The 72,089-nt window shown below is 35.3% G+C and overlaps 1 protein-coding gene across 1 annotated transcript; it reads left to right on the forward strand.

Annotated features, from left to right (window-relative positions):
- The first annotated feature begins 1,632 nt into the window (after nucleotides 1–1,632).
- On the forward strand, nucleotides 1,633–34,526 carry LOC134855672 (uncharacterized). Its single transcript, XM_063872243.1, has 18 exons — nucleotides 1,633–1,941; nucleotides 2,332–2,678; nucleotides 4,489–4,544; nucleotides 5,210–5,418; nucleotides 10,224–11,256; nucleotides 11,651–11,769; nucleotides 12,258–12,409; nucleotides 13,706–14,275; nucleotides 15,148–15,275; nucleotides 16,088–17,151; nucleotides 17,286–17,375; nucleotides 17,815–17,930; nucleotides 27,466–27,673; nucleotides 29,389–29,590; nucleotides 30,096–30,251; nucleotides 30,672–30,905; nucleotides 31,633–31,803; nucleotides 32,018–34,526. Exons 1-18 carry the CDS (start codon nucleotides 1,690–1,692, stop codon nucleotides 32,725–32,727), a joined length of 5,817 nt encoding a protein of 1,938 aa, XP_063728313.1. The 5' UTR covers nucleotides 1,633–1,689; the 3' UTR covers nucleotides 32,728–34,526.
- The last annotated feature ends 37,563 nt before the right edge of the window (nucleotides 34,527–72,089 follow it).

A 72,089-nucleotide genomic window follows, 5' to 3' on the forward strand; every position in this document is an offset into this window, starting at 1 on the left:
TAGTGGGTGAGACTCTTAATCTCTAGGTCTCAGGTTCCAATCCGAGACGTTGCCGAATTTTAACTACAGTTGTTGTTAAAATTAAGCGCAGATTCAGTATTTAATCTCTGAAATGCCTGTTTTCAAAGTCCATTTTGGAAAACATTTTCTTCGGAATTCAATAAAGTTTTCACATAGACCACGAGCAAATGATCAGAATTAACCTCTATAAAAATATCAATATTTGACTACAACGACTTCACAGTTTAAACCGGGTCTGAATATGCAAGACTTCCCTTCAAGTTAAGTTTTTTCGCTTGGCGTGAAAAATTGGACACGTTCGAGTTCTGTAAAAAATCTCGCTGATTTTTTCATTTTTTTTTCACTAAATGCCGGAATGCCCTTTTAGAGCAGAGTTTTTTCTTCTCACATTTCGTCTGTCTAAGAACCACGACTTCTCTACAGGAACGATCAGAAGCGACCGTACGATCGTTCCAAGGGCTATTGGCAAGCAGCTCTTGTGGGATGTAAGGGTAGTAGACTCCTTAGCCCCTCGTAGGTTTAGTGCCGGTCTGTTTTCTCCCTGGTACGGCGGCTACCGATGAAGCGGAAGAGCGATCAAATGACAAGTATAAAAACTGCATAGATAATGGGTATCTTTTTCAACCGCTAGCTTTTGAGATTCAGGACGCGAAAGGCACCAGCACAGATTTTTCGTTGAGCAAGCTTTGTAAGAATCTGCGTATATGCACCAGAGAATCTCCCTAGCAATACAGATTGCGAACGCCGATTGCGTACTCGGAACAATGAATGACAAAACTACTTTTTATTTGTAGCACATTCATAATTGTATGTTCTATTTTCTCGTGTCGAGGTGCGTGTTCTTATTGAAGAAACGTAACACGTATCGAGTTTAATTGTAAGGATATCAACACTTATCATCTTTTTATTATTATCACTTCGATATCTAGAAAGTTCCAACGATTTTGATTGGAATAGGTGACGAAGGGACTCCTGACTGTAACCTCGGTTACTATGATACTTTTGATCTGAATACCCACAATTAAAAAAAGGAATTTTCTCACTGAGATTGTTTCACGTCGCATGAAAAAAAAATTTTAATTCGCTTTTTCGAGTTCGATACGATGCAAAACTTAGTGCAGATTTTCAGACCCGGATTACATTAGTAAGTATCTGAAACCAAAATTTGATAGTTTCATATAGGGTAGCTCTGATCATTTGGTCTTAGTCTATGTAAAATTTTATTTGATATTCGAAGTAAAAGTTTTTCAAAATGAACATTGAAAACAAGCATTTTTGAGTATAAAACCTAACTTTGCGCCTAATTTTGTCCACCAGTGTAATTCGAGGCTTTCTAATTTTTCTTGTTGCCTCTTAAAGAGCTGATATTTGTCGTTTTCTAGCTAGTGTTTGCGAAGATTCGCATCTGTGTTGAAGCTCATTCTTGCGCTTTTTCCAACAATGGTTTTACTGCATAAAGCCTTAGACAATGAATTTGAAAAAAAAGTTTTGAAAGAGAAAATTTTTGTTCGTTAATATTAATTTTGCTAAGATAAGTGTAGTAAAAAACTTCTTGCTCCTATTTATTTTCACTTATTTTTGCCAAAATTATTGAATTTGTGTTTCAGATTTAGACTAAGTAAAATAATGAAGAGACTAAGTTAGTCTCATGGGTTTTATGACTCTATCATGTCTGCCACTGATAAGGAGCAGCATACTGATACAGAAAAGGCGACTGAAAAAACAGAATCTGACAGGTCCAGTAACTCTGTAAACAATGCTTTGGACGTGGAGGCAGTTTTGGTGCCGGACTTGCCAGAACGGGAGGAGACAGTTGGCGCGGGGGAGGCAGATCGAGGACAGAGTGTTGGCACGTCAAGTGACAGTACTCCGCCAACGACCATTGAAGAATCTCAAGCCTCGCAGTCTCTTTACTTTCAGGTTAGACGGCGACCGCTCAATCACATGAAGCAAAAAGCCATAAATTTTCAACGCATTATAGTACTATACAAAATACAACCACGCTAATTAAAATTTTACTTGCTTCAAATTTAAATTTTGCTAGCCATTTTGAGCAGTTAATATTGTGCGCTGAGCAAATTCTGACTAGCTTGTTTGCCAAAAATCAATTCTCGTTGATTAATGGTAGTTAGCTGTCACTGAATTACATACAAGATATCTTGCGATATTAAGCGGTCAATGGAGAGAATTACATTTGAAACCATTAAACCATAAACGATAAATTTTGTTTAAAACAGCTCTTAATTTTTTTGTGTCACTTTTGGTGATCATTGTTGCCTACTTTGTTTATGGCGATTCAATTTATTACAGAATATGTTTCGGACGTACGCTGGAAATTTGGAAATGTTCCGCGAGGCAAATCAAGACGCCACAGCCTCTAATATTCGGTCACATCCTCTAATTCCAGAATTAGACCTGGATCATCAAGCTGCAATTTTCGAAAGGCTACCCGAGCAGTCCTCGAACCCAAGCGGGGGAGGAATTGGGGGTCAGTTTGTTTCTAACCGGCCACCTTGTACTTGTGGGACTGGAGAATTGTCTTCTAATAACAGACACAGTTGCTACAGTCATCCGGACCAGCACGTCAGAGATGATTTGCTGTTGAGAAGTGCGAGTTTCGATACTAGTGCGGCTAGTATTAGCTCCATGGCAACTATGTAAGTTTTATTGGGCGATTAGCAAGCGGTATTTATATTTTTGTCGGGTTGCAACGACTACGCCTGGGAAACTTCTGAAAAAGTTTTGGATTCTTTTTAAGAGTAATAAACGTAGTGAAAACTTATATACGTCTTGCTGATTTTTTTGTTTGTTTTTTTTTTCAGGAAAAAGTCTTAAAATTTGTTCACGCTCAATTTTGAGTTTTGGCGTTTGACTTGTGACTTTATGCATAATCGACAACATTAGTCTTCAAAAAATAAATGAGAAAAAAAATAAAAAACTAATTTAAAAAAATTCACCATAATATTAAATGTTTTATATAGAAAGTCTTTATTGCCGAAGAAACGCTAAGTTTTTAATTGCGAGCGCAATTTCAGTCGGAACTAGAACATTTTTATTCAACTTTCGCCTCTAACAGCATCTAATAAAGTGTGGTGTTTTTAGATTTTCAGCTAATGATTAGACGCTAGCTGGTTTTTGTATCAATTTTTCAAGAAAGGATGAAATACTCATGCTCTTAGTATTTTTTGGCTTCAGATAAATTTTGACTAATGAACCGACCTTTTCAGATGTTTTTATGCCATCAGGGGTAGGAAGTTTGGTAGCATTTGAAGTACTTTAATCCCTGATTCATTTCTTTAATGTTTAAAAAAGTGTATCAGCGGCGAGAAAAAAATTTTTTTTTTCCACTTATTGGACTCAGAATCAGACCGAAAATTCAGATGAATTTTTTTGAACTTAATTTCGGCTGAACTATCAATTTAGCTCTACAACATTTCTAATTTTACCCTAGGTTCTATCGCATCTTATGCTTGTACTTTTTTTCATCTCATTTAATTGCCAGTAACGAAAAAAAATCTTCTTTGAAATAATACCAAAAGACTTGGCGGGCAACTATTCAATTCGTTTTTTTATTGCGTTTTAGAAATAATTGCAAAAACTTCGGTTTGATAGGGATAACAGTTTATGCTACTTTAAAGTTAAACAGGATTTAAAATCTGTCGCAATTTTTTCCGAAACGGATTGATTATTCTTATAAATCAAGTTTGTTTGTCCGAACTTTTCTTACACGTTTTAAGTGGCCGTGTACAGTCTAGCCCGAACCGTCGTTGATGCGGAAGTGAACCGTAGTAGCCTTTTTATGATTTTTTGGAAACATATTTTTGGAATCCGAATGTCGAGTGAAATGTTTTCACTACCATCCTTATCACTTAAGCTTTGCTCTGATGCGCCTGAAATCAAAAAAATCAGCCAAACCTCCTGAAACGCACATATCTTCACTTCCCAAATCTTCTTTCATTATGCTATAGTTCCTTAACGGTCTTTGAAACTGCTCTGAACAATGAAGAGCAGGCAATGCAAATTTTGTCTCTGACGTCTTTCGTTTTTCTGCAAGTACTTGATAAACTACTTAAATTGTTATGCGGCTTATGAGATTATGCTATAAAATCTAACAGAATCAAAATTTGAAAGAATTGAGCGATCTTGGGAATGAATTTCTTGTAAACAGCAATAGGGGTTGAGTTTCGGGTCCCCAAAATGTTCCTCGTCATTTAGTTTATAAACAACAGATGGAGGGGAAAATACTTGCTGTTAATGCAGAGATGAATCCTATTCAAATTCATGAGTTACAGGAGTGGCAAGAGAATGTGACTTGATTGGCTGGTTTTCTAGCGTCATGGCACTGAAAAAAAAATGTCTATTTTGATTCTTTGAACATTCATATAGAAGCAGACGTGTTTTCAAATTGTAGTGTTTTCAAATCTTTTGAGCGAAATTTTTGTAGCTAACTTATCGGTGTTATTTTAGTCCCGATAGTGTGGCATACAGCATCGGATCAGCTGACGAGTCAGTCGACATTATAAGTGAGTTTACAGTTACACTTTTTAGATCTAGTGTTCGATTCCAACAGTCGCCTCAGGGATTCGACCCCTCGCCAACCAAAGGGTCCCCCGTTTGGTATTGTTTTATGATATCAATTTTTGGCCGACCAACCCCAAAAAAGTTTTTTTAGGCGCCAATATGTACTTATTTTTGAAGGGGAGTGCGCGTCGAAAAAACCCAATTTTTTGGTCAACATTTTCCAAAAAGTGCCCAAAACGGCATTATTGACCTGTTTTTTTTTCAAAGAATTGCCTGCGGCGCAAATTTTTTTGGTCATAATAGGGTCTTTATAGGGTTCTGCGAGGGCTCGGAAATCAATTTAGTCGACCTAAAAAAAGAGGGACAAAATTTGCGATTTTTTTTTTTTGAAAATCCGCCCCCCCCCTCTAGAAAGTTCTAGATACGGCCCTGATGCTGATGTTAACTAGTGTTTTGGCTGAGTATATTATCAGCCAAACTGATTTGACTTGAATGCGTGCAGCAAGAAATTATTGATTTAATACAAAGAAGTAGTAACAAAGTCCGTATCTATTTATTCGAATTAGTGCTAATTTTTTATTGTTTTCGATCATATTTTCTCATACTGTAAATTAGAAATTTTATTCGTAGCGTATTTAGCGATGTTCTGACGTTTGCTTTCTTCAAGGTTCCGATGACCACAGAAGTCTGTACTCTCCGACAGGAATGAGTTTCGACGGAGCCTCCGACTATTACTCCAGTGACCCAGAGTGCTCGGCCGGTGTCCTTGGGCGCCGAGGAGAACCCCCGACCGCCACTTTGTTTTCAACGACAGTCGAGTCTGACTTTGACAATTCTGCAATGCAGAGGTCTATACCTGGGCCTTCGGCAGCTAATGTAAGTTAAGTCAGGAATTTGCTTCAACATACTTTCGTAATTTTAACACAATCGGAGATTGCGGAGAATTATGTAATATTACAGTCCATTTTTTTCAATGTAGCTCGCAAATTTCTTTGGATGAATTTGTGCAAAATAGTTTCTTCCTTATTATGTTAGCAGCATGAATTAAATCCGTGTACTTGGAGCGGATTTAATGCTACCCGGTTTTTGAAAGATTTTGGTGTGGTCGGTTTTTTTTCTGGCCTAGAGTTGGCAGCCCTGCCTGCAACAGGGTTAAGTAGTATAGTGTGTTCGACTGGGAAGCAGCTGGTGGTGAGTTTGTTCCCCAGGGTCCGAAATTTACTATGCTTTCATTTTTGAATTTTTTTTGCTGTTTTGCGGAGTGCAGCTTCGCGTTGTTCAAGTCTGTTATTTCAATATCCAATTTGATGGGTCAATTTCCTGGAACAAAAGTTAATGCTCTGTTTCTTTCGATTTTTAAAAAAATCGATGAGCATAGTTCAGACTCTTAAATATGTCGTGGTGATTTTTTTCTCGGGAAAAGTTTTAAAATTTGTTCACGTTCACATTTACTTTTTCGCCATTTGACTTTGTTTTTTAAGATGAAAACTCTACTATTGAACAGCAAAAGTGTAAACGTCACGAAAAACGTGATCGACTTCTAATTTTGAAAGTGGAATTTGATTTTCAGATTTCCCAGCGAAAAAAAGTTTATTTATTGATCCAGCTGACTAAATATGGTTAATTTTAAAAGTGTCAATCATAAATTGTTTAGAATTTCAAAGAGCTAAGGCCATCTATTATTTAGTTTTAAATTGAAAATTGAAGTTTTTTAAAAAACAAACCAGTTTTTTTTTCTGTTTCCTTGCGTTCGGTGACTCATTTGCAACTGTCTGTTGGCTATGTTTCACATTTTTTTTTTGAGTAATAAGCGATTAGTCGGTAAAAATTGCAGCAGTTTTAGTTAAAGTGGACGTCATATTTTCGACCAAGATTTTGGGAATTTTTCTCAAGTCCGCGGAAAGAAAATTGCCAAGAACATCTATACAGAAAGCTAAGCTATGATACCTCATAACGAGAACAGATGAAACTGATTTTTCCTTTTTAAGAAATTAAGTAACATAAAAGTTAGACTCGACTAAACTATTCTGCGCATTGTTTTTGGATCGTTTTTATTAGTTGGAGGGATCCTCTTCAACTGAAGATTAATGACGTCGTTACATAATAAATCTGGCTTTTATTTAACTAAACAACAAAACATGCAGCGATCTCCGCTGCTTTGAAACCAGTTAACTGTGAAGTTTCTTTTTCTTTTGAGTCAAATTTACCATTTATGGTAACTTTGTTTAGATATGTTTCACCTTGCGAAGACAAAATGAATCAAAGAAAATGATTTAGATAGTAATTTGAAATCCCGTGTAGATTTGTAATCAAGCGATTAAGAAACAAGTTTGGCGTCAAATTTCCAAACTAAGAAACTAAGTCAATTTTGAACCAGATTTTAAAAGCTTTGTCCTGAAACGATTTCGGAATTTTTGCATTGGTTAGTTTGTTTCTGAAGTTTAACCAATCCAATAAATTGCCAGAAGTAAATATTTATTGTTTATTTGTTTATATAAACCTAATGCAAAAGGTGTATATTTATAATCGGATCGATTTTGTTGTTGTCTGTTCTAAACTATGGTCAAACTTATATGCTTGATTACTGAATAATAAATTGTAAATGTTCATGAGAATGTTTTTGTGAAAGTTATGAGAAATTGTTGAATTTTACCAATTTTATTTACAACCTTCAAAAATATACCGTTAATTTCTTCCATTTTTAGAGAAGAATTCGAGATATTATTTTTGTTTCACGCTGAAATTCTCTCGAATTTATCGAACTAGCTCAGCGTTCCACCAAATTTGGTTATTTTTTGAAATAATAATCAAACTGAGAATTTTCGCAGCATATCTGTTTTTATCGGGTGGTTATACTCTTTTATTTTCTTAGCTTTTCTTTTGATTTCATCTTAAATTTCATTTTTCGGGCAGAGCCCACCGAAAGTTCGTTTTAAGAACTTTGATATAATGTCGGTTTTATGAAATTTGTAAACTGTGTTTGAATGAAGATTTGTGATGACCCGGCCGAAGAATTATTTGTGGTAATTTCATGATTTCACAATCTTAATGTAAGTCAAGTTTCAAAGTCCATGTAGAATTTAAAATACTAGACAAGTTAGCAATCCGTTCATTCATCGTCTTTATCATCAGTTTTAAATCGGATTTGGTTTTTATTTCGATTTTGCATTTTGATACACACCTCCAAACTTTTCATAGACGCAGACAACTTCATAAGGTCAAAAAGTTGACACTTATTTGAATGCTTTTTGCAGTAAATTGAGAAATTTTCAAGTGTTCTGATATTAATTCTGTAATTTGTATTATGGTTGCTTTATATTAGAAGTTTGCAGAGGCTTATTTTCTCGCAGGCCGAAACTAATCTCATTAATTTGAAGTGACTGCTCGTCGATACCCGAGTTTTATTGTAAGTATTTATTCATTAATTTTCGACCACATTTACTGACTTAATAATTTATTTAAGCCTTTAAATGTTGTGAAGTTTGGTGCGATGCTTTGTTTTCTTGATTGATCAATGCGACTGTTATTTTAACAGACGAAAGTTACATAACCAAAAATGGATGACTTGGAGCGTAAAAATCGTCTGTGCAATTTACAAACGATGCTTTTTGGGTGTTCTACATTTTTTTTTGAAATCTACCAGATTCTTATTTTAGCGAGCCGGGTGGGATGGAAAAGAGCCTTTTTTTATCTGATCAGGTTTAGTTTCGGCGCTTTTTTCTGAGAAGTAGCCTCAAAACTGGCTAGAGGAACGAATCGGTATCGAAGCTTTGAAATCTGGGAATCCAGCTTTTTGTTTGAAAATATGCCGATAGAAGTTTTTTTTTAATAAGCGAGGCAATTTATCTGAAGAGTAATAGGCATTCTTAATGCTGTTTTTGCAAATTTTATTGGGTTTATCAAAGAACGCTAACTCTGCCTAAACTTAAACAATTTGGTATTAATTCAAGGCAAATATTTGAACCAGTTTTTTTAGCATCCGGCTGTCGAAGAACTTGAGCTAAGTATCAAGAATTGATGTACCTGATTGTCGAGTTTTGGCGAGAGCTGGTTTTAGAATAGTATCACTACCATTGCAGGATTTCGAATACAACCTCTAACGATCTCAACACAAACGCCTGAATTTTATGCGTTTTCAAACCGTTTTAATTGTTAATGCTTAATCGCTGAATTAGTTTGTCTGTTTTTTTTTCAAGGATAGACTTTTGCTGTCTCTCAGTTCATTTCTAAAAGGAAAGCAAACCACGCTCTCCATTCACGATAGTGAGATTTTGCGGTTTTTTAGCCGGATAAAAAAAACATACTTGTCAATCCAGATTTCTCAATTTCATTAGATTCTTTCAAGTGTTCGCTCAAAGAGGTCCGAGTTTGTGCTAGAAAAAAGCATCAATCTCTAATGATGTTTTTCGCCAATTGAATGTTGGAACTGTCTCAAAGTAATGTTGGAAGTGTCTTTAAGGTGATATTTGCTTTGTACGGATCGAAAAACCTAATTTGTAAATTAATATTTCTGAGTACTATTTCGGATTTGTTTTTTTTTTCAAGAATATTGTCAAAAAAAATTAACCGGAAAATGTGAAAATTCAGCCAAATTGTTTTGCTATATTATTAGGTGAAAGTAAAAACGGTTTTTGCAGCCTCAATTTTTATGCCATATCTAATTACCTATTATTTATTGCCTTTCAGCTTTTTTAAAAATAAAGTTTATTTAACCATACACCAAGTGGTGTTGATCAAATGACTCATTAGATTTTTTCACTCTTATTCTTTTTATTTGTGCTTGGTGTGATTAGCAAATATGGTTCACAGTTTAATTCGTTCGCAAGTATACCTCAAGAGTTTGCTGTTGAATTACTGATAAATTGTTACAAACTGCTATTTACTTATTGCAGATTTTGCCTTTTGTTGCTAATGACCTTGATTTCACAAGAATTTCCAAAATATCCACATTCATTTTTTGCTAATGAGTTGCTAATAATGGTGATTATTGCTGCCGTTTTTAATTTGTTTTTTGTTATTGTATAAACAGAGCTCGCGTTAATCTGAAAAAAAAATTAAAGAGGAAATCAGACATTAAAAAAATCTGACAAAAAAAAGATAAAGGGAAAAAATCTGAAAAAAAATTACAAAGGAATTCAGACAATAAAAAATCTGCATGAGAAACAAATGTTTTGATATTTTGCTGATTTATTGCAGCAATAATCAAGTTTTTAATAATTATTTCACTTGTGAAGCAATTTTTTTCTCAATTTATTGTTCAAAAACATTATTATGAGAGCGAGAATTTAATTTCCTGATATTCGTTTACCTCATTTACGACGATCATTTTGTTTGAACTAGTAATTGCTTAAAGTCATTATTCTAAATTTCAATAATCATTTTTCGCCAGTTTTTATTTTTTACCGTTAGGAGAAAAAGTAACTGATGGTGAATGCCAAATGAAATCAAAGTAGCCGTAACTATTGATAAATGAAGTGGTTAATTCGATCTGAGAAGAAAAGAATTGAGAATTTATTTTGCAATGTCTTTGTACCAATAAGAATAAGAGAGCGGAAGGAAAGAAACGCTATAGCGATCTATCTTTTTTTCTCTGTTAATGAGTTTGCGAGATAACATTTGTTCGTTTCCTTCTGCATTATTTTTGTGTATTTACACCATTTACGCAATTTGTCCTATTTCAGCGAGCGGTGGGAAATTCGATCTCGAACGTCAATTTATTACCATCGTCGTTGACCTTGCAATTTCAACCACCGACTTATTACCAAGAAGAAGAAAAGACGCACCAGTTATCAAATTTTCGTTCAGAATTGACCCAAAATGATGAACAGCAAAACGTGTTATTTTCTTCAAAAGTGTTAGGGGCTGCACAGTTTTCGACATCACTGGCGAAGGAAAATGACCGTAATGAAAATGAGTCATGGCGACGCTTGGAACCACACACTGAGAAACTACTCCAATCTACGACGCCTATAAGACCACAACCGTTTCAACGAACGTCAAGTCCGCTTAGAAATTCGCCAAGAATTGGAACAAAAGCTGCGAATAAGTTCAAAACTAACATTGAGTCTGCTAATGACGTATCTGTACATGCAAGTCCGGCACGGCAGATTTCAACCGCCCAAAAACCCCAAACTCCGCAATTCACTGCCGCTCATTCGCCCTTCGCAAATTACCCTATCTCAACCAAACCCCACCCGCCGAACCCCCACTTAGCCGGAGCTCTTCCAACAACACATGACTTGTTTACAACAACAACAGGATCTACTGAAGACAACATGTTGATTTCAAATTCAAGAAGAACTTCAGAAGTATTTATGGATAGTTGTAATATAACGGAATTTGGGCCGCCTGGAAAAACGATAACTGACGCCCGAGCTGTGATGGATATTTTTGACCCGGGTAATAGACGAAGAGTAGCTAATTGTCCCCCTGTATTTAATTACTCAAGAGACTCAACGGGTAATGAGTCGTTGAGTTTAAATCAAGAACAGAGAAATTTGAGCTTGTACGCGAGACTAATGCAATCCTATACAGTGTGGTATTTGCCTAATTTAACGAGGCAAGATGCGACGGATTATCTGCAGAATAGACAACCGGGTAATTTTATTGTTCGACATTCAAGCCAGCCCGGCACTATGGCTTTGTCGCTGAGGTCCACAGCAGAATCAGAAGAGAATTTAGTGGAGCATTTTCAGATTATCAACACTGCTGAAGGTTTGTTTGTTGTTGTTTTTGTTCAATTTTCATTACGAGGCCAAAAAATTATTTTCGCCAGTTTTTTTGGTTAAATGGACGTAACAAAGTGACGATTAGGTTGTCTGCGAAAATTTTTGAGGCGGAGGGTGAAACTACACCTTGAAGAAATCAAAAAAATGGTGCGCCATTTGCATCGCTGAAATAAAAAAAAGTTCAAATCATTTCAAATGTGTTTTGTGAATAGTTAAGATTTTAATCTGCCAAAGGTTGATTTAAAATTTTTGGAATTGTTTATATGAAAAAGTGCATTTGAGGTGAAAGTTAAGCATACGCCCGGGTTAGAACTCACCCGGGCGTGTTCTATTGTCAATAGCTTGAGCTCCATGCGCCTTAATCACTCTATGGTTTGCAGGTCTCCAAATCAACGAAGCACAAAACTCCTTCGTGGACATTGTATCTCTGCTGCAGCACTACTACGAGAATGACAATGGTCTCCCATGTCAACTGCGCCTGCCCCGAAGCATAGAAAAGGTAACTTAGTTTTCTTAGTTAATCTTCACAAAGATTTGCTTATGTTTGGGATAAGCAGACGTTATCCAATCGGAATAACATACTTTTTTCCTAACAACTTGTCTAACAGAATATTTGTGTAATTTCGTCCTTTTCAGTTTTGTCGGATACTTTAGCAGCAAACAGAGACATTTTTTCATCATGATTGCATTCCAAATGCCGTTCTTTCAAAAATTGCTTGTTCGTCACAAAAAGTATTTAGATGCTTTTTTCTTAAAAAAGACCGGCTTTGTCTGTTTCCAACTTATTTTCTAAGTTAGATTAAGACGATTTGATTTATCCACGATGGGAAAGACCCAACATACGAGCTCTGTTCAGCTCTGTACTGAGAACCGAGATCCCTTGTTTAGCCCCTGCAGCGCCCCTGAACGAAAAATTACTTAAAAAATCTTGCAGGGGGGGTCGAGGAAAAAGAGCCAAGAAAATGATTCCCAAAAATGATTTTGCAGGCAACTGGTTATGAACTGAATCAGTACTGGATAATGGGGGAGAAATTCTGGATCAGAAGTATGAATGGGGAACTAACAGACAGCGGGGGGAGTAATTCGGACGAGTTCACATCTGACCCGGCTGAGCGAGCAACGTTAGAGAGAACTATCAGGTGAACACTACATTACCATTTGTTGTACGTTAAATACAATTAAAGAAACTCTTATCATTAAATCAATGCTCCAAAAAAATTCATCGTTTTTTGGGGTTTTCTCAACACTGCTTTCTCAACTTTCCCAACTGCATGGAGATTTTTTTGGCGGGTAGATAAAATATCAACGAAAAAAAAATTCTGTTAAAACACGAAACAAAATACATGAAAATAAATCGAAAACAGCTTGCAAGTGAATAGTTCTGGTATTGGATCACATTTTACGTGAGTTTGGTCGATAAGACATACTGATTGAAAAGACAAAATTGGATCTTTTTCTTAACAGCAAATAATTTCCACCTCCAAAAGTAAAGAAATTCCAATAGTACAGAAATAATTTAATGCTTAAGCATCATCTGCAATTTTGCTACTTGTTAAGAACTTTGCCCCGCTCTTTTTGCAATGCGTGAGCGAGGAGGGGGTATTATGGTAGTTAACATAACAAATTCAATTCCCCAATGGGCGACAGCATGCGTTTTGTAACTTGACCTCTAAGTGACCTTTATTTCTTCTTTTCCGTGACCTGAAAGCTCATCACGATCGACTTTTTGCTGTGCTTCATAAATGATCAAAGCAGCGGCTTAATTATTCCGATCTCTTGACTCTTTTCTAATTAAGGTTCGTTTTACCTCAAAAAACACTGAAGCGCTGATGAAATGATGTACTTAAGTGACTGGTAAAAGGCTCTAACACTTAAGTAATTGATTTAAAATAGCCTCTTTAAGTCTTTCAGGCGACGCTGTTAACCTTTACGTTCAAACGGTTTTAGTGCCTTTGATTAGCGTAATAAGTACCTCCGCTTTCCAAATTACTCGCTCTTTTTATGTGCCCATTAAAGTGCTTAAAGCTCATTTGAAAGCACCTTTTGAACGATTTATCCTGAAAGCAACATACTGATGACACCATTATGTTCGAAGACTTATGCGTTAAATATTTAAGTAGCAACTAAGTGATTCTTTCATCGGAAAGTAAATCTGACCCCAATTTTAATCGGTCATTGGCCTTGTTTCACAATGCTTTTCGAACGTTCGATTAAATAGCGAAGTTTATTCTTTTAGGTCAAAGCATGAATATTCAAATTGACAAAAAACGAAAGAAATTTCATGTTTTCCGGCAGCATAAGAAAAAATTTCATGCTTTGAAGTTTAATTTATAAAAGTTTATTCCTCTAAATTGGCGAAACTTGAATTGAAATTGTGATGAAATGGAGACAAAATTAAGTTTCGAGAAATTAAAAAATTCGATGCAAATGTTTAGAACGACTTCCTACAACGATGACACTGAAAGTACAGCTCGGGAAAGCTCGCCCGCTCAATTAACACCGCCCCCCGTACCCGCAAAATCCCAAGAAATCAAGAAGTTAATCGAAAGCGAGTGCAGCAGAGATCCGTCGGCTTTTAACATCCAGAAGCGAGACAAAGACTTTTTGGCTAGAAGTTCAAACTTGCAACATCAAATATCGGTTTCAGTTAGTAACGATGTTTCGATTTCATCCCGACGACCGCCAGATCTTTTTTCGACTGGAGGCGCGTTCGGCACAACGACCGAGTTTAATGTGAATTCGCCAACCGGAAGCGTTTTCCAAAACTCAAAGACAACTCCTAGTGATTCGGGATATGATACATCTTCGAAAAATGTGTTCGAAATGAACCTTCAATCTTCGAATCTTCAACATCAGCAGAGTCAACACAGGAACCAACAGTTGTTAATACAGCAAAGTGTACAGTCTACTTCGCCGCACCACCCGCTGTCCAGTGTCCGCTCGGATCCCATGTTACAACCGGGAGACCAGTTCTCGGCTTCCTGTCCAGCCTCGGCGTTTTCGAGGTAAATTTCCAAGATTATCTTTAAGTCGGCTCATAGAACACTAATTGCTCGTAATTTTTTGTGGGCAAATCGGTCGTTTTCAGTTTTTTTAGATTGATTTTTTAATTAATGGAACTTGAAAATTGAAAAATGATCTAAAATAAGTTCTTGATGAGTCTATGGAGTTAGGGTAATTAAGAGTAATGCATGTAGTGAGTAATCTTATATAGGTCTTGGTGATTTTTTGTTGTTGTTTTTCAGGAAAAAGTCTTAAAATTTGTTTACGCTTAATTTTGATTTTTTTGTGGTTTGAGATTTTCTTTTTAAGTGTAGTTCATTTCCATTGTTAAAGGGGAGGCAAACTCCACTTTCGAGCAGCAAAAGAGATTTAAGGTCATCTTTTTTTCTTCGAAACTCGAAGGTTGAAGTTAACAAAAAAAATATCTGTATCTTTGCGTCAATTACTCTTTTGCTACTGTCAGTTGGCTATGTTTTCAGAATTTGAAGCTGAATGGGTTAAATTAATCAGAACTGGAACATATGTGTAACATGTTTCTAATTTTGGGCCGTAAAGAAGAAGATACCTTCAAATTGTATCAAGCTGCAAACGTCTTTAAATGTTTTTTGTTCATTTCGGCAATCTTGGGACTAATACCAAGACATAAAATTTGAAAATCAATTCACGATGTCGAAAACTTCACACTGTTTTTATTGGTGTAGTGTTTTATGGTATTGTATTGGTATATTTTCTTTCTGTGAAAGAAAGAAGAATTCCTGGAAGATAAAAGTGTGGTCAAATCTCAAACCCATAAGGTATGCTTCGATAAGGATTATCTGTTGAAGTTTTATTACGAGATTGCGGTTTAGCCATACAATCAATTGCTGTATTTAAGGTCGGATAGCAACGCGACAGAGCATACCTCTGGGTGTGGAGGAAGTGGAGCCCAGTTGACGTCGAGTCAGATCAGTCCCAACCCCACGAATCCTTTCACATTCCCAGCGACAGATAACAGTGGCTCAGGTAAGCACCACGTGATTCCTTGAGTTTTTTTCGGTAGCTAAATTGACCATTTGTTCACGAGGAAAGGACGAATATGCGATCTATTCAGCACTTCACTGTCTTAGATGCAATTTTTTAATACAAAAGATGGGTTTTTTAAGAGTCGATGAATGTAGTCGCGATGATTTTTTTTTCAGGAGAAGTCTTCAAAACTGTTTAGGCTCAAATTGCTGCGTTGGTTGACTCTTTTCCTACTGTCTGTTCGGCTATGATCTTTTTTTTCGGCTACGAATTTTTTTCGAATTATTTAAAGATGTTGAGCCTGACATTTTCAATCGTCGTATATATATATTTTTAAAAAAATTAAGATGCAATGTCATATAAAGGGTGTAAAGATGTAAGTTGTTTGAGATATTAAATTTTTGAGTGATAATGTAAAATTTTAGAGTGTAAATGTAGTGTTTGCTTGTCATTTAAAAGATGATTGAACACGTCTTGGAACACTCAATCCGTCCTTTAAGTGATTGAATTCTTTCTAGATACGGTACAAGTATGATTGTTGGGTCCCTAAAAAAACAAGTATACTAGATGGTAAACTTTCAAAAGCAATTTCTCAACTTGTTTTACGAATCCAACTATCATACTTGTACCTTAGATGCCATGAGGGGATTCTGTCTGATAATTATCAGTTCGTTTTCAAGAAGGGAACAGACTCGGTTATTTTATTTATACAACTCAAAGCAATGAAAAAAATCCATATTGGAAGGAAACCTAAATAGGCAGTTAGCTTCCTATCAAGTGGTGCTTCAGGTTTCAGATGTATTCTGCTTCAGGTGTTCATTCTGACGGCTGTGCATCTTCTTCCTCTAGCAAACCCCTTCACACCCACTACCCATCAAACCGGCTGAACAACCTAAACAGCATGAACAACAGCAGCATCAATGGCTCACTCAACGTCACAGGATGTTCAAACATTTTGTATCAACAATACCCGAGTCCAATTAATGCCCAAACGTCGCCCTTTATGGAAAACAACTTCTTGTTGTCTAAAACATGCAATAGTCACCAACACGCTTTCTCGGACGATACATCCCTATCATCAGGCAGAGAAGAGTTACATGTATTACAACAGTCGTTTGTCAATTTCTCGTCTAATAACCCCTTTTACAATTATGCTTTCCAGCATCAGTTGTCGGATAATAGCGCGAAAGACATAATAGCCGGTAACAACCCTACGATAGCCCAGTCTAATTGGTCGACGAATGGAAATTTGGTGCCCGCTAATCAGAAATGCAACTCGGCCGAAAACTTCCAGAAGTCAGTAACGGCGCCTGTTTCGGCTAGTTCATGCGAAAGTGTACACAGTGCGAACCAGTCAGAACGAAGCTCAACATCCTCGATTTTTGCATCGAAAAAAGTTTTGTTGGGCTTATACGAGAAAGGAAGAAATCGGCTTTATGAGCCGCCGGCTAGTGGAATGAGTCCGAATACGTTTGGAAATTGGATTTCGCCTACGAATGACTCGTTTGAGTACAACACGAATTTTGTATCCCAAATTCAAAATCGATCTTCAACCTTACCGATGAGGCAACGAATGGTTAAAAAATCACCTGATAACGATTCGCAAGAAGAGCATGAAGATTCGAAGTTTTGGGTAGATCACGGAATCGACCAAAATCCGCCATGTAATAAGCGAAATGCCCAAGCATCCTGGAAAGTTCCAAAAGTTCCCAGATTTTGGGTTAATTTAAGACGAAAGGGTAAAAATTCGTCGAACAAAATCAGAAGTTGTATTATAGAGTTGGCACAAGATCAGAACACGAATTTCTACAGGCTTGTACAGAATATTCTGGATAAAGTTTTACGGGAGCAAGACGCAACTAATATTCTATCACAAGTAGGTTGAATTCAACTTCAAAAAGTTAATTTTTCTCACAAATTGATAAGGGTTCTTTTTTCAATTTGTTTAGTCAACTAACCCGGAGACGTAACCCGGAGGTTAATTATTATAATTGATTTTGTGTGTTTCAGGTTCGCCAAGAAATGAATTCGCTGAAGATCTACCTGACATCGCCGAACGAGAAAATACTGTCTGATTTGATTGATCGGGAACGTTTCAAGGTAAATCGAATTTTAAATTTGATAAAGTAGTTTCTCAATTTATATTTTTCGTTTGATAAAGTTGTTTCTTAATTTATGTTTTTCAGAGTTTAAGATCCTTGCCAAAAAATTTTGAAAACAAGAAACTCTGGAAATCTTAATTTTTCTAAGAAAAAGGCCATGTGTTGTAATTTATTTTACTGTTTAACAAAGCTTACCTTGCGTCTTCATCTCTCATTATGATTTATCAAGTGACTTTGATTGATTCGATATAAAAGGGATAAGTTTAAGAAAATTTAATGCCTTAAAACCCGAAATCCTGGCAAACTGGACCATTTTTTGGTTTCGGCAGAACTCGAAAATGAAATAGCTGACCTAAAAAGAGGGCAAACCAAATGTTTCGTATCCACCTGTCAAAGAAGTCCTGCGTACTCTCTGATCAAAGTTTTTGCTTTTGCAGATGCGAGAAAACGACTTTCTGAACATGGACTCAATCACAGAAGATGCTCTGCACAAGATCATTCTGAAACCACTCATCCAACACCTGATGACAGTTCTTATCAACCACCACAAGAGGTATGTTTGGGACTCAGTTTGAAATCTGTTTTATTGGCTATCTTAGCTTTTTTTTTTAGAAATTCGAGTGTGACACAAACAAAGTAACTTTGTATCGTATTATACAATTGAGTTGATCAGAGGCTATTTTTTCTTGAAGCGATTCGACTTCAGCTGCGCTTGTAGTTGGTTGTGGCGTCCTCTTTTCATTGTCAACTTTGCGTCTTTTATTGGGGGGTCCGTTAGTGGAACTTTTCCTCCTCTTAGTAGTCCTCTTCGGTGTCGTATCCCCCCTTAATAGACCAAGTGAACGATCTCCCCCTAAATTGAATAGCAAATCCTGCATGTACTATGCTCAAGTCTAATTGGCTGAAAAATATTACTTTTAACTAATTGAAAAATCCTCCCCTTAAATTGATTTGCTCACTTGATACAAAATCTGCTGCATATTTCAAGTTACAGACAGCAGGCTGATTGTTTGATGCCATGTCCTTCAAAGACTCCACGAAGAAACTCTCTCTCGTCACTAATTCATTCACACTTCCCCCTATTATGCTCTCGTTCAAGTATTCTGGCTTTTCGTCGCTCATTAACTGCTGCGTCAAAGTTTTTAAGTCCTGCAAATCGGCTTTGAAACCTGATTTTTTTATACTCGGGGCAATATGAACTTCGTTATTATTATTATTAGAAACATCACTGGCATTAAATCGCATTAATTCTTCGGTCATTGCTTCAGAATCTGTAGTCCTTCTAGAACTATCAGTTTGAGCTGCAACATCTTGACCCCATTTTAGGTCAACTGTTGACGTCTCCTGATTGCATCTATTTTCTTCCGTTTCAGTTTGACCTTGCATGTTCCTCGTCTTAACAGACGCTTGGTCGGACAAACTTCTTCTGATATCTAATCTCAAAGCTAGGAGTAACTTTCTCTTTCAACTGCATTTCCGCAATATGTTCTTTAATCGGTATTAATCGGCGTTTCTTGTTCATGTGTTCATATTTTTTTCAGCGATTTCAAATTTTTACCCTTGCGGGAACCAAGTCGATTGCCTTAAGAGTCCTGAAAATTTTTTCACGTGATTTTTTTTTTCACAGAAATTGCATGTAAGCCTTCACGTGTTTCAACTTAAATTTATAATATCTTCAAGTTCAATGACTGATTCTGCCCTATGGGAGCAGAGGTTACACCCATGCTTGAGACGACGAAGTCCAGTAGTACCTCAAGTCCCAGACTGTAGATTTTTCAGGAAATTTCCCAAACTGCTTTCTCGAACCATCGTGCTGCCTGATTTTTTGTTCTAGCATTCCTGATGCTATTATTCGTAATAGCGCAGGTAATTGAGGTCCAAATTTTTTCGCAGAATATTTTAAGCATTTTTTGGATTAAATTTTTAATTAAATTTCACCTGCGCGTAATCAGAGAGATGCAAAAATGGCGTGGAGTTTTTTTTTCGAAATCACCCATTTAGTTTTTTTTTGTCAGTTTTCCGGTTCAAAATTAATCGGAATTGTGTCCCAGATGAGTTTTTTCTCTAAGCGCTAACCCGTCTAAAAGTCTATACGTGACCTATAACCGCGTTCCCCCTGAAAGCTAATTAGGATGTAATCAGGGGCGGATTTAGGGGGGGGGGGGACGCCCCCCCCCCCTCAGGGATTCGACCCCCTGCCGACCCAGAGGGTCCCCCCTTTGATACTTTTTCAGAAATCCATTTTTGGCCGACCGACCCTGAAATTTTTCTAAAGGCGCCTTTGGCGCCAATATATACTAACTTTGAGGGGGAGCGCGCGCCAAAAAAAACGCGATTTTTTTGTCAAAATTTTTCAAAAAGTGCCCAAAAACGGCTTTTCTGACTGTTTTTTCAAAAATTTGCCTGCCGCGCAGAAAATTTTGCCAAAATAGGGGCAAAACAGTGCTTTGGGAGAGCTCGAAAAATCAATTTGGTCGACCCAAAAAAAAGGTCGTCAAAATTTTCGAATTTTTTTTGAAAATCCGCCCCCCCCCTCGAGAAAATCCTAGATCCGCCCCTGGATGTAATAGTTTTGTTTTCATTAAATTAACCATTTCGATTGGATCTTTTTCATCGGTGACATATTTGATCGTTTTCTTGATTTTTTTGCTGATTTAAAAGTTCCATGTCGTTTATGATTCTCTTCATTAAAAATAAGTTTTTATAAGATTAAGTTTGTAGTATTATTAGAATGCTTCGTCGCTTTTCCTATCTACAATAAAGCCACCATCTTCCTTAAATGGTAATGTTGTTCACACATTTAACGATTCAGAATGCCTTTAAGAGGGTGCTCCTGGTAATGAAAAATATATGCCATTTGACATAAATTCGCAGCAAAATTGACGTTTTTTCAAGTAAAAAACCACTCCTCTTTTTGAACTATTGCACCAATTTGAGTGATATAATAATAAAATATTGATAAATTCCCTTTTTTCTTTGGAAATTTCATTTAGAATGGGCAATTGTTGAATTATGCGTCTTTAGTAACATTCTTTGCTAATTGTACAAGAAAAGCTCAAGGGAATATTTTGTTGCCATGAATAGTCGGAATATTTAATCAATGACGCCCCAACGATCGAAAAGAAAACAAAATGGCAACCTTTTTATTGCTTTTTTGTAGTAAATAATGTCAATAAATTCTGTTGCTTTTGAAAAATGTAGTAAAACAGTCATTTTATTGTCCTATTTTAGAAATGTATAACCTACAGCCGAAGGGTCTTTGTTCTGTTCTTGAATAGGAAAATTATTGGGAAAAGAGGTACTGAAAATAGTTTTGAACTATTGCGCACATGGTAGGAAAAATAAAATTTAGGAAATATAACATGAGTGATGAATCGGAAATTTTGCTGTTTATTTCGGTTTTGGACGAATTCAAAACTTGAATTGATTCAAAAAATGAAAACAGATTTCGCAATTTGGTCTTTATTTTGACTAAAAAGCAATAAATGCAGTTGCGGAATAATCCTCGAAACACATTGTGCTTCCTGTAACAATTGTGATATGATTTATATCATTATGAATGGGTCGTTACTAAGAGGAAATATTTCATTTTCAGTATTTTGTCTCAATTTGAACTATAAAAGTAATATTGACATCCATTTTCACAGTTTGAATCCGCAGGAATTTTCACTCTTTTGACCGCTTTTGTCTGCCTTCTATGGCTTGTCTGGCTGCGTAGCTGTTAGATTCGCTGTTGGTATGAGAGGCTACCACGAATACCACATATTCATACCATGGCGACTTAGAGAGAGCTATGTCGCGAAAAAGACAAGGCCACGTGGCCGAAAGATCGAACGGCCTTAAATTATGTTAACCACTCTAAATACCTACAAAGGGAATCTCGCCCTCGTTAAGTTACATCAACAAGCCGCGAAGGGAGGGGTTCATGGGTTCCTCCCTCGTGCCACAAAGATTGAACGTCCATACATTATATAGGCCAATCAAAAACCATTATTAGAAAACTCAAGATACAAATCAGTGAGTTTAAAAGATTGGTTGAATATTTTCGACCCTTTAGTCTTTCGATGCTAAGAATAGTCCTTCAGAGGAAATATTTCTTCTCCTTTTCCGTTGTGTGATTAAAACAATGTGTGAGATACAGAAATCTACATAGAGATGGAATTTGTATTAAGACTAAGCGGCCATTGTTCGATTTGAAAGGTAACAGAGAAAGGACGAAAACAAAATGGTATGCACGTATTGTAACAGAACAGACGAACAGGGAGCGGAATAATGGAAAGGAACCGAGGGGAATGAAGGAAACAGTATGGGGGTATAAGGAATTGTTTTACCGAGAATCCACCGTGTGTGTGATAGGAAATAGTGGCTATAGAGGAATGAATGAAGTGAGATTATAAAGTGCGGTAATCATGCTCTTTTGTTGCATATAAATAAGATCGATTTTTTTATACCAAAGGTGATTCATACCAACGGAAATTTGTAGATATGAAGGATGATAGCTGATGAGATAGAAACATGTTTAGGAAATTTGAAATGTAGATTCTGGTTATTCTGATTATTTTTATTCCCTCGTTTTTAAAGTTTCTGGTGTTTCTTTTATCACTGCTATTTTCACAGCTTGGGTATATTTCTCTAGTTATTGGTACTCTTGAAGTTTCAATAGCAAATAGCTAAATTTTTCAAGATTAGGGAACTTAGTGAGTGCTCTTGTATAGGTCATGGTGATTTTTTTTTTTCAGAAAAGTCTTAAAATTTATTCATGTTTGATTTTGATTTTTCGCGGTTTGACTTTTGATTTTCAACCCTTGCGATAAGCAAGGGTATTGCAATCGGGTTCTTAACTTTTTTCCCGTAAATAGCTAGCTCACAGAATGATCAAAATTAGAAATGGTAAATTTAGTTTCAGTTCATAATAAATTCAAATTTCTTTGCGTCTACGGCACACTTGGTCTGGAGATAACGAATATGCCTAGGACGGCAAAGATCCTAGGTCCTTTTTGTCTGCATATGTTTTGTCGGCCAAGTTACTACATCGTAGAGTTGTTTTTTTTTGCTATAGGCAATTTACCTTGTAGTTGCTCTAAGTGTTTTGATTTACTTCGCTGTTTGTAAGTTCTTGACTTCGTATTTTTTCTCTTTTTTTGCTTAAAAGTTCTTTCTGCCCAAAGGATTTGGGTTTATATTTTTTTGGCCTAGTGAACTAATATTGAGTCGTTTCAAGTAAAACGTATTTTTAATGCTCGCCTCTGGATCGCACAAGTTGCTAAAATCTTAATAGAAATTATAGTTCATGTTTTTCATTAGCTGTAATCAGTTTTCCTTGAATTCCGTGATTTTAAATTAACCAATATGGTCATATCCCGGAGAAATATATTTAAATTAACCAATATGGTCATATCCTGGAGAAATATATGCAAGCCGTCAGATCAGAAATAAGTTTTTTCTCTTTTTTTTTTCATATTTTTGTCATTGTTTAGCAACTTTTTCTTTTTAAAATGTTAAATTGAACTTGTTAACTTATTGTTCTCATCTCGTTGTACAGTTTTTTAAAATTTTTTGTTTGGTTTTGATTAGCGTACATGTGTTTCAAGTTTTTTGCTAAAAGTTTTTATTAATATTTAATTTTTTGTTAGTGATGAAATAATTGAAATATATGTCAATTTTTCGGCTGCAGGGCTTGTGGGTAATTTTTGTCTTAATTTCTGGACTAGTTTTTAGCAGTTTAGCACCGTATTTTTTTTTATTTTCCAGTATTTTTGTGAAACATTTCAAGGTACTCGCACATCGAATGTTTTGAAATACAGTAAATTTTTCAAAAGTTTTTCGAAGAGTTATCACAAAGTGACAATCTTTTTTGTCTTCTAAAGTATTTTGGCTTTCAAGTTTTGTGACTTCCAACTAGCAAGCGTTATCAAGCTGAAACATTGTCTTGTTTCAGCCTTATAACTGGTGAAACAAAATCAGTGAATAATTTGGTATCTTGTTTTTTTTTATTCAACTAACTCACTTTTTCGGCACATTTAACTTAGAACTAACGCCTGAAAAGGTTTAGTGTTCAAATACGGGCAGGACTAATTTTGCGCTTTGATTATTGTCTGCTCTTTAACAATCCCTATTTCAGACTGCCGTGTAACTGGAACTTTCGAGTGTACAAAAACTGGATTTTCAGAAATTTGTAATTTTTTATGACAATTTTTTCCCGGCTAAACGTGCGACTCCCCAAATTTGGTCTGCATAGTTGCTGCGCGGTAATTTTTGTCTCAAAGATATTTTTAAACTCGCAATCGTGTTCCCGGACAGGTTTTCATTAAATTGAGTTTCATTTAAGACATAGGTGTGAAATTTTTTTCGTGATTTGTTTTCGGCGTTTTTGGGACAAACGATAACGTCTTTGTGTGATAGTTTTTCGGATATTTTTTGGTTTTTGGGTGATATGTTGTATCGCAAGTGTTGGGAAGCTTCGCCTCTGTTGACTTTCGTTTTCTTTCTACGTTAAGTTCAATTCCATCGTTAAAAGGAAGGAAAGTTCCACAATAAAAGAGTTAAAGTATTTAGGTGATAAAAACGTGAACAACTTCTTGTTTCGAAAGATGATTTAAATTTTCAGATTTTCAACAGGAATAAGTTTTTGCCCATCGATTCAGTTTTCTCAGTTTTGGTTAATTATATTTTAAAAAGTCAATCATAAATTGTTCTTGAAGTTTAAAGAGCTTCAAGGACGTATATTTTTCAAAAGTTGAAATTTTTTTCAAAAAACATGTCAGTACTTTCTTCCGGTTTCTTGCGTTCATTGACTCTTTTCGAAAGTTTGTTTTTTCGTTTTCTTGCGTTGATTGACTATTTTCCAACTGTCTGTGGGCTGTGTTTCGCTTTCTTTGATTTCATCGACTTTTCCAACTTTCTTGATGGTGTGTTTTTTTATTCAAGGAAAACACCCTGTGAATTGGTCAGGCTGATTTTTCTTTTTTTACTGATTGAATTTTCATTTCTCTGAAGCTTGCTTCAAAAGCATTGACCAAATGGAAGGTTATCTAATTTTTCCTATAGCAAAAGTGTAGTTAGTGCTAAAAATTAAGCCAGACTTTTCGTCTTTGAAGTGTTCTTTGTTTTTAGATTATTTTGTAGATTTATAACTTAGTGTTCCTCTCCTCTTACATTCAATTCAGATAGTTTCTTGAGTTTCAAAGAGCTTAAAAAGTGAAAACAAAATTCAGGTTTTCTTGTTCATCAGCCTGTTTCCAACAAACTGTTGACTGTGTTTTTTTTTGCATTCTAAATTCAGTGTTTCAAAAGAAAATGGGGTAGCCACGGCATCGGAGATATAGTGAGTAATTTGCGGCATTTGGAGTATAGTACTAACTTTCCCCAGAAAGAAAAAATCTTCGAAGTTTTATGCTATGATAATTGTCGTCGGAGCTTTCTTTGCTTTCTTTGCACAGCAACCAGCTAGCTTCAATTGTGTAATTGTTTTTGACAAGTTCAGAAGCTGTATGGCGGTAGTTTTTTTCCTATTCCGTGGCACAAGAGTATTATTTTTTTTCCGGGACAATTGCGTATTCCTTTCGTCTAATTCATTCAATTCATTCCCTTTCAAACGCCTAACCTGATTCGCGGCGGATCTTTTTATCTATTGTAAACTCCTGATGTGAACAATGATGGAATCAATTTTGAAAACCATTTTCTTCTTTTTGTCTAATTCCTTTTATTTTCCTTTTTTGATGCTGTTTTCTATTCGTTTCTTTCTGTCTTCGAGCCACTATCTGAAGACTAACGGATGCTACTATCTGAAGAAAAATTGAAGATTCCATATTTGAATAATGTCTAGCAGACCCACTCTCCTAATTCGCTTCAGACGAGAGCGAACAGGTAAAAAAATAAAGGTGATATTCTGTAGCATTGAATATTTCTTCACGTGACCAATGCACGTGATCAATTCTTCAATTATGCAAATTGAACGATGCAACAAAATATTACCTTTACCTTTGAACCTATTTGTTTTCATCTTAAGCGTGATCGCAAATAAGGTCCCTGAGACATTGTTCAAATAAAAAAAATTCAAGTCAGATGAAAGCATCCACGGTCTAGAACTAGTAGAAATAAAAAGCGTCTGAAATGAAAAAATATATATGTTGAATTAGACTAGAAAAATAAAAAGCATCAATTAGGTGTTCTAAGACATTAACAGTGCTATAGCATAGCGTATAATTTTGCCCCCTGTCTCAGCCTAGTTGTCTTAGCTAGCGCGACTCCTCTCAAATATTATTGTAGTATTTCTGCATTAAGTTTGTTGGTGGCTGAAAAACTGATTAAGACACTCTGAATCAACGGTGAATTTGTGAATGACGAAGTTCTATATTAAGCAGCATTCGGTCACAACGGTTTTTAAGCAGACTAGCCGGAAAATCGACTATTAAAAACATTTTTTTCAACTGGGAATCAAATAGTTTTATGATGGACTTGTTGAATCAGGAAATATTGAATTATAAGTTCTTTCGATGAGTGCATAAATTATATTATGTGAAAATAACTTTGAGAGTTTTAATAGCATCTTCCCTGTGCTTTTAAATTTATTTGATTCTTGTATTTTTTGAAAAAAAAGCTGTCTAGGAAATTCTCTGAACTAAAGTTAGTATATTTAAAAATTTCTGTCATTGGAGCGATATGTTATTGAATAGTTTCTTTCCCATTGAGAAAATAATGCCTTCTATCGGTCTATTGTAAACCACGACGGTAGCTTAAAGCCTAATACCATTGATATACTCTATGCTATATGCCTCTGTGCTACTGCTGTAATTCAGAATGGAAAGGAACTGTTTGGAAAATGTTGCGTCTCTGAAATCATGTTTCGGCGATCTTAAGTAGTTCTAAGAATTTATATGGTAGATTATGACCATTGAATAGACTGAAGCCAGTGTAGTGCATAAAGGTTTGTATAGTCCTTGAGTTAAAAAAATTGTACAAAGTAGGACCATTTTTGGAAGCTTTCATATGGCATAAATGAAAAAAAAAACGGTTAAATGCATTTTAGTTTAGAAACTCCGTTATTGTTTGAATACTGATTCATTTTTTCAAAGCAAAGGTTTTTGTGATTTATTTGGACTAATATGGATTCGCTCCTTGATTGTGTCTGCTTATTGGTATATTATGAATGGAATTCAATATTAAGTGTTGAGTCTATGTTCAGTTATAAGTCTGTCTGTTTATTATTGTAGGTTGATCAAACTTTGCGGTCAAACTTTGACCTTGTATGACTCTAGTGAAAACTTGGTTTCATGCTTTTTGTGAGTTGAGCTAGTTAAGACCATTTAAGACTATCCACAAAGGAAAGGACCAAAATCCGAGCTGTTCAGCTTATCACGGTGAACCGCTGCTGTGCAGCTGGTTAAGAATTACATGCTATTTTTTTCTGGACTAGAATATGTTGTTCAAACGGGAAACGAGCTCAGATTTTGTTGGGCTTCAAACCGTTCGACCGAGACGCAGAGACTTTTTCATTTCAACAACCCTTACCTTTCAAAAGAGTTCATTAAAGGGAAAAATTTATATCGAAGTACAACGTGATATAATTTCTTTTGATATAATTTCTTTGGGCTTCGGTCGGCGGTTTGAAGACCAACAAAATTAGAAAAAGCTGAATTGCACTTGGTTGAAAGTTTTAAGCAAACAAGATATTTTAGAAAAACAACTCGATTTCACTCTTTTTAGCCGTTGAAAGCTCGATACAGATTTGCTTGGCTGTGCTCCTATCAAATGGTGGTTTTCTTGAATCCTTTCATTTTGCAAAAAAAGTATGATTAAGCATAATTTTTTCTCTCCTACAAAATGTTGAAAATGCATGAAGTGTAATAGGGCAGACTGAAAAGTGGACATAAGTCCCCTTGTCTGTCCCCTTCGAGTATCTTTTCATAAAGCAAGCTGCTTTTTACATTAATATTATTTCCTGCTGTTTTTGTTGAAATTTCTTTGTATGAAATCATTTGAAGAAATATATTTCTTTCTTTCTTTCGTCTTATTCTTACTTGTGTTCAAGTTTTTTTCTTTTTTTTTCTTGGGTGTTTATTTTTTTCTTGAGTGCTTATTTTTTTCAGTAACGAGAGCCTGTTTCGCATGGAGCGCAATCTGCTAGCAGCGAAGAGCAAACCGTATGGAGAACTGGGCATCCCAGACAGATTACAGCCTCCACAGGGCAAACACCTGGAGACAGTGAAACACTTCTTCAGACGTATGACGGAAACATTCTCACCCACTCACAAACTGGAGAACCTGCTTGCCGCCAGTAAAGCTATTTACATCTCGGTTAGTTCTCTTACAATTTTGGCATCTACTTAACATCCCCTTCTATGGTATCTACTAAAACATCTCCAATCTATAAATAAAGACAGTAAATTAGCACTAGAGATTGTATTGAGAATTCGAGTTTTGCTGCATTCCGAAATAAGTGAATAGTTTGAGCGTTTTACTGTAAAGCACAAGATCTGTTGATCGAATCCTAACTATGACGAATATAACATTTGTATTCTCACTTTTTTCCGGGGATTTTGAAACTTCTGTTTCAAAAGTTTGCTTTTTTGTTCGCGCCTAATTGACTGTGCTGGCAACTGGATCTTTTGAGACCAAGTGTGTTTTTATCTCTAACAATATTTAGCCTTGAACCTAATTCAAAAGTTGACCTTGGTTATACATAAAGTATTGATACAAGTGTACCGTTCTAAACGTTAATTTTGTATGCAGATCTAATTTACGAAGGAAACACACCCTTTTAAGCTTCTTATGTCAACTCTCGGTGGTGTTGAGGTTTTATTCCCGTTCAGTTGCTATCGCTGATAGTCAAATGGGGCGAATTTAATCCAAAAAAATAATATCGAACATGAAAGTGAAATTCACGACGTGATGGAATTTGCATTGGTAACGGTTTGAAAGGATTTTTTAATTTCTGTAGCGCTTTTTAGAAAAATATATTTTTGAATCTCCTGAATTCATTTTTTATCAAAAAACCGGACTTGAGGGTTCATTGCCCTTTTAGTAACTTGACTTAATGTGAACGATCTGCCTGATATGCTTACTACTCGTAAAAATTGAAAAATGCGACTGCCAATTGTAGTTCAAACTTCAATCTTGCCAATCACGCAGAGCTTTTTTAGAAAATATACAATTTTTACCTGTGTTTTTGTCAAATTGTTTAGACTAAACTGATAATCGAAGTTGTCAGGTATGATTGATTGATTGCTTGCAGGTGTCAATCAAAGTCAAATCTGAATTTATATGGTGGCTAATTAGAATGAGACCGATAAACATGATTTATACGTATACCTGTTCTCTGTCATGGCTTTTGACCCAAAATTAGACTTCTAAGAGGGATTTAACTAGTTTGCCTATAATTTTATTTAAGGTATCTCTATTTGAGACAAGTTTAAAATTGTTCATATTAGGCAGGGTTGCATTTTGAAACAATTTTGATGTGACAAAGAGCGTTTTTTTTTTCTTAAGAAGAACGTGGTTAATTGAGAATTCTTGGTTAATTGAGAAGCACGAAGACTGGCAATGTTGCGGATTCCGCTTCAATTCTTTTTTGACCGGTTACGAAATCCGCCTACAATTCACAAAATGCAGTTTTGCCTCGTAATGCGTAATAGTTTATATATTTTTGTAACGACTGAACATGTTGGCGTTTTCATGGGTCAAGTGAGGGAAAATTTATGATGATTTTTCAAGTGATTACTTCAAACTGTAATGAGCTCGTCTTAAATTTTTATTTGCTCGATTTACTTTTTGCCAAACAATATCAAAAAACTATTTGAAGTGTCAATAAACGAAGTGAAGACACTTATTCGTGACATGAATTATCTTCACAAGAAGATGTACATAACGCAACGCGGTAAAGTGATGCCAAAATTGACTCAATCTCAAAATTGAATCAGTCTTAGCAACATTTATTCCAGTCACAGTTGTTTAATAAACAAAGTTAAAGCGTCAATGAACGAAGTGAAGACATTTAGGTGTTTTTTGTTTAGGTCGAACCAAGTGGAGGTACTCTAAAGCCAGTGAGTGGCTTCTCAATGGGCGCCGAGGAGTTCCTTCCGATGCTCATCTACTGTCTAGTCCAGTTCAAGTTCTCAACTGTTGAGATAGAGGCAGAATATATTTGGAAACTGCTCCCTCCCCATATTGCGAGGGGAGAAGCTGGCTACTATCTCACTGCATTATCGGTTGCGGGTAAGTTGCAGAACAGTTTTGAAGTGTCAATGAATGCAATGACGACACTTATAAAAGTCGTGATAATTTTTTTTTCAGGAATACTCTTTGAAAGTTGTTCACCCTCAAATTCGATTTTTGGCGGTTTGACTTGTGATTTCTTTTCAAGTTCAGTGCATTTCCTTTGTTAAAAAGAAGACAAACGCCTCTATCGAACTGCATTATCTGTTTCGGGTATAATTTGGATAGCAGTTTTTATCAAGCTTTAAATACAACAAATCACTTAACCCATTTTTTGAGGGTTAAGAGTACTCGGCCGAAAAAATATGATTCACTCAACAAGCAATGAGAACTGATTATTACGGATTTCGAATTTGAATGATACTTCGTTTGCTGAGTAATAAAAAGAGCATATTATCGGCTGCAAGTAGCAATACAGAGCTGAAAAAACTAAAAGGCTCTAAATTCTTATATAAAAATCTTTATCGTAAACATTTGTAAATTATTTTTGATTGTTACTTTTCAGCCCATATTTTGAAGAATGTGCCTGAAAACACGACCCTGACATCCCCTGTGCACGAAAGTTCCGACCGGGACAGCCCCGATGGAGAGGGAGAAGGAACCCTATCGGCCCATGGAAACACCTCAACGCGCGGACCACGCGGAGACCATAAAACCGGAGGTATATATGCCACCCAATCTTTTTGTGGTTTCTTCACAACTTGTTGGGTTTAAATATGTCAATTTTAGATAAATAATTGAGTTTTCTCAAATTACAATTTAATTAATAATAAAAAACATAAATATTATATCCTTAAATTACTTGAGTTTTTTTTGAATCATAAATTAATGGTGTTGCAATTCAAACCTTAGAAATTGTCGTAAAAAACTTTTTGTCTGTTATGGACATTGAAAAGTTTTCTTAAATTCAGCAAGGTGGAGCTAGGATTGCCGTGAGGGAGCAATTTTTCAAGAAATAATTCTGCATTTGTTTACATCCGACAAAATAAAAAAAAAACAGGCCCATTAACAGTTAATAAGTGAGTTTTCTGTCATTTTTTTTTACTTTCAGCTATTCTTATGAACATTTTTTCTTTATTAGGTAACAGTTCGGGAATCGGTTCTGCGGGTGCCATCGGGAAACAAGGTATCCTCTCCTCGCCGCGTCTGTCACCATCAACCTCAACTTCTGCTAACCCCTTACAACGTCAGGGCGGGTCCCCGGTTGTAGGTGGACGAGGCAGCACAAGTGGAGGTGTAGGAGGAATTGGGCAAATGTTGCAGAGCTACTCGGAAAACTCGACACAACAGTTGCCGAACATAGCCGATTTAGAAGGTATTTGCACTTAATTCACTTTTGCCTAGTTAATACTCCTGCCTAGTTATTTGTTCGGTACCTGAAAATCTATCGTAAAACTAAAGCGGAAGTCGAATTCTCTGCTTAGACTTATGATTAGTTGGTCGAGAGTTCGAATCCCGAGTAAACTAAAAAAAAAAAAGATTATTTTCAATAACTTTGTAAATGTTTGTTGGATTATCATCAGTGTTTGAGAATCGAAGCTCCACCCTGTGTGAAGAGTCAAGTGTTTAATAGAAAACCATTAGGCCGATTATTTTTCATTTGAAGCCTGTTGAGAACTTATCATTTTTCGGTTATCTATGCGAAGTTGAATTTCGCCTGTATAAAAACATTAGGATGAAAGAAATTTAAATTATCCGACTTAAGTAAAAGCTGCTTATTAAGTATCATTGAAATGAAACAAGAGGGCGACAGATCGGCGAAGTGCTGGTACTTGAACAAAAATCATTCAAAAAAAAATTAAAAACCACAGCGTTTGTGTAAATATGTAAACTTGTAGTCAAGTCGGATAAATTGAATTTTTTCCATCCTTATGTTTTTATACAGGCGACATTTAAATACGCACAGATAAAAGAAAAATGAAAAATTCTCAACCGAAAAGATTTTATGTTTTTCATATTGGTTCTTTTTCGTCCGATGTAATCATAACTAAATCAAAATGTTAACTTATAAGGTTATTTTATATGGCTATTTGTGTTTTCAGGGTTTCTTAAAGTAGTCTTTCCGGATGAGAAGACAGAAACTATAATCAGTAAACTGCTGCCAGTGCCACCCTCGATGAGTGCGTTTGACGTGTGTGCCATGGTCGCCCACAAACTCAAGATATCCCACAACCCGGAGGACTTTGGACTCTATGTCGTCATAGAGGGAGAGAGTAAGTTCTTTTTTAAGAGTCCATCAACGTAGTTCAGACTTTTTTTATAGATAATTATGATTTTCTTAAGGAAAGGTCTAAATTTGCTCAAGCTCATTTTTACCGAGCTTTGACTTTTGATTTTTCAAGTTCAGTTCATTTCCTTGGTTAAAAGGAAGGCAAACTCCGGAAGGCGTAATTTTGAAGTTAATTAACTTGATTTTTGTTTTCACAGGAACCAAAATAGACGACAACCAATGTCCCCAAGAAGTGAAAGCCAAACTAGTGGTTGAAAATAAGAAACACCTCTTCGCCTATCAACGACACACCGCAAATATTTTGTGGGCTAAAACGTCGAATAATTCACCGCCCACTACACTTAACAGCACAAATTCCACTTCAGAATCACCGAATCAGACTTCAAAATCAACAACACCTAAGAAAATAACAACAGCATTACCTCACCAACACAAAACAGCAGCAAAAACCACTCCAGAATCAGCAAAAATATCAACAGGAAAAGCAGCAGCTTCTAGTGAAAAGTACGAAAAGGCAGCAACAAAAAGAGGTTTTTTGAAATCATCGCTAAGTACACCGGGAGTTATGTCACTTCAAAGTAGTAATTTCGTGGCGTTGCCGCCGTCGAATCCAAATGTCACACCATCGGGAGGAGGAACTACAGGAGCTTCGCTGCGTCTCCCTTTCCCTTCGGTGCGTCGCGCCAGAGGTGGGGGGAGTTTATCCCCGCAACCACGTCAAACTGTGGATAACCAATATGTATCGAGTTTCAATGAGGATACCCATTTATCAATGTCTTTACCTCACTCGGTAAGACATGGAATTCTTAGTAGCCCGGAACCTCCGAGTTTAAGCAGGAGTTTCAATTCGGGCAGCGGCTCGAAAAGTAGAAAAGGTGACCATCAAGTGACAACGTCTCGAAGCTGACCCCAAAATTAAAAGAAAAATTTTTGCTTCTGTGAAATTTCGGAAGGCTAGAAAACTCGAAAGGTCTGTCTTAAACTGGGTTATATGGGAGTTAGATTAAAGTGGAACTAAAATATGCTATGCTAAAAGTATAAAATAAAATTATTTTTGTTAAAAGAGTAATTTGGGAAGATCAAGAGGTCAAGTGTTAGTGTGATTTGTATAATATGTCGCCTGGAGAAAGTTTAAGAAATTAGTTTTTATGATTCTAAAATTTGGTGAATTATTTTTCACTGGAATCAAATAAAAAAAACATGTATCACATAAGAAGTAGAAAAACTCTATTAAAAATTTTCCTACATGGTGAATAGATAAAACAGACTTATCTTCAGACTTATTTATTGTGCTATTTTCTTGAAGTTTGGTTTACTGTTTCTCAATTGTGCTAGTTTTGAGTCCTTCAACTTTATACGTGGTGGGTGCAGATAACTTGTGCAATTTTCATACATTTTTTCAGTTATACGAAGTCGTATATTTCTACCCTCTCTCCTCACAAGAAAAGGCATTCTCAAGTTCACTTGAAGTGAAACTCCCCTCCTATTTTAAGTGTGTCCCAAGTTAATTTAGGACACCAGAACCTCGAAACCCCAAAAAATAATTGGATCTATTTCAAATAGTCTCGCAGTCTTTTCATAAATCGCCGTCTTTCGAAACATCGAAGTTTATCGCCGTAATCAACTCTTAGCTTCAATACAAAGTTTTTCCCGCAACAATTGTTATTCAACCTAATTCTGACACGTTGCGGGTTTTAAATTCTACGCCACATATGAAAATAGGAGTTTAGACTTCTCGAAATTTATTCATAAGCTGAGTTGAAATGACGGTTTGATTATTTTGAGTAGATTCAATTTAACGAGTATAATAGTGTTTATTCACGAGTAATGGCGTAGGAAATCTGTGAGTCGAATTCGATTTTTTTTATTGATGATGATTTAATACTATATATGGCAAAAATGTGAAAGAAACATGGTCAAATTGTTTTAAAAATTTAGAGTTGAAAAAAGCCCTAAATTAACAGAAAATTATACGTTCTGATTTGGAGTTTTCATCATCTTGAATTTATCTGATCATCAATTTTTTACTCTATAATAAGTGAACAAAAATGTTATCAAGATTTACTTCACGGCGGAAGGCTTAGTAGTTTATCTTTGATGCATTAGAAAAGCATCATCAATATAATTGGTTGAATTCTACAATTTATTTGATTAGATAACGTTAAAAAGTCATTAGCTTTGTGAGTGTGATGATATAAAATTTGAGTGATGTGATGTTTTTGCACTTGAAAAGAAAGCGTTATGTCTTAATATTGATTGTAATTTGGTTTAGTAGTTAAATGAACTATTTAAATGAGTTTTCACTAAAAAGTTAAACTGAAATTTGTATTTCTTTAAAATTTGGTGCTCTATTTTAAACTCGTCTTAACCCAAATCTTTCCTGGACAAAATTAATCTTCGGCTTAATAATAAATCGAGTTGATTTGTCAGCCGATGAAATACTCGAGAATATTGTAGAAAAATGCGTGAAAACGTCAAACTTGTGTTAATGAGAAGTGAATCACGAACATAGCCATTATGAAGAAGTATAAATTTAGTAATGTTCGATTAATATTAATAAATGATAAATTTGAATGGACTGCTATAGATTGATGTGATTTATATTTTGTCAATGCTCAAAATAGTTTTTGATATGCATAAACATTATTCACAATTGTTGCTACGCTGAGCGCATTTTAAATTCAAAACCTATTTTTCTACCGCAAACCCTGTTTTATACTCATCGTCTAGTTAGCTAGTTGAGATTTTCTCAGTTTTTCAACTGAGAAACAAACGTAAACAAACAAGCAAACGCTTTTCACATATTATACGTTAAATGTTTCAAACAAAATGGCAAAAGTTTGTGCTCAATCTCACTGGAGAGCGATTAAGTTGCAGGTGTTTTATCCACTTTTTATGGAAATCTGTGTTTTTAATGAGTCGTGTAAATTTTATATGGCAGCTAGACACTTTGATCAACCAAGAAAACAAAGGCTCCGTAATCCAGAGGTCATCGGTTCTGATCCCGTAGTTGGACATTTTTAGAGGCGATGAACGTAGGTGAGTTTTTTTATATAGATCGTGATGGTTTTCCTTTTTTTCCTGGAAAAGGTCTGTCGCAAGTTAACGTTTTCACGATTTGAAGTTTGATTTTTTTCAATTCAATTTACTCAGGCCAATTCCACTATCGAACAGCTAACGTCTCGAAAAACGTCATTGACTTCTAATTTCGAAAATGATATTTAAATATTAGATTTCCCAGCTCAAAACAAATGAACTATTTATCCAGTTATCTCAAATTGGGTTGATTTTATCAAAAAGCGTCAATCGTAAATTGTTTAGAAACTCAAAGAGTTCAAAGACCATCTATTTCTTCAAAAATCGAAAGTTGAGTTTTTTAACAAAAAACAAGTCGGTCTTTCTGTTTGCTCGCCTTCATTGACTTCTTTTCCAACTGTCTGTTGGCTATGTTTTCATTTTAATTTTTTACTTGCTTTTTTAAATGGTATTATTACGCTTGAGATTAGCAAGCGTTATCAAATTATATACTTTTTTCGGGTTAACAACTTGTTTAACAGAATCACTTGGTATCTTGGTTCATAATGAATTCAAATTTCCAAGTGTCTCCGGTACAGAAAATAACGAACACGCTTGAGACGGCAAAGGTCCTGCCTTTTCAAACGGGGAGTATTCCGTTTCACAAAAAGATGGATTATTATTTTTCTGCGGATATTTTGCCGGATCGCACGAACCTTAAAAATCTTAGAATAGAATTTGAAGTTCCAAGATTTCGCACGAGAATTGTTTTTGAATTTTCATTAAACGCCGTCGAATGTATTTCTGGACGTGTTTGCCGCAAATAGAACATCATTCTAGACAACTTTATAAAAGTTTTTCAGTTGTGGGTTCTTCCAAAATTTTACCGCTTTCTTTGGACAAAGTGGCTCTTTTCCTTTCCTGGCTGCTAGCTTGCAATGCTATTTTGTGGGAATCGCAAGTGATGCGAAGCTCCACTTTGTTTCCGTGCAATAATATTTGTGTTCATTTGAAGAGTTACAATAATATGCAATAACTAAGCATTACAATTTCTTCACTTTTTGTTTTTCATTTTTTTGGTGTCCACATTTTTTCTTCCAAATTAAATCAGCATAATAAAAATGTTGTATTAGATGTGAAATTTCTCTGTTTTTCAGTGTTTTTTTTTCCTTTTTCTGTTCTCAAACTTATATTTTTTTCAACTTAAAATAGCATATCAAAAGAAATCAATAAGCAGTACAACAAGTAATTCATTTTTAGCCAGAGGCCTTCTTCTGGGGCTCTATTAATATCGGCACTACAACAAAAGTATTGTTCTACGGCGACCATTGCCCTTAGTATACTTAAATGAATAGCTTAAGGAAACGTAATTGTCATTATCGCTTAATTTTTTGCTGAAAAGCCAAGCTCGAGTGACGCTCTACACTTCTTCATGCAAAATTAGATCTGGTTTTGAAAATGACGACGAGAACAAACTTATGCTTTTTTGGTTCGTTCAACTTATGCTATCGGTGGCGTATGTTCACTAGATGAGTTTTTATTGTTTTTTGGCTTGAATTGCCCTCTGTTTTTTCATTTTTCATTCGTATGAATGTAGTTTAGACGCTTATATAGGTCGCGATGATTGTTTCATTTTTTTTTCAGTTGCATTTGGCCTCAAAATGTTTTTTTTCTTCAAAACTTGATGAGTTTTTTTTCTTCAGTTGATTTAGTCAACCATCCCGGAGACCTAACCCGGAGTTAAGAGTAATGAACGTAGTGAGTCCTGATGATTTTTTTTTTCAGTAAAAGTTTTAAAATTTGATTCAATTTGTTGCGGTTTGGTTTTCGATTTCTTTTTCAGTTCATTTCCTTTGCTAAAGGCATCATTTAAAGGCATCTTTTTTCTGTTTAATTGCGTTCATTGACTCTTTTCCAACTGTCTGTTCGCTATGATTTCGTAATTTTAGCCTAAATGATTTTGGCTGATCTTCTGTTTTTTTTTTTGTAATTTGGGCCTAACTGATTTTGGCTTATCTTTGTATCCGTTTAAGAACTAAAAACTTGATACTAAAAACTTGTTTAATGCTTGTTGTGTTTCTCGTCTGCTTATATGAAATTGATTTTTTCATTTTTCCAAAACAAAAGTTATTGGTTTTTTCAAGTATTGTTTCGACTTATATCCAGTTTTTTTTTCAATTTTCTTTTATTTCACTTATTTTGTTTCTTAAGTGATGCGAAGCTCCCCTTCGCCTCTGTGTCCCTTTTCATTTTTTACAAAATAACACGACGACGTGGGAATGGTTACTCCCATTAAATTGGAAATGGATTTGGAATAGAAACGAAATTTAAAAATAATAGTAATTCAAACAGTATTACTATAGAGCACTTAAAATTGACTTATCATTAACAGCAGTAACAACACAAATAACTCAAAAATACGGGCCAAAAGACATCTTGGAAACTCGATCTGTTTTGGGAACGGTTTTTGAATTACCGATGCTTAGCTTCTGGGTTGAATGTTATAACTAAGGCTTGGGAGCAAAGTTATACGAAACAATAAGCCAAAAGAAAAGGCATTACACTTTCATAAGTAAAAGCAAATCTAGTGCACAAAACGTGAGCGTCAGTATTCTTTGAAGTTCAATTTTAGAACTTATTGCTCATCATTTATATAAATGATTTTTGTGGTGAAACACAATCAGAATTGATTTTATACGCCACTGCCACAATTTTTAGTATCAAGTGAAAGAGATCAAAGAAGTCAAAAATCAGCTGAATGCATCATGCAAATTAACAGCATGTCTTGAGCCAGCAAAACGGCGTTGATTGCCTACTAAACCATAGCATAATTTTTTTAGAGAAAGAAACCTGAGTGGACGAAGTATTCAAACTGATAACATAGAAAATAAAATTAGGAAGTTCTTCAGGTATTTAAATGCTATTATCGACAAGATTTTTTTTGTTTATGATTGAGTTATGATTTTCTCACTACTTTTAATTACATTTATTACTTTTAATTACACTATTTGTTACTATGAGAGTGATTGTTCCGATCATTTGAAAAATTGCGAGGAATTTGTTTTAGAGTGTGTTTTTGTTTTAATGTTTTTTATTTATTTTTATTTTCCACGCAAAATTAGCTACCACAAGTAATCATTGGAGAGAGGTACGTGATACGTAACTTTAAAGACCTTTCAGTCGTGATTCGAACGAAATTTAAAAATTGAAAAAAAAAAACGGTTGGAAATTTTTGTTCATTAAAAAGATCCAAGGTCTGTTACGGAATCGACTTCAAATTTTGAAAAAAAAGAACAATTTATTACAGGAAACTAGATGAGCGTTAACGCCAATTAATCAAGTTCTCAAAAAACGGAACATGAAGTGTTTGAAAAACTTGGAAAATTAGTGAAATTAACCAGAACTGAGAAACTTTTCGATTTTTTTGAAAGCAAAATAAGATGGACAAAAACAAGCTGCTTCTACACGTATCATTTTCAGCTTAAAGAACATCAATTTTTGGTGAGAATTTCATTAATTAGTAGCTGGTTTTCATTTCACAGATGAGCATTTCGCAGATGATGAACGCGTCAGAAAAAGGGACGCTTCTTTTTTAGGTATTCGACTAACTGACCTTTCAAAGGAGCTTTTAAGCACGAAAATAACAGATTAGTGGACGCAACTATATTGAGTTTTATTTCAAGAAGAGAAACTCGTTGCTTTGATATCTTTCGTCATTGAGTTTATCTTTAGCGCCTGGAAACCATCCCTTATGCCCTAATTTTTGTTCATCAGTTTGTAATAAGCGTCAAATATCAAATAAGCACCATCATTATTTAAAATGAGCATGTTTCAAATATTACAATAATTTCTGGATTGAATTTAATGGTTATAAAATCAGTTAGTTCCTCGAGCTTACAAAAAAGTCCACCAGGATTCGAAAACGTTTTTTTTAACTACACTGGATGTTCTGGTTTGCAAAATTATCCATTTTATTTTACGTACATCATATCTCTTGAGATAGTTTTTTTCTCGGTAGTAACTCCCCCGTAAGAGAGTGCAATGGTGTCAATTGGGAGGGGTTTCAGCTCTAACACGAGCAGTTATGCTTGACCCTTATAACAAGTTCTTAGAGCGTCTTCGAAAATTGGAAAGGGCGATATTTTTCACTTGTCGATCCATTAGTTTTTTTTGTTTCTCAAATCTATGGTTTGAATAATTTGCGCTGGTGTTTATCTCTATATGTTTCGATAATCTTCTTTTTGGCTGTAGAGGTCTAAACATGATTCGTGGATGACTTTTTAGGTTGATCAAAGTTTGCGAAAGGAAGTTCTGATTAGTTGACAACTCATTTGACAGTTACTCTATTTTCGCTAAAATAAGTATTTGAGAATTGATTGCTACAAATTAGTTAATTTAGGAATTTTATGAAAATTTTGGAGCGCAGAAGAGAAATATAAAGCTTTATCTCGGTTCTTTTCATAATTTTGATCGATGAGAAGACTCAAATGATTTCAGATTAGGGAATCCTATGGTTATCCGATCAGTTTCGAGAAAGTAACTTGTTTTCGTTTTCCTTTTAATTTTCTAAACTCGTTAATTTGATGAAAACTTGTCAAATCTTTTTCTCTCAAAAATTTTTTGCTTTTTGATTTGATAACCATTAAAGATTTTGATTTAAGCATTCGAAACCGATAATTGGTGCCCTCTTAGTTTCGGAGAAAATTTTTTCCCTTGTTTTTCAAAGTTCAGACTTTTGTTTTTAGTTTTGACAAATCATCTCAACCATACGGTAACATGTAATGTTGAATACGATTCGTTTCTACGGCCATTACAAAAACGACGCGCAGTAATAGCTTTTTTTTCTAATCATGATTCGATAACGTTTTTTGCTCCTATGATCATTGGGTTTCCTGGGTGTGCATGCAGTTTTGATCATAAATTTAGCTTCCAATATTGATATTCAGTTCTACTTGTTTTCGATCGAAATAAATTAAAATTTTTTGTCAAAAAATGAAATTAAAATCAAAATTATTTTGTTAGACTTTTGAAAAATGTTCTCAATTGTATGACACCATTTTTTGTTGAAACCGACGCTCACTTCAGTTTCAATTTTGATGTCAAAGATTTATCAATGTTGTTATGCCTTAAACTTTCGTTTTGAAACTCCAACTAAGGTCTGTATTGGAGAATATAATTGATTGAACAGCCCACTTGGCCGGATAGATTGAAAAACGTATGGTTCGGCGATGACAAAAGAATCAAAACATTCTGATAATATTGAAAATAATTGAGCAATGCGTTTTGTCTTGCATCGTTATAAGTTTGAATTACTAACAAAAGTCGCACTAATCTTTTCTCCCAGAGACCTTGTACAGTTCATTCAGGTTGTCTAGCTGTGAAAAAATAATCTAATGTTTTTGAATCATGATATTTAAATTTTATATTTAAAGGTAAAACGCATTGTTTTCTTCGACCGTTTCTGCTAATAGAATCGATTTTCCTGTTTCTTGCAATTCTTTCTGCATGAACCAGATTCAAAAATGTTAAATTCAAAAAGGCTAATAGAATTCATGAATCTGCCAAAGAAACTTCTCTGTTGTAGAGAATGAATGCTCGACTGATTTATTTCAAGCAAAACTTCCAGGTTAATTAGTTTTGTGTTTGAACGGATTCAGGAAAAATTTAGGAAAAATTACAAGTTTAATGATTTTTGTCATGCAGCAGGATATTAAGTTCAAAGGTTTTTCAAGGTGACAAGATAATCCCTGTGTTTTCTCGGACCACTTCTTTTAAAGAATTAAAGTTCCTGTTTCTTGTAGTTCTTTCGGCATGAAACAGATTAAAAAAATGGAAAGTGCAAAAAGACTAATTTCATTCGTGCATTGGCCAAAAAAAACTTTTCTGTTGTAGAGTATGCTCAACTGAATTGCTTCAAACGAAAATGCTCAACGAATTGCTTAAAACGAAGATTTTTGTCATGCAGCAGGACATTATCTTTTTAGTTTTTTCTTTGAGAAGGTAATCCCTGTGTCAAATATTTTTTCAAATTTTTGAACTCGGTTAAACTGTAGTCAGAAAAAAAACATCGTCTTAAGTACCAGCAAAAAAACTAAGGTGAGCTCAACAGGATACACGGCGCATTTTTTTAATAAGCTCGCTGGGCTGGTTGGCGATTTACCTTCATTAATTGATATTGTGATTTGAAAAAGAAGTGGCGTTATGTGTGAGATAGGAGATACTCATTGTTCATACAATTTTCTGTCGTTGACGTTGTTCTTCTATTGGGAACAGTCTGTTGGAGTCTTGGAGTTATCTCTGTTTTCCATTGGATATAATTCGATGTTGGCTAAAACTTGAAAGAAAGATCTGTGAAATTCTCAGGTTATTGAAGTATCACTGTTACAGCATTGAAGAACGACCAGTTCAAAATAATGAAATTTTCTTTACAGCAGAGCGGCCGATCCAGATATTTCTATGCTTTGCAGTTGCTTTAGTAGAAAACCAGTGATTTCGTTTTGCACAACTCAGTCAAAATATTTTGCGGTCAAATTTTTATAGCAATTTGTGAGACGCGGTGAGAAATAATCCGTCTAAAAACCGGTACCAAATAGATACCGTCAATATCATGCAGAGCTAGTAGAATGAGTTTTAAGAACTCGTAAATAAGAATCCTAACACCTCGTAAATAAAAAGAAAACTTGTAGGTAATAAGATGCCAGGACAGTTGCAAGACATTATCACAGACCTGACTTGTTTGTGACATTTGCCTGCTACCCGCTGTTAACTGAATTTCAAAATCGCCTGACCCATGTTCAAACAGTTTCATCCCCAATTTGCGTTTCTGTAAGATTGTTCATTATAAAAAGAAAGTTTTGAAGGATAAATTGCTTCAAAAGGCGAATTTTTTTGATTTTTTTTGGGAAAAAATTTCGTTGAAAACTTACCAAATTTTTAATGTTTGCAGATTGATTTTGTTCTAAATAGATATTTTTTCAAAATTGGCTGCCCTTATTTTTGTTATCGATTTCCAGTAAAATATGTTGTCGCTTGCTCAAGTTCTTTTGACTCTAAATCAGAGAAATGAAGAAAAAAAATGCCTCAAAGAAAGATGACATATCAACAACCTAAAAACCGCTAACGGCTGAACTATATAATTGCCTGAAAATATTTGACACTAAGGAACGTTTAAATTCTACTGTCCTTAGATGCATGGTTCAAAGATATTGCGATAAACTGAACAAAATCACCAAGCTTGGTAAATAGCAAATTTTCAAAGAGCTTTCTGCCAAAACAGTTTTTTGCGAGACTACTATCAATTGTTGGGATTCATACTTTTTGGACAACTAATACCCTGCAGTCCTTACTTATTTCATGACTCATGTACTTAATTAAAAGTCCATAACTTTCTTTTGATTTTTCAAGATGATTAAAAACTAATAAGTAGCATATGAGCAACTATAAGTCGAATGTTTCAATTATTTATCTTCGAAAAAGTGTGTTTCAAGGGAACTGTAGACAAGTTTTTCAATTGATTGATGAAGAGGTTGATAGAACTGCAACCTATCAGAAATTGAGAAGACTGTGCCCGTCTGTTCACTGTTTCGATTTCTTTTAACCGATTTCCTTTTTTCTAGCTCTTTTTGATCATATACTAAGAGAGCAGCTAATAGTTTTTGCTTAACATCAAGCTGTTGAGGTTATCAGATCAAGGTGAAAACAGAGTTGTCAAAAATTGTGTTTTTCATGCCAGAAATCTAAAGATTAACTTAAAATTTTTTATCTTTTTTTGGTTTGTTGTTTCTAGAACAGGCGTCATAAAATTTGGCAAAAACCAAAAAGATCACCAAAATCACTTGGTTGTGTGTTCGCTTTTTACTATTGTATTTGAGAAATGTAATATGTGCAAATTTTACTTAATCATAACCACTGTGCTGATGTTCATACATTCGTTTGGAAATGATAACTTGGTGGCAATGGTTTGATGAACTCGTTGATATACCATAGGTTTAATTGATATAATTGTTGATTAAACTTAAAGTTTTTTGTTCTATAAAAATCTTTATTTCTGCTTAAACGCAAGAAATTTTTTCAAGATCAAAAAAAGGGGAGTCAATCTCCTAGAAACTTTTAAAAAATTAGGCAGGCTGGAAAATGACGGCGAAAGGGATAAACTGTTTCATTGAATTCTGCATGACTGAGAAAACTTTGTGGGACTTTTTGAGTTTGTTAGAACTTGCCAGAATACTGGAACAACTCATGTGTTTTCTTAAGATTCGTCTGCATATCAAGCTCAAACCGAAATTTGACGAGCAGATCAGCCTGTGTAGCGGTGTGAGACTGACAATAGTTGATAGGCACGACAAAAACAGATAAAGCACGAACTTAAAATTCGAACGAGTTGAAACGTTCCATTCGAAAAGAAATGGCTACATTTTCTATAATAATGACGTTTGCGTTGATCATAATATAAAATTGGGGCCAAACTTAGGTTAACAAATTGGAGTGATTGTGGGATCAACTTGTTCTCTATGGCCAGTTATATGTAGCAGCGTGCAGAGTGCAAGATTCCAGGTATAGTAGTTTTTGCATCACTTTCGATCAAGATTTGATAATGTTTTTTGCTCCCTTGATCATCTGGTTTCCTGAGTGCGCATGCAGTTTTGATCAAGGATTAAATTTTCGAAATTTATATTCAGTTTTATCTAATTTTTTTGAACGAAACATTAAATTTTTTTTATTACAAAAAAAAAAAATTTGTCGGAGTTTTGAATTTTTTTTCAATTGTATGATACCATTTTTTGTTGAAACCGACGCCCACATCAGTTTTGATATCAAAAGTCTGCCAGCATTGTTATGCCGCAAAATTTCATTTTGGAACTCCAACTAAATGCTGTATTGGAGAATTTCAATCGATTGAACTGCCCACATTGCCGGATAGATTGAAGATGAAAGAAGCAAAGTTTTCTGATAAAGCCAAGAGAGTTGAGCAATGCATGGAGAAGGTATTGTTTTCTCGGACCACTTCGGACCACTTCTGTTAAACAATTAAAGTTTCTGTTTCTTGTAGTTCTTTCTGCATGAACCAGATAAAAAAGTGGAAAGTGCAAAAAGACTAATTTCATTCGTGCATTGGCCAAAAAAAACTTCTCTGTTGTAGAGTATGCTCAACTGAATTGCTTCAAACAAAAATTCCAGGTTATTCTAATTTCATGATTGAATGAATTCAGATTTAATAAAAACTACTTGATTAAAGATTTTTGTCATGCAGCAGGACATTACCTTTTTAGTTTTTTCTTTGAGAAGGTAATTCCTGTGTCAAATATTTTTTCAAATTTTTGGACTCGGTTAAACTGTAGTCAGAAAAAAACATCGTCTTAAGTACCAGCAAAAAAACTAAGGTGAGCTCAACAGGATACATAGCGCATTTTTAAATAAGCTCGCTGGGCTGGTTGGCGATTTACCTTCATCAATTGATATTGTGATTTGAAAAGGAAGTGGTGTTATGTGTGAGATAGGAGATACTCATTGGTCATACAATTTTCTGTCGTTGACGTTGTTTTTCTATTGGGAACAGTCTGTTGGAGTCTTGGAGTTATCTTTGTTTTTCATTGGACAGAATTTGATATTGGCTAAGAGTTGAAAGAAAGACCTGTAAAACTCTCAGGTTTTTGAAAATTCAATGTTACCGCAATGATACCATCCAGGTGAAAGTAATGGATTTACTAACAGCGGAGCAGCTAATCCAGATATTTTTATGTTTTGCGTTTGCTGCACTAGAAAACCAGCGGTTGCGTTTTGTTCAGACTAATCTAAAAGTTTTGAAAAACAGTTCGTCCAAAATCTGTGTTTGGTAGTTACGTCAATAACATGCAAAGTTTAAAGGATGAGTTTTAGGATTTTACCCTCAAACCTTTGGAATAAACTGAAAACTTATAGATAATAAGATGCCAGAGCCCATTGCAAGACATCATCACAGACCTGACTCATCTGTAACATTTGTGCGTTACCCACAGTCAACTGAAGTTCAATATTGCCTTACGAAAGTTCATTCCAATTGACCTTTATGTAAAATTGTTGTACTTCAAAAAGAAGGTTTTGAAGGATAAATTGCTTAGCAAATTTTTTTGAAATCTAGTTAAATTTTGAAGAATTTCCTATTTGCAGTTTGATTTTGTTCTAAAGGGATGTTTTCTGGAAAATGGCTTCCTTTATTTATATAATGGAATTTCAGAAACAAAATTGTCACATGCTCAAATTCTTTTGATTCTAGATGAAAAACACAAAAGCGTCAAAAAAAGATGACATATCAACAACCATAAAACCCCTACCGGCTGGAACTTTTGAATGTCTGAGAAATAGAACGTTTTAACTCTACTGTTCTTTGATGCATTGTTCAAGACTACACTCAACTGTTGGTATTCACAGTGTCGACAATCAGTACCTTGCATTCCCTATTTACTTTTCGATAAACTGATGCTGTATTTAAGAAAAAGAACCTAAAATATATGCTCATTTACTTAATCAAAGCCCATATTTTTCTATTGATTTTTTCAAGTTGATTCAAAACTAGCTTATAAAAAATGAGCAGCTATCTTTCGAATGTTTCAATTAATCAACTGAACAAGAAATTGCAACCTATCAAAAAAGAGAAGACTGCGCCCTTTTGTTCAGTGTTCCCATTTCTTTAAGCCGATTTCTTTTAGTTCAAGATCTTCCTGTTCATATACTAAGAGAACAGCTAACAATTTCTGCTGAAAACCAAGCTGTTCAGGCTATTAGAAGAAGTTGAGAATAAAGTTGTCAAAAAGTTTTGTTTTCCATGCCTGAAATCTAAACAAAAACTTGACAATTTGGTTTTTTCCGGATTGTTCTTTCTGGAACAGACGTTAGAAGATTAGGCAGAAACCAAAAAATTATCACAATCACTTTGTTGTGTGTTCTTTTTTTACTCATGTATTAGAGAGCAGATCTAGGTACCGATTCTACTTAATCATAAACACTGTGCTGATATTTATACATTCAGTCGGAAATGATAACTTGGTGACAATCATTTGACGAACTCGTTGATGTATCATAGGTTTAAATGGTATAATTGTTGATTAAAATTCAGTTTTTTGTTCTCTAAAAAGAAGTGTTTCTGCTTAAACGCAAAAAAAAATCAAGATTCAAAAACTATTGGAGATAATATCCTAGAAACTTTAAAAACCCTTGGGAAACTAAAAAATGACGGCGAATGTGGTTTCTTATTTCACAATACCGGATTTCAATTGAATTCTGATAGACTGAGAAAATTTTGTGGGGTCTTTGAGTTCGTTAGATTCTGCCGGGATACCGGAACATATGATGTGTCTTCTTAAGATTGGTCTACTTATCCAGCTCATGCAAAAATTTAACCCGCTGAACGGTTTGATATGCTCGGCAAAAAACATATAGTTGCGTGAACTTAAAATTTGAACGAGTAGCACTAGATTCCGTGGATGAACATTATTGCCAAAGAAAATGGAAGCGTTCCTTTCAAAAAGAAATGGCTACAATTTCTATTACAAGGGCTATTGCGTTGAATACCGTAATATAAATCTGAGCCAACTTAGCTTAAATGATTGGAATGACGGTGGATCAAATCTTTCCTTTCGACCTGTTATATGTAGCAGCGTCCAGAGTGTAAGACCCCAGTTATCTACGTTTTTTGCATCACTGTTCAAAGCGACGAACTGAATACCAACAACTAGTTTGTCTTGGGGATCTCTTGAAGAAATTGTTAAAACAATTATACTGATGCTCATTATTTGAAACTTATTTAGAAATTTATTGTTATGGTAGCTTCAATTCATCTCGAAAAAAAAATGTTTTTCGCTTACGGTGATTTAATCAATTTTTGAGAAAGATTTCTTTTTGTACATTTCAAAACACAAACACAAGAGTAACTCAAACGTGTGAAATACTGATAAAATAAAACTGAAACATTTTTTGAGTTTTTGAACTCCTTGCTGTTAGTGAAAGGCTTAAAAAATGTTCCAAAAGATTGAACGATTTTATGCAGTTTATTTGTCCGTTTGATTTTCAAATGCTGCTGTAAGTTAACTAAATTTGAATTTAATAGTTTAATATGAACTTACGTTTGACTGTTTTTTGAGAGTTTTGGCATGTTTTGATTCCATTTAGATTCTTTGTTCGTTTCTAAGTAAAATGTATTTCTTAATGTTGAATATTTTATACTTCTGGACTTTCTCCTGACCAAGCTGATCAAGTAATTTATTTAGCCAGTTATAGGTAGCAGCGTTCACGGTTCAAGACTCTTTCATTAACGTTGTTGCATTTTTGATCAAAACAAAAGGTTAAGTGTTAACATGAGTGTTTACTGTGTTTCTAATAAAATTGATAACTGAAGGAATTTAGAAAAAATTTTTGGTTCAATTCAGTAATTGTCTTAAGCTAGAGTTTTTTATAGTTATGTCTCAGCGTAAAAAACAGTAAGCTTGTTTTGATTTACTTAAACGTTTTTCAGGTTTTGCTGCTTTGAGCAAAAATTAACATGCCAACTGTAAAAATTGTTTTTCAATTTGTTCTTGTAAACCTGATCTTCATAATTTAAAGTGAAACCCTTTTTGACAGTTTTTTCAGTTTTTTTTCTGGTCGTTTGTGTATTTATTTTTTCAGTTATTGTTGCATAAACTTCGTGTATTTTATTTAGCAGCTGCATACATTTTTTTGAAATCTTCAGTTTTTAAAACTAGTTTGATGTTCGTATAATTTTCTTCCCTGAACAGTCTATTATGCCAATGTTTTTCTCAATCTAGTTCTCCAGGAATCGTAGAGAGTCGTCCAGGATTCTTGGAGATGTCGATTTCTACTCTGTTTTCCTAGAGATTTTTATTTTGCTCTATGATGAAACTCTGGTGGACACGGTAGGTTCTTCGAACTAAAAACAAAACAAACTATGAATAATTCTGTAATTTTATCTATGTTTATAATTGATTTTGAAATTGAGTTGATTTGCTTTTTGATGCAGAAAATTCTGCATCGGTTTGCTATAAAAATCAGTAGACATGATAGAAAGCGTGGAATGATACTGAAAACAACGCCAGTAGAAATCGCCAGATCGAGGAAGGGCAGAGCAGGGTGGGGCGAGGAGTGGAGTTGCAGGACACAGCAGCGGAGGGTGAGGAGATACAAGGCAAGGTTAAAAGCGCAAAGCAGGTCAGGGCGAAGAGGGGCTTGTAAGGGCAAACGATAGTAGGGAGTGCAAGGCAGCACAGGCCGAGGAGGTGCCTGACAGATTAGGGCAGCGCAGGGCCGGGCGATGAGGTGCAAGGCCATGGTAGGTGAACGGAAGGCAGCGCATGGCCAGGCAAGGGGGGTCAAGGCCTGGGTTGGGCAGCAAAAGCCAGGGCACGTCAAAGGACGGAAGGCGAGGGCAGCGCACAAAAAGATGTAGTATTTCAGCACAAGGCTAAGCAGGGTAGGCAAGGAGGGCAAGGCAGTGTAAGGCAGCTTTAGCAGCTTAAGACAAATCCCAGCAGCGAAAACTAAGCTGAAAAGGGCTACGGCAGGGCAGGATAAGGAGATGCAAAACGGGGTAGGGCAGTGCAGGACGGCGCAAAGCAATGCGCCGCGAAGAGCAAGGCAAGGTAGGTCAACGCAAAGCAAGACAGTTCAAGCTAATACAGTGTAATGCAAAGCAGAGCAAAAAGGCAGAGATCTATCCTTTCCGCCAGACAAGTGGATAATCAAGCATAAATACACATAGCGACCGATGCATTACGCCATCGTTATCCATCCATCTAACCAGCAAGACATCTAGCCATATATCCATCTAGCCACCCAACGTCTATTTTTCAATTATCTATCGAGCCATCCAACTATTCAGGTACCCATCCAGCCATCTACTTATTCATTAATCAACCCATTCATTCATTCAGCTGCCTTTTCTCACAATCACCCATTAATCAATCCAGTCGGCTTTCCAGTCAGCCATCAATCACATCATCATCCATTTGTCCGTTCTTCCTATCGCTGATTCATCCAGCCGTGCAGCCAACAAACCAGCAACCGTTCTTACAACTATCCAAAAAACCATTCAACCAGCCATCTGTGCATCCATCCATCCAGCCATCTGCTCATCCATCCATCCACCACGCGATCTAACTAGCTCTTTATCCTCCATCTATCTATCCAATCAGCAATCCATCTAGCTTTGTATTGTCCATCAATAGAATCAGCCTGCCTTCCATCTATATGTTCTCAACTCGTCTGTTTTTTTTTCAGCCAGCCATGAATACCTTCATCTTTTTATCTATCGTCCAACAATCCAACCATCCATACAGCGCGGCATTATCATGTGTCCATACAACCAGTAATTTATTACGCTTTGCATCATCTAGCCACCCAACTTCCAACCATGCAACTGCCCATCTGTCTAACCACACATCTCTTCAGATATATATCGCTCCAACCAGCCAATTAATCCATTACTCCGTCCCTCCAGCAATCAATCGGTCCATTTATCTGCGCATCAATCGATCCAGAGATCAATTCAGTCCAATATCTACCCAGTCATGAAAACAGCCATCTCTTGATCTAGTCATTTATTGATCCGTCCATTTATCCAGCTATTGTCCATCTTAGCGAGGCCGGTGTAAAATATTAATCGTTTTATTTCGAAGCTCATTTAGCTTGCTTAGAGTTCAGTCCAAAAAACTTTCAAAGCTGCCTAAACTTTTCGCTTACCGTTCTGCGGTCTCCGAATTAAACTCGATTATTTCAAACTTTATAGCTTCAAAATTAAGCTCGTTAGAAGTTTAACAAAATGCTGACTGATACGCTCTATAAATTTTTTGAATTTTTTTGAGAGTTTCCTTGTTTGATTAGTTTTCATAGAGAAACTGTTTTTTTTTTTGTGAAACGATTCGCTGTAAAATGAGCTATAGTCTTCTGCTTTTGAACCCGATTCTTCTTCTCATTCGCTGATGGTGAAGGAATAATGAAACAAAGTTTTCCGAAGGTTGATGAAGGAAGGTACAAAAGTCTAATTGAACTTATCCGGCACGAAATCACTTTTTTCAGTGTAGTTGGACTAGTTCAAGTTACAATAATCTACATATAACAAACGAAGAAAAAACATTGAATTCTATAAAGCGCAATGACTGAAAAAAATCGTTGAGCACAATTTTTAAGAAAAAACTTTGAAGCTAAAGTCATCAATAGTTGTTCGGTTGAAATAAAATTGACGCGTTTGATCTTTAGATTATTGAAATAAGCTGGAATACTCCAAAATTTTTATTGAAAAAAGTTGGAAACTCTTTAAACAAGTTGAATTATACTGAAAATTATTGCAATTTTTTTTTAATTTTTCATCGCGTAATTTGCTTCTTAGAAAAAGTCATTTTTTGTAAATTGTTTCGCGGTGTATGAAATAATTAGATCTCCATCAGATTTTAATATCTTGAATACCTGGTTGGAAAAATTTTTCGCAAACCGATTTGCGGTCTATGAAACAACTTGAAATATATCGAGGTTTCAGAGCTGAAATAATTTGGTTAGAAAAACTTTCTTTTTGCAGCCTGACTCATTCTCTAACTTTAAAAAAGTTTAAGTTTCATAGCTTGAATATCTTCATTAAAAAAATTTAACTTTTTGAGAAACGATTCAATCCTTGCAATATCTTGAAATATTCCATAGCTTGAATAGATTGTTAGAAATTTTGGTTTTCTGTGAACCAATCATATTCATGAAATAACTTGAAATTTTAAACTTTGTGACATAAAATTTCAAATTAAAAAAGACCTATGTTTTCTCTAACAGATTCGTTCCATGAAACAAATTGAAATAGTTCAAAATCTCATCTTTTGCAACGTTTTAATCAAATTTTTTGAGTTTATTCTCCATTCGATTCGTTTCGTAAATTAGCTCAAAGGTTCTTAAAGTTTCAAGGTCTGATTAGCTTGCGTATGAAAAAATAAATCCTTCAAATCATTTTGTCTATAAAATAGCTTGAAGTGTGTCAAAGTTTCTCAGATTGAATTGCTTGCTTACGATAAACCGTTTTTTCGCGATTCGATTCGGTCTATGATATAATTTCAATTTGATCGGCTGAATGGCTCTAATTTTGAAACATCATCTAATCATTCAACTCCCTCCGTTAAAATTCTTAGAACAGTTGAAAGTTTAGCAGCTTGAACATTTTTTGTTTAAAAAATTCATTTTGTAAGAAAAAGTAAAACAACACAAACTGAATTGGTCTAAGAATTAATTTGAAATTTTCCAAAGTTTCGCCAGCTGAGTGTCACCAATGGGAAAATTAAAGTTTTTTGCCATCCAATACGCTTCGCGCTTCTCAAAACAACTTGAAAAAATTCAAAGTTTCTTTGCTCGAAAAGCTTGTTTAGAACAACTTGAACCTCTAGGAAAAAAACTTCGATCTTAAAATATTTGGAAACGTTTCAAAATTCCCTCCCTTTATTGCCTTGCTTAAAAGAACTTTCAACTTTGCGGATTCAATCTATTCAGGAAATAAATTGAAAAATTTCGAAGTTTTGCAGATTGAATTGGCTGGTTACAAAAACGTGAATAGCTTTATCAGATTGAGAACTAACTTTTTGCGAGCCAATTGATTATTGGACACACACCTAGGAATATTTTTTTAAATAAGTCATACAAAAATTACTTTTATATGTGCCAGTTGGTTAAGTCAAAGAAGTTCGTTTTTGGTTCAGGTTGAGTTTCACAAATTTTCGAATTGGCACTGTAATGCTAAAGCTTCTTGCAGCGAATGAAACGAAAAATTCAAATATCAGAAAATCACAACGACAATTGCAGGAAAGAAGCTAGGAACCGAACTGTAGCCAAATTGCTATTCGCAGTTAGAGTCTGTTTTTTTCTTGAGTAGATTTGTCTTGTTTCTGATAGAAAATCAACGACAAGGTACAATAGTGAACTACTATTTTGATCGGCTGGGGAAGTATTCCAATCAACAGACCTGACAGGCCCACAAATCTCGAGAATTATCAAACTTATTGAGCCTTACCATTATAAGCTTCTTGAGTCTTATGTAATTTTCTTCAGTGCAATACTGTAGTAAAATCTAGGTTTATTGTCTAGATGACATGAGCCTCCGAGTTAATTTACCTGAATGCATTTCATCTGAGTATATTGAGTTAAGGCGGTTTGTTGGTTGATCCATCTTGAATAGATCAAATACAGAAAAATATTCTAATATAATTACTTGAGGTCTCAACCCTGTTTCTAATTGGGCTTGCGTGTTTTAGGATTTGAGAGACCAAGCCAGGGGGTGTACTCTTTCTGTCTAGAGTGGAGGATGATAGGGGTATTTTTGTGGTTATAGTTTTTATACTGTAACGATCCTAAAGTTTCATGTCTTAAGCGAACCACGATTTGACTCCGACTGATTGAGGTACAAAAGCACTAGAGATTGACTCTCTGATCCATGAGCCAATGGTCATTGACTCTAATTCTCTAAACCGCAAATGTAATTTGAGTGAAATAAAGATGCATTAAAGTCCTTTTAGTTATTCATTTTTTCACCATCTTATTGCATCTTCAAGATGCAGTTGTTAGTCCATTTGGTTTCTGCATTTTTGGTTATTTAATTTCCCGATATCATTCCAAAGAAGGTCAATGGCTTAACGCTAGGAAGCGTTAGAAAAAATCGCTAACTTTTTAAAGAGTTTTAAAATCTTAATTCAACGTTTTGTACATCATGAGGATTATAAATTATTACAATATTTACAGTACGATCAAAGAATTAGAAAGAGTGTCAGCAAAATTTTCTCAAAACTGCTCTAACTGATTACTGACAAAAAAAATTAAACTGCTGTAATTAAAAAATAAATCAAGTGTTCAATAATAACCATTTTCTGTAGATTTCTAAGTTTTTTAGAGTTTTTTAAGTTCATAAGGTTTCATTTTGGGACCTTTTTTTGATATCTGACATATCCGTTTTTTGACTTTTAGCCATGAATTACATCGACAACGAAATAGCCGTTAGTTCCCTATTCATAAACTCATTGCGCTTGTTGACTTTCGGTCTTTCCCTACGAATGTGCAAAGCCTCTAGTGTGAAAAGCTTATTAGTGTTTCCTGTTTGGTCTATAATCTCTGACTTCATTTCAGAAGTACCGCCTATCCCCTTACTGCATTCTAGCAAATGATGTCCTGGTGGTGAGTCTTCTCTGCGGTGTTCATCAATACTCAGGGCTAATTGTCGCACTGTGTGGCCAACAAGGGTGGAGTTAAGTTCATTACATACGGGATTTTTGGTCTTAACTAAGTTAAAAAACTAAATCGGGGACTTCGAAAGGCTTCCTTGTTTCGAACCACTCTTCCGGCTGTTGGTTAAGGGCCTTATTTAGAACAAACGCTCGGCGCGGAGTGCTTTTGTTGACAGTATCGCCGATCATGATGTCTACAATAACATCAAGGAGCGCCATCAAAAGATAAATTTAACAATCTCCCAGTTCAAGGTGTGGTTCTCGTAACATTGGGTCGACAAAATTAACACCACTTAAAGATTCTAGTCCATCTGTCTAACCACTTATCTCTCCAGATATATATCGCTCCAACCAGCCAATTAATCCATTACTCCGTCACTCCAGCAATCAATCGGTCCATTTATCTGCGCAATCAATCGATCCAGAGATCAATTCAGTCCAATATCTACCCAGCCATTAATATAGCCATCTCTCCATCTGGTCATTCATTGATCCGTCCTTTTATCCAGCTATTGTCAATTTTAGCGAGGTCGGTGTAAAATATTAAATGGTTTATTTCGAAGCTCCTTGCTCAATTAGCTTGCTTAGAAAAATTAATTTTTTTGCGAAAGAGTTCAGTCCAAAAAAAAATTTTTAAAAGCTACCTAAAATTTTCGCTTACCGTTCTGCGGTCTCCGAATTAAATTCGATTATTTCAAACTTTATAGTTTCAAAATTAAGCTCGTTAGAAGTTTAACAAAATGCTGACTGATACGCTCTATAAGTTTTTTTGAATTTTTGAGAGTTTCCTTGTTTGATTAGTTTTCATAAAGAAACTGTTAGTTTTTGTGAAACGACTCGCTGTAAAATGAGCTAATGTCTTCTGCTTCTGAACCCGATTCTTCTTCTCATTTGCTGATGGTGAAGGAATAATGAAACAAAGTTTTCTGAAGGTTGATGAGGGAAGATACAAAAAGTCTAATCGAACTTATCCGGCTCGAAATCACTTTTTTCAGTGTAGTTGGACTAGTTCAAGTAACAATAATCTATATATAACAAACGAAGAAAAAACATTGATGTCTATAAGGCGCAATGACTGAAAAGAATCGTTGAGCACAATTTTTAAGAAAAAACTTTGAAGCTAAAGTCATCAACATTTGTGTGTATGAAATAATTAGATTCCCATCAGATTTTTACTTCTTGAATAGCTGGTTAGAAAAACTTTTCGCAAATCAATTAGCTGTCCATGAAACAACTTGAAACCTATCGAGGTTTCAGAGCTGAAATAATTTGGTTAGAAAAACTTTTTTTTTGCAGCCTGACTCATTCTCTAACTTAAAAAAATTTAAGTTTCATAGCTTGAATATCTTCATTTAAAAAAATTTAACTTTTTAAGAACCGATTCAATTCTTGCAATAACTTGAAATATTCCATAGCTTGAATAGATTGTTAGAAATTTAGGTTTTCCTGAACCAATCATGTTCATGAAATAACTTGAAATTTTAAGCTTTGTGACATAAAGTTTCAATTTAAAAAAAACATATGTTTTCTCTAACAGATTCGTTCCATGAAACAAATTGAAAGAGTTAAAAATCTCATCTTTTGCAACGTTTTAGTCAAATTTTTTAAGTTTATTCTCTATTCCATTCGTTTCGTAAATTAGATCAAAGTTTCATGCTTTGATTAGCTTGCGTATGAAAAAACAAATCCTTCGAATCATTTTGTCTATAAAATAGCTTGAAGTATTTCAATGTTTCTTAGATTGGATTGCTTGGTTATGATAAACCAATTTTTCGCAATTCGATTCGGTCTATGATATAATTTAAATTTAATCGGCTGAATGGCTCTAATTTTGAAACATCATCGAATCATTCAACTCCCACCGTTAAAATTCTTAGAATAGTTGAAAGTTTAGCAGCTTGAACATTTTTTGTTTAGAAAATTCATTTTGTAAAAAAAAGTAAAAAACACAAACTGAATTGGTCTAAGAATTAACTTGAAATTTTCCAAAGTTTTGCCAGCTGAGTGTCACCAATGGGAAAATTAATGTTTTTTGCCATCCAATTCGCTTCTGAAAACAACTTGAAAAAATTCAAAGTTTCTTTGCTCGAACAGTTTTTAGAACAACTTGAACATCTAGGAAAAAAAACTTCGATCTTAAAAACATTTGGAAACGTTTCAAACTTCCCTCCCTTTATTGCCTTGCTTAAAAGAACTTTCAACTTTGCGGATTCAATCGTTTCAGGAAATAAATTGAAAAAATTCGAAGTTTTACAGATTCAATTGACTGCTTACAAAAACTTGAATAGCTTTATCAGATTGAGAACTAACTTTTTGCGAGCCAATTAATTAGCTTGAAAAAGTTAGTTCTCAACTTTTTAAGCTCGTTAGAAGTTTAACAAAATGCTGACTGATACGCTCTGTAAATTTTTTTGAATTTTTTGAGAGTTTCCTTGTTTGATTAGTTTTCATAGAGAAACTGTTTTTTTTTTGTGAAACGACTCGCTGTAAAATGAGCTATTGTCTTCTGCTTCTGAACTCGATTCTTCTTCTCATTTGCTGATGGTGAAGGAATAATAAAACAAAATTTTCTGAAGGTTGATGAGGGAAGATACAAAAAGTCTAATTGAACTTATCCGGCTCGAAATCACTTTTTTCAGTGTAGTTGGACTAGTTCAAAAAACAATAATCTATTTATAACAAACGAAGAAAAAACATTGGTGTCTATAAGGCGCAATGACTGAAAAAAATCGTTGAGCACAATTTTTAAGAAAAAACTTTGAAGCTAAAGTCATCAATAGTTGTGTGTATGAAATAATTAGATTCCCATCAGATTTTAACATCTTGAATAGCTGGTTAGAAAAACTTTTCGCAAACCAATTTGCTGTCCATGAAACAACTTGAAATATATCGAGGTTTCAGAGCTGAAATAATTTGGTTAGAAAAAATTTTTTTTTTGCAGCCTGACTCATTCTCTAACTTAAAAAATTTGAGTTTCATAGCTTGAATATCTTCATTTAAAAAAATTTAACTTTTTGAGAACCGATTCAATTCTTGCAATAACTTGAAATATTCCATAGCTTGAATAGATTGTTAGAAATTTTGGTTTTCCGTGAACCAATCATATTCATGAAATAACTTGAAATTTTTAACTTTGTGACATAAAATTTCAGTTTAAAAAATACATATGTTTTCTCTAACAGATTCGTTCCATGAAACAAATTGAAAGAGTTAAAAATCTCATCTTTTGCAACGTTTTAGTCAAATTTTTTAAGTTTATTCTCCATTCCATTCGTTTTGTAAATTAGCTCAAAGGTTCTTAAAGTTTCATGGTTTGATTAGCTTGCGTATGAAAAAACAAATCCTTCAAATCTTTTTGTCTATAAAATAGGTTGAAGTATTTCAGTGTTTCTCAGATTGGATTGCTTGCTTATGATAAACCGTTTTTTCGCAGTTCGATTCGGTCTATGATATAATTTCAATTTAACCGGCTGAATGGCTCTAATTTTGAAACATCATCAAATCATTCAACTCCCTCCGTTAAAATTCTTAGAATAGTTGAAAGTTTAGCAGCTTGAACATTTTTTGTTTAAAAAATTCATTTTGTAAAAAAAGTAAAAAGAACACAAACTGAATTTGTCTAAGAATTAACTTGAAATTTTCCAAAGTTTTGCCAGCTGAGTGTCACCAAGGGGAAAATTAATGTTTTTGCCATCCAATTCGCTTCTGAAAACAACTTGAAAAAATTCAAAGTTTTTTTTGCTCGAACAGTTTTTTAGAACAACTTGAACATCTAGGAAAAAAAACTTCGATCTTAAAAACATTTGGAAACGTTTCAAACTTCCCTCCCTTTATTGCCTTGCTTAAAAGAACTTTCAAGTTTGCGGATTCAATCGTTTCAGGAAATAAATTGAAAAAATTCGAAGTTTTACAGATTGAATTGACTGCTTACAAAAACTTGAATAGCTTCATCAGATTGAGAACTAAATTTTTGCGAGCCAATTGATTAGCTTGAAAAAGTTAGTTCTCAACTTTTTAAGCTCGTTAGAAGTTTAACAAAATGCTGACTGATACGCTCTGTAAATTTTTTTGATTTTTTTGAGAGTTTCCTAGTTTGATTAGTTTTCATAGAGAAACTGTTTTTTTTGTGAAACGACTCGCTGTAAAATGAGCTATTGTCTTCTGCTTCTGAACTCGATTCTTCTTCTCATTTGCTGATGGTGAAGGAATCATGAAACAAAGTTTTCTGAAGGTTGATGAGGGAAGATACAAAAAGTCTAATTGAACTTATCCGGCTCGAAATCACTTTTTTCAGTGTAGTTGGACTAGTTCAAGTAACAATAATCTATATATAACAAACGAAGAAAAAACATTGATGTCTATAAGGCGCAATGACTGAAAAAAATTGTTGAGCACAATTTTTAAGAAAAAACTTTGAAGCTAAAGTCATCAATAGTTGTGTGTATGAAATAATTAGATTCCCATCAGATTTTAACATCTTGAATAGCTGGTTGGAAAATTTTTTCGCAAACCGATTTGCGGTCCATTAAAACAACTTGAAATATATCGAGTTTTCAGAGCTGAAATAATTCGGCTAGAAAATTTTTTTTTGCAGCCTGACTCATTCTCTAACTTAAAAAAAGTTTAAGTTTCATAGCTTGAATATCTTCCTTTAAAACAATTTAACTTTTTGAGAACCGATTCAATCCTTGCAATATCTTAAAATATTCCATAGCTTGAATAGATTGTTAGAAATTTTGGTTTTCTGTGAACCAATCATATTCATGAATTAACTTGAAATATAAACTTTGTGACATAAAATTTCAAATTAAAAAGTACATATGTTTTCTCTAACAGATTCGTTCCATGAAACAAATTGGAATAGTTCAAAATCTCATCTTTTCCAACGTTTTAATCAAATTTTTTGAGTTTATTCTCCATTCGTTTCGTTTCGTAAATTAGCTCAAAGGTTCTTAAAGTTTCAAGGTCTGATTAGCTTGCGTATGAAAAATTAAATCCTTCAAATCATTTTGTCTATAAAATAGCTTGAAGTGTTTCAAACTTCTCAGATTGAATTGCTTGCATACGATAAACCGTTTTTTCGCGATTCGATTCGGTCTTTGATATATTTTCAATTTGATCGGCTGAATGGCTCTAATTTTGAAACATCATCTAATCATCCAACTCCCTCCGTTAAAATTCTTAGAATAGTTGAAAGTTTAGCAGCTTGAACATTTTTTGTTTAAAAAATTCATTTTGTAAGAAAAAGTAAAACAACACAAACTGAATTGGTCTAAGAATTAATTTGCAATTTTCCAAAGTTTCGCCAGCTGAGTGTCACCAATGGGAAAATTAAAGTTTTTTGCCATCCAATTCGCTTCTGAAAACAACTTGAAAAAATTCAAAGTTTCTTTGCTCGGACAGCTTTTTAGAACAACTTGAACCTCTAGGAAAAAACTTCAATCTTAAAAACATTTTGAAACATTTCAAAATTCCTTCCCTTTATTGCCTTGCTTAAAAGAACTTTCAACTTCGCGGATTCAATCGTTTCAGGAAATAAATTGAAAAAATTCGAAGTTTTACAGATTGAATTGACTGCTTACAAAATCTTGAATAGCTTTATCAGATTGAGAACTAACTTTTTGCGAGCCAATCGATTATTGGACACACACCTAGGAATACTTTTTTAAATAAGTCATTCAAAAAATAACTTTCATATGTGCCAATTGGTTAAGTCAAAGAAGTTTGTTTTTGGTTCGGGTTGAGTTTCACAAATTTCCGGATTGGCACTGTAATGCTAAAGCTTCTTGCAGCAAATGAAACGAAAAGTTCAAATATCAGAAAATCAGAACGACAATTGCAGGAAAGAAGCTAGGAACCGAACTGGAGCCAAATTGCTATTCGCAGTTGGAGTCTGTTTTTTTCTTGAGTAGATTTGTCTTGTTTCTGATAGAAAATCAACGACAAGGTACAATAGTGAACTACTATTTTGATCGGCTGGGGAAGTATTCCAATCAACAGACCTGACAGGCCCACAAATCTCGAGAATTATCAAACTTATTGAGCCTTACCATTATAAGCTTCTTGAGTCTTATGTAATTTTCTTCAGTGCAATACTGTAGTAAAATCTAGGTTTATTGTCTAGATGACATGAGCCTCCGAGTTAATTTACCTGAATGCATTTCATCTGAGTATATTGAGTTAAGGCGGTTTGTTGGTTGATCCATCTTGAATAGATCAAATACAGAAAAATATTCTAATATAATTACTTGAGGTCTCAACCCTGTTTCTAATTGGGCTTGCGTGTTTTAGGATTTGAGAGACCAAGCCAGGGGGTGTACTCTTTCTGTCTAGAGTGGAGGATGATAGGGGTATTTTTGTGGTTATAGTTTTTATACTGTAACGATCCTAAAGTTTCATGTCTTAAGCGAACCACGATTTGACTCCGACTGATTGAGGTACAAAAGCACTAGAGATTGACTCTCTGATCCATGAGCCAATGGTCATTGACTCTAATTCTCTAAACCGCAAATGTAATTTGAGTGAAATAAAGATGCATTAAAGTCCTTTTAGTTATTCATTTTTTCACCATCTTATTGCATCTTCAAGATGCAGTTGTTAGTCCATTTGGTTTCTGCATTTTTGGTTATTTAATTTCCCGATATCATTCCAAAGAAGGTCAATGGCTTAACGCTAGGAAGCGTTAGAAAAAATCGCTAAATTTTTAAAGAGTTTTAAAATCTTAATTCAACGTTTTGTACATCATGAGGATTATAAATTATTACAATATTTACAGTACGATCAAAGAATTAGAAAGAGTGTCAGCAAAATTTTCTCAAAACTGCTCTAACTGATTACTGACAAAAAAAATTAAACTGCTGTAATTAAAAAATAAATCAAGTGTTCAATAATAACCATTTTCTGTAGATTTCTAAGTTTTTTAGAGTTTTTTAAGTTCATAAGGTTTCATTTTGGGACCTTTTTTTGATATCTGACATATCCGTTTTTTGACTTTTAGCCATGAATTACATCGACAACGAAATAGCCGTTAGTTCCCTATTCATAAACTCATTGCGCTTGTTGACTTTCGGTCTTTCCCTACGAGTGTGCAAAGCCTCTAGTGTGAAAAGCTTATTAGTGTTTCCTGTTTGGTCTATAATCTCTGACTTCATTTCAGAAGTACCGCCTATCCCCTTACTGCATTCTAGCAAATGATGTCCTGGTGGTGAGTCTTCTCTGCGGTGTTCATCAATACTCAGGGCTAAATGTCGCACTGTGTGGCCAACAAGGGTGGAGTTAAGTTCATTACATACGGGATTTTTGGTCTTAACTAAGTTAAAAAACTAAATCGGGGACTTCGAAAGGCTTCCTTGTTTCGAACCACTCTTCTGGCTGTTGGTTAAGGGCCTTATTTAGAACAAACGCTCGGCGCGGAGTGCTTTTGTTGACGGTATCGCCGATCATGATGTCTACAATAACATCAAGGAGCGCCATCAAAAGATAAATTTAACAATCTCCCAGTTCAAGGTGTAGTTCTCGTAACATTGGGTCGACAAAATTAACACCACTTAAAGATTCTAGTCCATCTGTCTAACCATACATCTCTTCAGATATATATCGCTCCAACCAGCCAATTAATCCATTACTCCGTCACTCCAGCAATCTATCGGTCCATTTATCTGCGCATCAATCGATCCAGAGATCAATTCAGTCCAATATCTACCCAGCCATTAATATAGCCATCTCTCCATCTGGTTATTCATTGATCCGTCAATTTACCCAGCTATTGTCCATTTTAGCGAGGTCGGTATAAAATATTAATTGGTTTATTTCGAAGCTCTTTGCTCAATTAGCTTGCTTAGAAAAGTTAACTTTTTGCGAAAGAGTTCAGTCCAAAAAAAAAATTTTCCAAGCTACCTAAAATTTTCGCTTACCGTTCTGCGGCCTCCGAATTAAATTCGATTATTTCAAACTTTATAGCTTCAAAATTAGGCTCGTTAGAAGTTAAACAAAATGCTGACTGATATGCTCTATAAGTTTTTTTGAATTTTTTGAGAGTCTCCTTGTTTGATTAGTTTTCATAAAGAAACTGTTATTTTTTGTGAAACGATTCGCTGTAAAATGAGCTATTGTCTTCTGCTTCTGAACCCGATTCTTCTTCTCATTCGCTGATGGTGAAGGAACAATGAAACAAAGTTTTCCGAAGGTTGATGAAGGAAGATACAAAAAGTCTAATTGAACTTATCCGGCTCGAATCACTTTTTTCAGTGTAGTTGGACTAGTTCAAGTAACAACAACCTATACATAACAAAGGAAGAAAAAACTTTGATGTCTATAATGCGCAATCAATGAAAAAAATCGTTGAGCACAATTTTTAAGAAAAAACTTTGAAGCTAAAGTCATCAATAGTTGTTCGGCCGAAATAAAATTGACGCGTATGATCTTTAGATTATTGAAACAAGCTAAAATACTCCAAAATTTTTATTGAAAAAAGTTTGAAACTCTTTAAACCAGTTTAATTATACTGAAAATTTTTGCAAAATTTATTTTTATTTTTCATTGCTTAATTTGCTTCTTAGAAAAATTCATTTTTCTCAGTATCCCCAGACCATGAGAACACTCCTAAAAACAGGGCAACTACATAATTATTAGCTTACTGTTGCTTTTGTTCAAGGGATAAAATCATCACATCCATTGGAGAACGATCGACCTTTTCCCTCAACTCCTAGCTTCTCATAATCTGAAAATGAGTCTGATAATCATTCAGTCCTTTCCAGGAAGCTAAAAGTTGTTTTAAAAGCTGTTTAAAATTTCTCTCCGGTACCTCTCTGGTTTTCTGAATCCGCGTCAAGAAGCGTCTTCCTCGAAATTGGGAAGAGTGAAAATTTCTACACTTGGCCTTACTGGCTCACAGGTATTGGTCTTTAACGATTTTAGCTGCACAATCGTTACAACTCCGAACGCTCTTTTCTGAATACTGATAACTGTAAGTTCAATCGTCTTCTATATCTGTCGTGCGTCTACTTCTGATCAGTGAAAACCGTTATTCTGATTTTCGCTGTTTATTTATTGAGAATATAAATTTAGTTACGTGTCATGCACGCTCAAATCGAAAAAATGAAAATGATCAAGTCAGTCCAAACTGATTCTTCCCAGTTTATTCATTTTGGTAAATAAGACCGCTAATTGTCAAAATCAACACATTGTAGGCCAAAACTGTATAGTTAAAATTCGTTGGTGACGTACGTTTCCGTGGTCATTCTGTTCGAATGGCACAGTTTCATTTCGATGGTCATATGAGCTACCAGGTAAAGAAAGGAGAGAATGAAATGGTGTACCTTGTTTTTGTGCACTTTCGTTAATCAATTCAGCCTAGCTGGCTGCGACCCCGTTGATCTTAACCTAGTATAGGGCGTCTCGCTGGTCTCGTCTCTATTTTTCATGGCAAAAAATTCTTTGTTAGATGTAGCTTTTATGTGGATGTAACTCCACCTTTTTCGGCCAGACAGTGCATCATTAAGTCACGAGGACTGATGAATACCGCAAAGAGGACGCCTCATTAGGAAGTCATTGCTAGAATGCAGTAAGGAAGTAGGAGGTACTGCTGAGATGAAGTCAGCGATTATAAACCAGACAGGAAACACTCATAAGCTGCTAACAATAGAGGTTCTGCTTGTTTGGAGTGTTATTTATGATAACATATTTTATTAAGTGATTACAGCTGTTCAAATTCGGTTGGTAAGAAATTTTCAGAGCAGTTTCGAGAGAAATTTGTCATTTTTTCTAGATCTTTGATTGTACTGTAAGTATTGTAGAAAAGTTTTAATCCTTATCATGCACAAAGTTTGAGAAAATGTTTGAATTAACATTTTAAAATACTTATTAATGGTTTAAGTAGTATTTATGTGCCAATGGCAATTTTGACAAAAAACGTGTTCGGTGGAGATACGAATACAGCCAGCTCAATTTGTTTCCGAATACTTAGGAATTTGCTTAAGGGCTGCGTACTCTTTTTGCTGATTTCTTGTAAAAGTTTTATCTATCAAAAAAGTCAAAAATTTGCAAATGAACCAGCAGAAATGTAAAAAAATAATTTAAAGCCGCAATATCTTTTTTATTTGACCTTTTGGTTTTGTTGAAATTGACTTTTACTGGGTAAAAAATTGTTTTCCGAGTGGATCAAGGGTTACCCAGGCCAATTAGGACATTCAAGCAGAATAGCGGTCAAAATGCATGTCAACAACGAAATTTTATTAGCGGCAGCTGAGTGAAAAAATAGTCAATTTCGACAAATTAACAGTGTTAATCGTTCAATTTATCGAATTGGATGTGGTCCATTAGCAGTGACGTAAATATTTTCAAAAAATTCGTTCAAAAATAAAGACACGTCACGACCTTGGAATTTCGAAGTAACTGAAAATGCGCGAAAATCAGAAGAACGATTTTTGTAGGCAGAAACAACGACGATTCTCGACAGTGAAGGAAAAAATGAAAACTATATTGAAATTACAATCAAGGGTATCCAAAATGTAACGATTGTACAGATACAATCGTTACGGAGCAGTTCCCTGGAGATCGATGGGGTATTGGGAAGATTTTACTACCCTTCCTGGACCGCAGCAACACCGCTCTTCGAACGGATTCAAGAATTCCGAAGCGTCTTGGGAAGAGACTGAAACCGGTTTTAAAACAATTTTTAGGTTCCGGAAATGTCTTGTGTTGAATTTAATTACCAGTCAATTCATTTTGCAGAATATGAGACGCTAGAATTTGAGGGAAAGGGTTGATACATCTCCGCTGGATATGATGACTTTTATCTATTGAAGTAAACCAATAGTGATATGATAATAAATAGTAGCCCTGTTTTTAGGAATGACCTCAATGTCTGGGGATACAAAGACCCAGCCATGAGCTCACTAATTTTGCATGTAATTAAGTTAATTTGAGCAATCTGGTCGGTAGCTTTAAATAGTAACGAGTTTGTCGACCCGATGTTAATGGACCACACATTGAACCTAGCTTTAGTCTCCATTGGTTTATACTTTGAGCGAATATTACAAGTTTCTTATCTGTCTCCAGTAATTTGGTGAAAGAATAAATATCGATGCAGTAACTAAATAATAATCAAACTACAAAAGGCTGAATTCCGTGAGCTCCTCTGAGTCAAGCGCCCAACTAGTTGCACTGAAACCAATTGAGCTTAAGGAGCAATACAAGATCTGACCATGTGATCAAGTTCTGAAGAAAATAGTTGAAATAACAGGTCAAGGAAAACGTTTTTGAGTTAAAAAACATCAACTGTCTGAAAAAAGGTAAAATATAAAAGCTTAGATACGGTCCCCTTCCGCTTAGGTACGGGCACGCACCAGCTGGATAGGACCCATACCAGCTTTATATAAATACATCAATAAACAATATTGCAAGTCAGCTTTTAATGCTTCATCATTAAAGCTATTTACTTCAACCGTCCCTCCTCTATAATAGCACTAATTGAATTAGTAGTAGTAGTAGTAGTAGTAGTAGTAGGGCTTTTGTGCTCATAGCACAAGGGGTTTCCCCCTGTCAGTTTTTCGTTCTATAGTGAAGTTTTACTTCTACAGTCATTCATTGTGCAATCGCAAGCAATTCTCCATGTGCACTTGTTCATTTGTCCGTAGTCCTTCTCAAATTGTCTCCAAAATAACCACAATATTCGCTTCTTCAGTCTGCTTGTTTCTCTCACGTCAATTTTGATCACATTCGCTAGCCGACATGTTTGGTAAAAGAATTCGTCCTCCAAAAATTTCTTTTTCGGCCTCTCGAGCTGAAACATACAACCGCGCGAGGAACAGGAATACGATGGAACATTCAACATGTCAACATCGTAATTTTTCGATAAAATTTTTGACAGCAACAGAAAATTGTTGATCTGTATATACATTGGCAGTGGCAATAGTGAAATTTCGATTAACCGATCTTTGTACGAACCCATATGCGGAATTATCCATTTAACTATACGCCTTTGCGCATTTTCAAGCTTCGTAATAATGTATTTACTCAATCCATAACATGGACTTGCGTACGTGAGTATTGGTACGATCATAGATTTATACAAATCTAGTTTAGCTTTTTGTTCAAGACTCGATACGCTTCTTTTTATCATGTGAAAAACACGAACTGCTTTGCAGCAAACCTTATTTATATGTAAATTCCATTTTAAGTCACAGGAAAACTTGAGCCCCAAATCAGATTGAGTTTCCTCTGTTTTATTCAATTCGTTTCCAAAAAGCAATCGTTTTTCGTTTTTGGACATTTTAATTAGGCAGCATTTATCCATATTGAAGGGCATGTTGTTTCTAACGGTCCAGTCATTCAACGCATTTAAACCACTTTGAATATCTATTGTGCTTAAACCCACGCTGAGAAATTTGGCGTCATTGGCAAAAAGTAGGGGAAACAATTGATCGCACATTTTCGGGAGGTCGTTAACAAAAACCAGAAAAAGTATGGGGCCCAAAATACTCCCTTGCGGGACACCGCTAGTAACTTGTATTGGTGACGAGTTTACTCCATTTATACGCACGACTTGTACTCGATTTGTCAAGAATGATTCGATTAGTTTTAGTAGCCTGTTTCTGATGCCCGTTTCAAAAAGTTTTTTCAAAAAGTTTTTTCAGCATGATCCACTCTGTCAAAAGCTTTACTGTAGTCAGTAAAGATTATATCAACATCATGTTGACTTTCAATGCCCTGGTACACTTTTTGCAAAAAGATTATCAATTGGAGAATCGTTGATCGTCTTTTCCTGAAGCCGAACTGAGCTGCGTGAAAAAAAGAATGGTAATGATCGTATAGTCGTCTAAAAATAATCCTTTCTAGAATTTTCGAAGCTATTGATAACAGAGATACCGGTCTGTAACTTGTAACATGGCATTTATCGCCTTTTTAAAATAATGGACTTATAATTGCTTGTTTCCAATCTTTTGGAAAAATGGCTGTTTGGAAAATTTTTCTGAATAACTGTGAAAGAGAATGAGAAAGAGTAATGCACCATTTTTTATACAATATTGGTGGAATTTCATCGGGTCCTTTACTCTTGTTTATGTCCAAGTTCATGCAACTTTCAATTACTTCCTTTTCGAAAAAATTTACAGTGGTAATCAATTTTACGCATTCTTGTCCATTACACTCTTCAATAAATTTTGTCGATTTTGTATACACGGAAGAGAAGAAGATATAGTTCTGATTTACCCTTGTCCGTCTCCTCCGAGACAGACTCGTAAAACATTTTCCGCGGGAGATTTGACTTCCTAAATGCTTTGAAATACTTGAACAATTTTGACGATGCTCGTTCTGCAGCCAGCTCTTGTTCCTATTCAACTTTGTCAGTTTCTGCACTGGTATCAACTAAATCAGCTAATGCTATGACCTTGTCATGCAATTCTGGAAAATTCTTCCGCGCAGTTTTAAGGCACTTTATGTAATGCGATGTTTTTTGCGTAATCCACGGTGGTAGCGACATTCTGTGCGCTGTTCTCCTTGGTAATTTTGAGATATTGCGGTATTGAGCCAGCTATACCATAATTCCAGATTTTTATTAGGATTCGACCAACAGAAAGGTTCGAATTTTGTTTTATTCAACGTTTCTCGTAGTTTTCCAAAATCGCCTTTACAGTAGCTATAAATCAAACCTTTGCAGCAATTTTGCTGCAACAAGGACGATATTTCAACGTCAAACTTAACTTTGATCGGGAAATGATTCGAGAGTTTGCTAAAATAGTTATCCCTTTGAATGTCTTCAATATTCATTATCTGTATGTTTTTTCCCCACTAGAATCAAATCTAGAATACCAGTTGCAGCAGTTTGGAACGAGATTTTTGTTGCAGACAATATCGATCAATTATATCAAGAAAAATATTTTCTTACTCATCAGCAGATGAAAGACTCGTCCAGTTTATTGTTGGGAAATTGAAATCCCCGTATATTAATACTTCATCAAAATTATTTTTGATTTTTTGCAAACAATTAAACAATTTTTCAATATCAGCGTTCGTGTAAGCGTAAGTACTGTTTCAGGGTGGTAAATAACAGCAAACAATAATTGTCTAAGAATTGAGTCATACGCAGTGATCTGCACCCCCGTATACAAAGAATAGCGCTCCTGAGCAGCGCGAAGCTTATCTTAGTTCTTAAATAGTTTATTGTTTCATGCCTTTTTTCACTAAGTTATTAAGCTATGCGCTGCATTCTCCGTGTAGCTGCTGGTGCGGCACCACCAGTGCAGCCAGAAATCAAAAATGAAGGGGCAGAAGCATCTCTGTCCGGTTTGTAGAACTCTGTTGGTATTTTGAGATTTTTTAGTGATTCGTGGTACTTATAGGCGTCTTTCAGTTGTCTTCGAGAAGTTTTTCCGCGCGGTTTGAAGACTTTGATTCAAAGAAGGTTCGGCTTAACCTTGAGCCCCATAATCCGTTTGCTTCTGCCTCTAGTCGAGTGTCTTCATCAGCTGTGGTTGAATTGTTGACAAAGCTCTCGCCTTGCCACGACCGAAGTTCCGGCTAGATTTCAAAATCATAGCAAACCTCGCTCTTGAGGTTGGCAAAGGTATCTCTGATTTCGTCATGCCTTATGTGGGTGTACCCAGCCTTTGCACAGAAAATTTGTCAAATATTTTATCAACCCGGATGAAGAGAGCAAATCAAGGTTTTTGTTTTGCAAAACGAAATGTAGCGAAAGGCTTTCACAGAAAGTTAAATTGTGTGTATACAACTCAGCGGTTCTATCAATAATAACTTTTGCAGCATTGCCTTTTAATAGATGTCGCACTCAGTTACGGAAACAAGAGAAATCCAAAAACGAGCGCTAAAATGGCTGACATATAGTTATAAAAGCAATCGTTTATTTTTGATAAAGAACAAATACACTGCCCCTAACTATGTTCATACAGCTTTGCAACCTACAGATTTTGTCAAGCTTTTTTGAAAGCGAAAACGATTTGCAAAAGCGACTAACAACAAAGAATTCTGCATTAAATACGAACTATTGACTGCCCAAATTTTAGCCCCAAAAAATCGCGCCGAGGAAGCTCGTGTTGAGTTCTGCTTCAGGTTATCGCGGATGTTAAATTATCTGCCTGGAAAAAATGGTTCCTTCACAAAGCGGGCTCGAAAACAGACTTCTGAAATTCATGTTGTCTAACCAAATTGCAAAACAAAATGAGGTAGATCCGTGCAGATGGATACTGTTCTGTGATTGCGTAAACTGTAGGGATGGATGAAAGGCATTCTAAGAAGATGCGACATGGGAGCAGTTCCATCAGATTTATTCTGAAGTTCCACAACAACAACACACCCCGCGATTATAGGAATATCTACGGGATGCGGGTAATAGTAGTAGTAGTAGTATTAGTAGTAGTAGTAGTAGTAGTAGTAGTAGTAGTAGTACTAAGAGAATAGGCTTCAGAGCATTAGCTCTAGGGAATTTCACCCCTTTTACAGTCCATGTTTTATCTCAGTTTGTTGTAAACATTGCAGTTTCCACATCTGCATAAGAGTTTCCATGTACATTTGTTGACTTCACTGTACATTTTTTTGAAGTATTTCTGGTATATGTAGGTCAGAGTCGCTTTGCTTGGTCTAAGGCTAAAAGTTGGGCAGGCTCGGATAAGACAGTTGTATAGATGTTTCACTTGTCTGAAAAAATTGTCGTCCGTTCTTTGCAAGCGGCTTTTTGGGATTTGAAATTCGCCTCTTGATGACTGTCGGGTGATTTCGCATGATTCAGATGGTTTTCGTTCTATTTCTACATCGTAACGATTTTCAAGCAGGGCTATTAATATTAAAATGTCGTGCATTTCCATGTATAGGTTCAAAGTTAGCCGGGCTCTACGTCCAGCAGGGTCCACTGACAGCAAACTCTATCATTTACCACAGCGGTAACAGCTTCGGAAGAAGGTAGACAGAGAGCCAAAAGCAAGGATAGCATGTCATACTAACCCACTCATACTAACCAAGGTGGCTTGGTCTTCGAGCAGAGAATAAAGTTAATAAGTAGTAAGCTCGATGAAGGAAATGTAAAGGGAGGAAGAAGTCTTGCTGCTTCGGATGACAAAATAGCTCCTTTTTCAACTGATAACTATGAAAAATTGTTGTCTAAGCACCCGCAGCGAGCCAAATTTGCAGCTCCAAATCCAGAAAAGTTGGATAGTTTTTTCGTAACCGATTTCGACCTATACAAAGCGATAATGTCCTTTCCAAACGGATCAGCATTAGGTCCTGATAAAATAGTTCCTCAAATTTTTAAAGATCTTGTTAGTAAGTCGAATGGCAGTGCAGGACTTAATTTTCTGAAGTCGATTACTAAGCTGATAAACCTCATTGGAGATGGCAAAATACCCGAACCACTAAGACCTTTCTTTTTTGGCGCAAAGCTTATCGCCCTCATAAAGATAGACGGAGGGTTGAGACCGATTGCCATAGGCAACACGCTGAGACGTATCGCGTCTAAATGCGCTGGAAGCAAGGCCCTCTCCGAGCGACAAAATTTTTTCGGAAACGTACAGGTAGAATGCGGTACCAAACGAGGAGCAGAAATAGCTGCGCACTCGTTTTGAAACCTAATTGAACGCCACGACAATCCAAATGCACTGTTCTTTTAAAACTAAATTTTAAGAATGCCTTTAACTTTTTAAACAGAGAATCAATGCTGAATCATGTTTTTTCAAATCGCCCCGAATTGTATAATTACACCCATTGCGCGTATGGTAAACCTAGTTACCTTTTTTACGGAAGCTCTGTCATAATGTCAGAAGACGGAACTCAGCAAGGTGATCCTGAAGGCCCACCCCTTTTTGCGGAAACAATTCATACACTAGTCAAACAGTTGGAGTCGAAAATTAACATCTGGTATTTAGATGATGGGAATTTAGCCGACGACTATAAGGTAGTACTCCGGGACCTTAAAAACATTCTGAAATCGGAACAAATTTACGGCCTGAGCTTAAACACTGAGAAGTGTGAACTTTGTTTTTTTGGACCGACTACTAGTACACAGTATAATTCAATTTTAACACAATTTCGAAAAATATGCCCCCAAAATAAAAATAAAAACAAAAGAAGAACTCCTCATTTTAGGATCTCCAATCGGCGATTTTTGCCGAAAAGAGTTGCTCGACAAAAAAAATAGGGAGCTTGAAAAAATCTCGGATGTCATTGACAAACTAGACGCCCATTATGGTTTTTACCTCCTGAAAAATTGCTTTAGCATGCAAAAACTCCTATATTTTGCAAAATGATTTTTTGGAACGCTACGATAAATTACTAAGAAATTCGTTATGCAAGGTCACTAACGTGAAAATGGATGATAACCAGTTTTTGCAAACAGTTCTCCCGGCAGCCAAAGGTGGCTTGGGCGTTTCTTCCGCTCATCTACTCGCTTTACCCGCTTTCTTAGCCTCAGCAGTAGGAGCGAAAGATGCCTTGAGCGAAATCTTTGGTTTGGAGCATGTGGATGGAACCTATGATGATGCGCTTAAACAGTGGTTTGACCTTAGAAAAATTGAAATGGCTCCGGAAAATGAAAGCCAAAAAAATTGGACGGAGCCAGTTTTTTTGACAGCGAAATTGCAGACTTGATTTTACGACTCGAAGCAACGGACGTAAAAAGGTTCAACGCGTTCCAAGATAGATTTGGCTCCCAATGGTTGAACGTCATCCCGTGCAAAAATTTAAGGTTAAAACTGTCGAACCAACAACTCAGAATTGCGATAGGACTTCGATTAGGATCAAAAGTATGCGAACGGCATAAATGCGTGTGCGGAAAAGACGTTACCGAGGATGGTTGGCATGGTTTTTCTTGCCTCAAAAGTGCAGGGAGAGTCTCTAGGCATCAAACCTGAATGCCCTTATAAAGCAGAGTCTATCATCTACTCACATTCTGTCTGTTTTAGAACCACGGCACCTCTACAGGACCGATCAGAAGCGACCAGACGGTGTGACGCTCGTTCCATGGGCTGATGGTAAGCAGCTCTTGTGGGATGTAACGGTAGTAGACTCCTTAGCTCCTTGTAGGATTAATGTCGGGTCTCTTTGTAACCCTGGTACGGCTGCCGCTGAAGCGGAAGAGCGAAAAACTGACAAGTATAGAGATCTTGTAAATGATGGATATCTTTTTCAACCGCTAGCTTTTGAAATTCAGGGCGCGGACGGCCCCAGCACAGAAGTTTTTTTGAGCAAGCTTTGTAAGAACCTACGCATATGCACTGAGGAACCCAGAGCAGGCAGTTTTTTCAAACAGAGAATCTCCCTGGCAATACAGATTGCGAACGCCGCTTGCATACTCGGAACAATAAATGACTAAATAACTTTCGACGAAATTTTTTACTTGTAACACTTGTATATTATATTATCTCGTGTCGAGTTGCGTGTTCTTTTTGAAGAAACGTAACCCGTATTGACTTAAACACTTGTCATCTTCTTTTATCATTATCACTTCCATATCTAGAAAACTCCAAGGATTTTGACTGGAATACATGATGAAGGGACTCATGACAGTAACCTCGGTTACTATGATACTTTTGACCTTCTGATTACCTCAGAGAGCAACTACCGTCTTACGATCTGACCTCTGTGGGGACTTCTGTGGGAGGAGTAGAGATAACCTTTGAAACTCGGTCTAAGGGTTCTTTGAAGCGTCTCTACTAGTGGGACCTTTCGACTCTGTAATCAATCCTTACAACCGAAGATCCTTACATCCTTCTTAGAGGAAGAGTCGAGGACACGTTTTCTTGTGGATCGTTTTTTATGTTCCTAGAAACTTGTTCATCAGTTCCACTCGACGTGTGATAACCAACTCACTAAACAGATAGAACAAGCAAAAGAAATTTTTTGAAGAAAGTACGCACCCAACCGTACAATTAGATGTCGGCTATACTCTTAGTTACTTGATAACACGAAAATAAAAGAATGAGCTTAAGGGGATTTTGTATTTCGAATTGGGAAGGAATCTAGCCGGAGAAAAAGTTGAACGTTGTAGTAGCCCTCCGAATAGCTGAAAGATAGTAGTAAAGACATTGAATGAAAAAAGAGT

The sequence above is a fragment of the Symsagittifera roscoffensis genome, chromosome 10 (genome assembly GCF_963678635.1).
Source record: "Symsagittifera roscoffensis chromosome 10, txSymRosc1.1, whole genome shotgun sequence".
NCBI lineage: Eukaryota > Metazoa > Xenacoelomorpha > Acoela > Convolutidae > Symsagittifera > Symsagittifera roscoffensis.

Excerpts from the sequence above, each read along its gene's own strand:
- LOC134855672 (XM_063872243.1), top strand. The coding sequence starts at position 1,690 with ATGTCTGCCACTGATAAGGAGCAGCATACTGATACAGAAAAGGCGACT. Across the intron at positions 17,152-17,285 it reads CAACTAATATTCTATCACAA|GTTCGCCAAGAAATGAATTC; the intron begins GTAGGTTGAATT and ends TGTGTGTTTCAG. Across the intron at positions 17,931-27,465 it reads CTTATCAACCACCACAAGAG|TAACGAGAGCCTGTTTCGCA; the intron begins GTATGTTTGGGA and ends TATTTTTTTCAG.